We start from the raw sequence: 72,089 nt of genomic DNA on the forward strand, positions 1-72,089 counted from the left end.
AAGGAGCCTCCCGGTTCACATTTTGGTCACTCTTTCTTTGGAAGAAACCCTTAGGGCCGAAAATTGCATACTCCCTCTCTCTCCTTCTACTTTCCTTCTTGCTAGTTTGGGTGTGATTCCATTAGAGGCATTACACTTGTGGTGCTAAGCTTCCAAGAAGATCAAGATCAAGATCAAGGGAATTATCAATTGTTTACTATAACAATTGAAAGGTATGTAATTACTAAACCCTAGGTTGTAAATTTCGATTATAGCCTCTCTCCTCTAGGGTTCTTGTTTTGCAATTCAAAGTTGTATGTTCAATAGATAAAACATAGATCCAAAGTAGGTTGCATGTGAACTTAGGAATTGTTTTTCTAGTTTATTTGTTTTACCTAAAACCCATTAGGCGCCAGCTCCAACGACTTTGCGGATCACAGATGGCCTGGAGGGCAAGTCGGAGGCTCCAGTGGTGAGGAGCCGGGCCTTTCAGCTGACTACAAAGGAGGCACACGCCACACCCAATTTGGTGATGTGTATGATTCCTTATTTATGCTTTTATGTGATGCTGGTGTAATTTTGATATGTTATATGTATGTGCTCTGCTTAGAATCGTTCCACGTGAACGGTATCCCAGTTCAGGTGTTGTTCAATTCGGGGGCTACCCGATCATTTGTTTCTTTTGCGCTTAGCAAGAAGTTTCCTGAGTCTTCGGACAGGCTGGATTTCCCTTTAGAGGTGGAGATTGCGGACGACCGGTCGGTTCGAGCATCATAGGTTTTCCGAGATTGTGTATTGAGATTGTTTGAGGAGCGGTATCTGGTTAACCTGGTTCCCATTCCGTTGCGGGGAAACAAGGTCATTATTGGTATGGATTAGCTGAGCCCCAATGGAACAGTGATAGACTGCGCGCAACAGCTAGTGCGAGTCAGAGCCCCAAATGGGGGAGAGTTGGTGATTCAGGGTGAGAGACCACAGCGAGGGCCAACCTTATGTTCAGCAGCGAGGGCAAGGCGCTACCTTCAGCAGGGTTGCGCAGGATATGTCGCTTATATCATAGACTACCGGGAGGCGGGTAAGGAGACAGTGGGCGACGTGCCCGTGGTACGAGAGTTTGCAGATGTATTCCCCGAGGAGTTGCCTGGGATACTGTCACACCCCAAAACCAGAAACGGCGGAAACGTTATGGGGCGGAGGATGTCATGTACAGTATCACAACAATGAAAAGTAGCAAACAAGCAACAACATCATCCATTGCATTAATAATAGAATTATTATACAAGTGTGTTCTGTCAAATTTTGATAAACACTAAAGCATAAATCAGAATGAAAGATGAATCTTCAACGAGCTCCATCTTCCCTAGTCCTTGCATTGGTACCTGTCTATGATGACCTGAGGATACAAGTAATTTTGAAAGCGAGTATCATCTTTAAAGCTGGTGAGATCATAAGTATTTAGTGTCTTAATTTGTACGTAAGTATTTGTATGTAAGAATTTGTATATGAACTGTAAGTATGAAGAGGTTTGTAAAACAACTGTAAACGTTTGAAAAACCCTAGAAATCCCTATGATTCCTATTAGTAATAAAAGGAGTCTTCTACCAAGACTTAACTGTTCTCAATGTAGTCTTCTATCAAGACCTAACTATTCTGAATGTAGTCTTCTACCAAGACCTAACTGTTCTGAATGTAGTCTTCTACCAAGACCTAACTGTTTTGAATGTAGTCTTCTACCAAGACCTAACTGTTCTGAATGTAGTCTTCTACCAAGACCTAACTGTTCTGAATGTAGTCTTCTACCAAGACCTAACTGTTCTAAATGTAGTCTTCTACCATCACCAAGCTGCATTAGTATTACCCTTTGGAACAAGGGCACCTAACAATGTTAACTGAAGACATCCGTAGATGTACATTTACCTCTGTTGCTAACAGCTGGGTATAGGAATCCCCAAAAGTATACCTGTAATGGTATCAACCGTTGACATCCATGGATGTGCTTTTACCTCTGTAGCTAACTGAGATTTTAGGAATGGTCAGTCCCGCAACGTATCCTTGGGTACTAGGATATTAAATCCAATCTATCTCATCGATTATGTAATTGAATCACAAGGTAAAGATAAGAATGAGGATTATATAACAGAATCTATACATATAAAATGTACTAGTAATTCCTATAAGTGTACTCATGTACATGTGATCATGTGACCATATCTATGTAATAGTATGGTAAGGTACTGTAATGTTCTAGCTGTAGTGTACATGCTCTCTATCTAGCAAGTATAGTAATATACTGTAATGTTCTAGCTGTAGTGTACGTTCTCTCTATCTAGTTAGTATAGTAATGTATTGTAATGTTATAGCTGTAGTGTACGTGCTCTCTATCTAGCAAGTATAGTAATGTACTGTAATGTTATAGCTGTAGTGTACGTGCTCTCTATCTAGCAAGTATAGTAATGTACTATAATGTTCTAGAAAGTATGACTCATGAATGAACTGATTCATTGTATAGTATTGTGTTCTAGTAATAGTTCTAGTATCTTCCTAAACTACCCATATGGTAGCTTACTAGTAATATAACTGGTACGTATGAACATGGATGTATACCCTTGCTACCCAAGGGCATTGGATGAAATGGAAGGGCCTTTATGACTATATATGTACATATGATATATAACTAATATTTAAACGACCTTCGGACAGATACCCGATATCCCACCAGACCACATCTCAAGCGCGAAAAGGAAATAGGGTGGATAGCCTTCCTAAGTCTTTTAAACATTTCTCATATAACTGTACATATATAGGCATGCAATTTATAATATAAAAGCATAAAGTAAGTTTTGTAAAACCTTTGAACATAATTATTATCTTAAGAAAAGATCGACTTGATGTCAATCTTTAAAACAATTTGAAGTAAAAACAGTTTGAAGTAAGACAGTTTGAAGTAAAAGCAGTTTGAAGTAAAACATTTTGAGAACAGCTTGGAGTAAAACAGATCGGAGTAAAATGGTTTGAAATAGGATCATACAGTGTGTAATGAACCGTTTAATAAGGATTTTTAAACATATAAAACATTTAAGAAAATCATTTGAGGAACCTGTTTGGTAAGAATGGTTAAAGTGAAGTGAATCATTTGAATGCTGCATATTAATCACATGTGATTGATATAATAACTAGCATAATTCTACTTATTAATCACATGTGATTGATACAATAATTAGCATGATTCTACTTGTATCCCCCCATAAAACATTTAAAAACATTTAAAACATTAGTTAAGGGGTATGAACTCACCTTTGGTAAGTGGATCGGAAAGAAGTGTCGGATAAATGCTTGGTGTCAAGTGAAGACTTAGACACGCACAAAGATCCTAATAACATATAAGGATATATGTATATACATAATTAGTCTTTAAACAACTAATAAACAAAGTTAAAACACTCTAGGACATGTTAAACACTTTATACAAGTGTTAAAAGTCTCAAGGGTTGCATCTAAGTGTTGTAGGGAAAGGCTAGTGTGTTTGGGGTTCAAGGGTAACTCTTAAAATGAGTTTACTCCCTAAGGATCAACACCCCTTGAGTTTACGGCCGTAAACTCCAAATCTTTTGACCATTTGGTGATTTGAAGTCTTCTAGGCTATTCCAAGCATTCCTACTTCACGAATTAGCCTTAGGTAGTGTTGTGTGGCATCAAAACACTCCTCAATGGAGTTTACGGTCTAAGGACCATTTCTCATGAGTTTACTACCTTAAACTCATGAGTTTACTACCTTAAACTCCTAAGTTTATGGTATTTTGGGTTTTCAAGTCCTTAGTTCAATCATGGTACTAGTCTGGGTTAGATTTAGCCATAAGAACCAACTATGGGACTTTAAATGGACATTTACCCACTTTTTGGGGTGTTTACGGTTTTGGAACATCCCTAAACCGTAAACACATAAAATTGGGGGTTTTGGTGCTTTTTCAAGGCTTAAACACAAGAAGGAAGGGTTTAAACATGTCAAGGATGTTCTAAACATCAACTAGGGCTTAGATTTGGGACTTAGGCACACTTTGGTGCCTCTTTATGGTGTTTACGGCCCAACAACATTCTTGGATTGTGAACACCTCCAACCTTGTGTTCTTGACATTATTTCTTGATATTCAAATGTAATACTAGCATAAAATCACTCAAGGATGGAAGTACTTACATAAGGAAGCTTGAATTGAGCTAAAAGGCCAAGAACACTTAGTGTGTGTTCTTGGTGTTTTGGAAAATCTAAACAAAAACCGGAAATGAATGGATGAATAGATGCACAAACACTAGATTAAGTGTTTCACTAACTTGAAAGGGTTAAAACACTTACAAGATTGATGATTTGGAATTAAATTTTGGATGATACTTGAGAGGATATTTTGGAGTTTACTCTTTTGACTTTTGGGGAGTAAACACAAATGACTAACTTTTTAGGGAGTAAACTCATACACCCGTTCGCTTAAAAATAATATTAAAAAAATCAAGCGAACTTTATTTTTCTTAAAAATAAGAAATAATGACATTGACTTATGACACGAAGTGGTTGACTTTTAGGGTTTGACCGAATGGAAATTTCGGGTTGTCACATCATCCCCCTGTTAAGGGAATTTCATCCCGAAATTAGAATTTAGGTAAGGAAGTAGGTACGAATGATCGAGTCGAGATGAGGGAATATCCTAATCGATTGGTTCTAGCTGCAACATCCCAAAATATGACCCAAAAATTTTTATTCAATAATTACTAAAAGCACCATGATAATATCATAAGGTAAAACTCGTATGTAAAAATCTCAAAAACAATAGCAAAGTGTTATGACTAAACTGTATCAAATCACTTCTATGAAACTAAAAACAACTCTCAGGACATCTGAAGCTGTGGTGTGTGCGATGCCATCAACCCGAGCTCTTCCCTTTGCTTGCGGAAGTACCTAAAACCAAAACTGAAACTGTAAGCACGAAGCTTAGTGAGCTCCCCCAAACTACCACATACCAAACAATACATATAAACACATACTGGGCCTTGCCCACTGCATCGGACCGAAGTCCGATAACTGCATCGGACCAAAGTCCGGAACTAACCAGGGCCTTGCCCTCTGCATCGGATCGAAATCCGGAACTACTGAGGCCTTGCCTCCTGCATCAGACCAAAGTCCGGAACTAACTGCATCGGACCAAAGTCCGAAACTGACTGCATCGGACAGAAGTTCAGAAGTACTGAACATAGCATCACATAAGCATATCAACTAACATGGGCTCATGGATAGCATACTACATCGGGCAGTAACCCGAAACACATAACACAAATCCTGTCTGAGCCACGAAGGCATCAAACATACTAGAATCTGCATCGGACCGAAGTCCGGAAACTACTACTAGCTAAACGGGCCGACATTGTGGCCTTAGACCCGTTCCTACTGAAAGGAAACTCACCTCGTGATCTGGCTGCTGAGTGTGTGGCTCCGGGAACTATCTGCTACTGCTCCGATATCTCCCCGGCTACAATTCCACAAATACACTCAATCAAATACTAATAACTGTATTGGGGTAAAATGACTCTTTTACCCCTGCTAAATTCAACTCTCCTGGTCAAAGTCAACTTTACAGTTGACCTGACTCGCCGAGTTGGGCCGCTAACTCGCCGATTCCCTACTCTCATTTCTCAACCCTGCTCGCTGCTACTCGTCGAGTATTGCATACACTCGACGAGTTCCCATTCTATATCAACACTCAGGTCATCTGCATCCGACTCGTCGAGTCGTATGAACAACTCGACGAGTTGTTCTTGAATCATAAGAAGATTGCCTTGGACTCGCCGAGTTGTATGAACAACTCGTCGAGTCCCTCCATTGCTGAGTCTAACCTATAACTCACTGAGTCAATACACTACTCACTGGTCCCCACTTGGAATCACTCAAAGGGGAAGAATCGGGGACTCACGACTCGACTTGCCGAGTCCGAAGAACGACTCGTCGAGTCTCATGCATGCGATTTCTAAAAACTCAATTCTGCTCAAAACCATTGCATACAATATATAGATCTGAGCTCCTAAGGCTGGTTAACCACGTAAAGTTCCCAACTTTATGTGTACAAAAGCATACAAAAGGGTATAAAGGCTAGAAAGGCACTTGGAAGAGTAGATCTAGGGCTATCATGCAAAATGGCTCCATAAAGTTGATAGATCTACGTTTTTGGAACTGAAACATGGCTAAATTCGAAAGCTAATCCATCCAATATGATTTCTCTACTATGAACAAGCTAAAGAATGGGCTAAATATGCTTATAAAGGGGAATCCATCAACAAAACAGGAAGAAACAGATCATTACCTCAAAGTACTCTGAGATGGAAGCAAGGACTTGGATTTTCTTCTTCTTCTTTGGATTTAGCCTTCTTCTTCTCTTCAAAACTTCAAGAATTTCACCAAGAATGCTCAAAAACTCAATGGGATGATTAGGGTTTGCTTAGATAACGTTTTGAGGATGAAAGAGGCGAGTTTGGGGCTGATAAGGTGGTTTAAATAGGGTGCAAACCCGGGGATTTAGGGTTTCTACTTGGCACGCCGACTCGCCGAGTCGCCGATCTATAAGCTGATCAACATCGCGACCCTACTCGATGAGTCGGGACATAGACTCACCGAGTTCCTCTACAAACTTCAAAAATAAATACTATAAAAGCCACATACTAGAGACGGATCGTTACAACTCTCCCCCACTTGACTCAGACTTCGTCCTCGAAGTCTGCTGCTGCTGAATCTGCAAATAATTTGGGATAATGTTCTCTTATCTCATCTTCAGCCTCCCACGTCCACTTAGACCCTTTCCGGTGCTCCCATTGCACCTTCACTAGCTGAATTACCTTGTTCCTCAAGGTCTTCGCCTTCCGATCCAGAATCGCGACCGGCCTCTCAATATAATACAAGTTGCTATCAACCTGAATATCCTCTAAAGGAACAACTACTGACTCATCCACCAAACACTTCCTCAACTGAGACACATGGAAAGTGTTGTGGATCTGGCTAGGTTCTGCCGGAAGATCCAACCAATAAGCCACCCGACCCACCCGGGCCAAAACCCTGAAAGGACCAATGAACCTGGGGCCCAGCTTCCCCCTCTTCTGAAACCTGATGACACCTTTCCAAGGTGAGACCTTTAGAAGGACCATGTCGCCTACCCGAAACTCTAAATCTGAACGCCTCCTATCGGCGTAGCTCTTCTGCTGACTCTGCGCAGTGTGCAGTCTACTACGAACCTGCTGAATCAAATCAGTCGTCTTGAGCACCACCTCCGTGCTCCCAATAACCCGCTGACCGACCTCGCCCCAACAAATCGGGGTCCTGCACTTCCTCCCATAAAGCATCTCAAAGGGAGGTCGATCAATGCTCGCATGATAACTGTTGTTATACGAAAATTCTGCTAACGGAAGATACGTATCCCAACTACCCCCGAAATCTAGAACACATGCCCGGAGCATGTCCTCAAGAGTCTGAATCGTCCTCTCACTTTGCCCTTCCGTCTGAGGGTGGAAAGTGGTGCTGAAATGAAGACGAGTACCCATCTCGTCATGGAATCGCTTCCAGAATCTGGATGTAAAACGGACGTCTCGGTCTGACACCACTGATACCGGCACTCCATGACGTGCAACTATCCCCCGCACATAGATACTGGCTAACTTTTCCGCTGATATGCTCTCCTGGATCGGTATGAAATGAGTACTCTTCGTCAACCGATCCAATACCACCCAAATCGAATCTAACCCACGTGCGGTCCTGGGAAGCTTAGTGATAAAATCCATGGTGATGTCTTCCCATTTCCACATGGGAATGTCTAACGGCTGCATCTTGCCGTGAGGCCTCTGATGTTCTGCCTTGACCTTCGTGCAGGTCAGGCATCTCTCTACATACCAAGCAACATCCCGCTTCATGCAGGGCCACCAATAATCGAGTCAAAGATCTCTATACATCTTCGTCGTCCCTGGGTGGATAGAAAATCGAGACTGATGAGCCTCGTCCATCAACACCTGCCGTACTCCGCCCCCGTACGGTACCCACACTCTCCCATGGAGGGTCAACAACCCCCGACTATCATAATCGAATGCAGCTACTCGACCCACAATCGTCTCACATTTCTGCTTCTCTTCTTTGAGGCCCTCCACCTGAGCCTCCCTGATCCGTTCCAACAACGGAGTGATCACTGTCATCCTCAGACACAAGTCTCTGATAGGAGCTGCTGTCACCCTTCGGCTCAAGGCGTCGGCCACTACCTTGGCCTTCCTTGGATGGTAAAGGATTTCACAATCATAATCCTTCAGCACATCCAACCATCTCCACTGCCTCATGTTTAGACTCGACTGATCCATAAGGTATCTCAAACTCTTATGATCCATGTAGATAGTACAACGGACCCCATAAAGATAATTTCTCCAAATCTTGAGGGCAAACACTACAGCCCCCAGATCTAAATCGTGCGTAGGATAGTTAGCCTCGTGAGGCTTCAACTGTCTCGAGGCGTAAGCTATCACATGCCCCCACTGCATCAACACTGCTCCCATACCTGTGATTGAGGCATCATAGTAGACTACAAAATCCTCTATTCCCTCTGGCAGGGAAAGAATCGAAGCCTCGCATAACCTCTGCCTCAGGGTCTCGAATGCCGCCTGCTGCTCAGGCCCCCAACGAAACACCACCGACTTCCTAGTCAGTCAGGTGAGCGGTACTGCTATCTTGGAGAAATCCTGAATGAATCTCCTGTAGTACCCTGCCAAACCTAGGAAGCTCCGAATCTCGGATGGAGACTTCGGGACTTCCCACTGCATCACCGCCTCTATCTTGGCCGGATCTACCAATATACCCTTCTGGTTGATGAGGTGACCAAGGAACTGTACCTCACGCAACCAGAACTCGCACTTGGAGAACTTTTCGAAAAGCCTTTCCCCTCTCAAAACTTCTACCACCTCCCTCAGGTGCTCATCATGCTGCTCCTGAGTCTTGGAATACACCAAGATATCATCTATGAATACTATCACAGACCGATCCAACATCGGTCTGCATATGTGATTCATGAGGTCCATGAATGCGGCTGGAGCACTAGTGAGCCCAAAAGGCATCACTACAAACTCATAATGACCATATCGGGTTCTGAAAGTAGTCTTCTGCACATCTTCGCCTCTAACTCGCATCTGGTGATATCCGGAGCGTAAATCGATCTTGGAGAACCAAGACGCCCCCTAAAGCTGATCAAACAAATCATCTATCCTCGGGAGGGGGTAATGGTTCTTCACCGTTACCTTATTCAGCTCTCGGTAGTCAATGCACATACGGTGCGACCCATCCTTCTTCTTCACAAACAGGATCGGCGCTCCCCAGGGTGAACTACTCGGCCGTATAAAACCCTTGTCTAGCAACTCCTGCAGCAACGTAGACAACTGCTGCATCTCAGGGGGAGCTAGCCGATACGGTGCCTTGGCTATCAGAGCCGCACCAGGAATTAGGTCGATCCCAAACTCGACCTGTCTCTCGGGAGGTATTCCCGGTAAATCCTCCGGGAATACATCCGGAAGGTCTCTTACTACCAAAACGTCGCCAACTGTCGTCTTGCCCTTCTCCCGGGCATCCATAACATAAGCTACGTAACCAGCGCAACCCTGCTGAAAATAGCACCTCGCCCTCGCGGCTGAACAAAGAACTGGTCCACGCTGTGGGCTCTCGCCTTGAATCACTAACTCTCCCCCACTGGGAGTGCGAACCCTCACTAGCTATAACTCGCAATCAATCACAGCCCCGTTGGGACTCAACCAATCCATGCTCACTATAACTTTATTCCCTCGCAGGGGAATAGGGACCAAATCCACCAAAAACTGCTCGTCGAACAACTGAAGAGAACATCCTCGATGTACCCTGGCGACCCTCACAGTCCTGTCATCTGCTATCTCGACCTCTAGTGGACAATCCAGCTCCCCTGGAGCTCTACTAAATCTCTTGCTAAGCGCTAGCGATAAAAACGATCGGGTAGCCCCCAGATCAAATAATACTGTAGCAGAGATGCCATTCACAGAGAACGACCCTATACAAAACATATAACCATAAGCAATTCTCAATAATAATAATATAGAGATGAAGGGAAAATACATACCCGTCACCACATCAGGAGTCGCTCGCGCCTCTTTTGCTGTCATCTGAAAAGCTCGACTCCTTGCCACTGGTGCCTCTGCTCGGCCCTGCCAGCCATCTGTAATCCTCAAAGTAGCAGGGGCAGGTGCAACCACCTTCCGTGCTGCAGCTAAACTCGGACACTAGGACTTTTTATGTCCCCTCTGATTGCACTGAAAGCAAATCAAATCGGATGCTGCAATAGCGGTAGCAGGAGCCGTACAATCCCTACTCAAATGCCCCGATCGACCGTACTTGTAGCAGCCAGAACTCCCTGCCTTGCACACCCCATCGTGCAATCTCCCACACTTGCCATATCGACCGTGGCTCTGATGACTCCTGGATCTGTGATCTAAAACCTTGGGCTTTTTGCCCGAACTGCCTGTACTCGGAACCGCCTCCGGTTTCCTCTTCTTCTCCATCTCAAGGTCAATCTCCCTCTCCCGAGCCCTAGCAATCATGTCATCCAGCATTTTACAGCTGGACTGGCGGATATCGCTCCACAACATCTCTTGATAACGGGCCTTCTTCATTTCCTCATCAGCTGCATACTGAGGAACGAGAAGAGCCCTTTCCCTGAACTTGGCGGTGATCTCCGCCACTGTCTCTGTAGTCTGGGTGAGGTCGTGAAACTCCCTGGCTAACTGCTGCACCTCGATAACTGGTGCAAACTATGCCCTGAACCTGGTGGAGAAATCAGTCCAAGTCATGGCATCTAACGCTGCATCATCTCCAATAGTACGTCCAACCTCCTCCCACCAATCCCGTGCTCTGTCCTTCAGGAGACAGGACGCCAATCTAACCTTGTCCCCCTCGGGACATCTGCTCGTGCGGAAAGCGTTGGCCACATCCGCCAACCATCTAGTACTCGCTATGGGGTCCCGCGCCCCATGGTAATCTGGAGCTCCACATGCCCTGAACTCCTGAACGTAGGTGTGCGCGACCCCATCATGGCCACCATCTCGGCACGGAAGGTGCCCAATCTCTCATCCATCAGCTCTAGAATACCCTCCTTGATCGAACCGAAGATCACAGGAGTCTGCTCCAGTATGATGCGGGTAACCTCAGAAGAAAGAAACTCTCTGGTCTGCTCATCTAACTGCCCGGCGTCCGGGCCTGATCCTGATCCTGATCCCCCTCCGGCATCTGAACTGCCGACTGCTGGCCTCGAACGCAAAACTACCATTCTGAAACAAATCATAACAACATCAGAAAACTGAAATATCTCAAGGGATCACTGATACCAATACTAGTTTCCTGGTCTTGTCTCGGCCTTCCTTGATTCGAGTACGGATCCTCTGCTTTCAGTAGTACGGGCCCATACTACCTTCCACATCTATCCGTACTTTCCTCAAGAACTGCCTTGACTCCACCAAGTCACTTCTACTACTACTGATCTCTGCTACTCTCATCCTATGCTTGCCCTAGGGAAATCTCTGACTTTATTCAAAACAGTCCTCAGCTGCTGAAGGCCTCCTTGTGTCAATAATTAGTCATCACCTGAATACCATCACATGTGATGAGGCTCAGATAATCCTTCGAGTAAAAGACTTGTCCCTACCACGGTTAGACTTAAACAAGAGCTGCACAATAGAGCCAAATCCAACACTCTGAGATTATTCAACCCTTGTCACATGTGATGTGCCATATTCACCTAATGACTAACTCCCGCCACTCAGAGTCCCACAAAGCATGAAGGAAGCAGCATTCAGATACAGGAAATTACTCAAGCAAATCTATTCTCATAACGAAATACGGTTCTAGCATACAATGCTAAGCTCATACTATCAGGCATAACCTAATAGGCTATCCTACTACTGTTTACTTCAATACTAGCATGCAGATCTCGTGAAGCTGAAACACATAAAGCAGGCACATAAGGCATCCTCCTAGATCTTTAGTCCTATTCTAGCATGCTGTTCTACTAAAACTAAAACTAATAAACATAAAGTAACATGTATGGGTAATTTGGGAGTACTTACTTGAGCTCGGTTGATCGCATACGCCACACCAATTTCCTTTTTATCAAATCTCTTATTTTCCTAAGTTCTTTTTCAAAATCATTTTCAAAAACATTTTTCCTTTGAAAATCTTTATCGTTTCCTCAGTTTGAGTTCAGACACACCGGAAAGTATATCCGAATCCCTCAAACCAAGGCTCTGATACCAACTTGTAACATCCCAAAATATAACCCAAAAATTTTTGTTTAATAATTACTAAAAACACCATGATAATATCATAAGTAAAACTCGTACGTCAAAATCTCAAAAACAATAGCAAAGTGTTATGAGTAAACTGTATCAAGACTGTATCAAATCACATCTATGAAACTAAAAACAACTCCCAAGACAACTGAAGTTGTGGTGTGTGCGATGCCATCAACCCAAGCTCTTCCCTTTGCTTGCGGAACTACCTGAAACCAAAACTGACACTGTAAGGACGAAGCTTAGTGAGCTCCCCCAAACTACCACATACCAAATAATACATATAAACACATATTGGGCCTTGCCCACTGCATCAGACCGAAGTTCGGAAACTGCATCGGACCAAAGTCCGTAACTAACCAGGGCCTTGCCCTCTGCATCGGATCAAAATCCGGAACTACTGAGGCCTTGCCTCCTACATCGGACCAAAGTCCGGAACTAACTGCATCAGACCGAAGTCCGGAACTGACTGCATCAGACAGAAGTCCGGAACTACTGAACATAGCATCACATAAGCATATCAACTAACATGGGTACATAGATAGCATACTACATCGGGCTGTAACCTGGAACACATAACACAAATCCTGTATGAGCCACGAAGGCATCAAACATACTAGAATCTGCATCGGACCGAAGTCCAGAAACTACTACTAGCTAAACGGGCCGGCATTGTGGCCTTAGACCCGTTCCTACTGAAAGGAAACTCACCTCGTGGTCTGACTGCTAAGTGTGTGGCTCCGGGAACTATCTGCTGCTGCTCCGGTATCTCCCCGGCTACAATTCCACAAGTACACTCAATCAAATACTAATAACTGTATTGGGGCAAAATGACTCTTTTACCCCTGCTAAATTTAACTCTCCTGGTCAAAGTCAACTTTACAGTTGACCTGACTCGCCGAGTTGGGCCGCTAACTCGCTGATTCCCTACTCTCATTTCTCAACCCTGCTTGCTGCTACTCGTCGAGTATGGCATACACTCGACGAGTTCCCATTCTATATCAACACTCAGGTCATCTGCATCCGACTCGCCGAGTCGTTTGAACAACTCGACGAGTTGTTCTTGAATCATAAGAAGATTGCCTTGGACTCGCCGAGTTGTATGAACAACTCGTCGAGTCCCTCCATTGCTGAGTCTAACCTCTAACTCACTGAGTCAATACACTACTCACTGGTCCCCACTCGGAATCACTCAAAGGGGAAGAATCGGGGACTCGCGACTCGACTCGCCGAGTCCGAAGAACGACTCGCCGAGTCTCATGCATGCAACTTCTAAAAACTCGATTATGCTCAAAACCATTGCATACAATATATAGATCTGAGCTCCTAAGGCTGGTTAACCACGTAAAGTTCCCAACTTTACGTGTACAAAAGCATACAAAAGGGTATAAAGGCTAGAAAGGCACTTAGAAGAGTAGATCTAGGGCTATCATGCAAAATGGCTCCATAAAGTTGATAGATCTACGTTTTTGGAACTGAAACATGGCTAAATTCGAAAGCTAATCCATCCAATATGATTTCTCTACTATGAACAAGCTAAAGAATGGGCTAAATATTCTTATAAAGAGGAATCCATCAACAAATCAGGAAGAAACAGATCATTACCTCAAAGTACTTTGAGATGGAAGCAAGGACTTGGATTTTCTTCTTCTTCTTTGGATTTAGCCTTCTTCTTCTCTTCAAAACTTCAAGAATTTCACCAAGAATGCTCAAAAACTCAATGGGATGATTAGGGTTTGCTTAGATAACGTTTTGAGGATGAAAGAGGCGAGTTTGGGGCTGATAAGGTGGTTTAAATAGGGTGCAAACCCGGGGATTTAGGGTTTCTACTTGGCAGGCCGAGTCGCCGAGTCCCGAATATGGACTCGCTGAGTCGCCGATCTATAAGCTGATCAACAACGCGACCCTACTCGACGAGTCGGGACATAGACTCGCCGAGTTCCTCTACAAACTTCAAAAATAAATACTATAAAAGTAACGTACCAGAGACAGGTTGTTACACTAGTGCTCCTAAGTGAAATCGGGTCCTAGGTTAGTATCCCAACGAATCTTCACTAATGGGAGACTGCGTTGCTTCGTCCGCTTGACCTCTCGGTCGAGGGTTACTGCGTTTCAAATATGAAGGCGAGGATCTCTACGAGTGGACTTACAAGAGTCCTAATGGAAAGGTATGGTTTCATGATCGAGACACGAAGAGTAAAATGTACGTTGTTGAGTTCGCGGAGTAGGTCTAGTTTGTGCGAGGTACAGGACCGATTCTGATAAGAATCTCGGAGGTCCTAACTATATTGGATTTAGCTTTCCACGTGATACGAAGTGTATTAAGCCATTCCCAGAGTGATTTAACCTAAAGAGCTTGGTCACTCACTTGGAATTTCAACGGCTCCTCTTCTTGCTTAACTTCTCAGCCAAAGGCCACCCGTTGCTGGGTCAAAGTCGTACGGGTTTCTGTAATTTTTCGAGGAGTTCTGAATGAACTATGACAGTAGTTCTGTAAGACCTAGAATTTGGCTAAAGACTGTCGGCGTCTCTGGTGTCGACAAATGCTCATTGGCTTTGACAAATTGAAAGAGTACTCAAAATTTCCCACATTACTAACAGTGTGTAATAGAAATTTGACTTTTCAATTTCCAAAACTCGTGCCTAGAGAACTTCGCTAAAAGTTCCTCTGTAGGAAATGTTTCCATGGGTTTTCTTCTTACTACGAGGGTAGATAAGTAAGTCCTTACTGGAGAAATGACGAATTGATCCAAGTAAGAAAGACGTAACCCTATTCATTCAGCTCATGAAAACTATTGGCGTATTGGTCCTATCCAAAAGGTATCACTACGGACTCGAAATGTCCGCATCGAGTTCAGGAGATAGTCTTCCGGATGTCTTTCCGTAACACTCGAACTGGTGATATTCGGATCTCAGATCCATTCCTAGAAGTAATTCTTTCCTTGCGTTTGTTCAACCATTTCATCTATGCGAGGCAGAGATAACGATTTCTATGAAAATCTTGACGGAGTCCTCGATATCCGAGGCACATATGATGTAATCCGTTGATCTCTGGGAGAATAAGACTGGGGTTCTCCAGGGTGAGAAACCTAGTCTTCTAATTCTCTTTCTGTGTAGTTCGTTAAGTTATCCGGGCTGTTCTTGTGTCTCCGTAGGTGTTTAGACTATAGGGTGATATGTTTACAAGGGTCCTACGGGGTGCTAAGTTTGTTCACATGACGATGTGATTACTCGTAGACTTAAGCAGTTCTCCACCCTGAAGTTCATATTAGAATTCATACTTGGTTCCAATCACCATTTCATGTATATGAGTCATATATAATTAAGATTGAAAAGGTAGTCGAATAACTGATTTTTCCTTAAGCTCACATCCCATCGGGGAAAACAAGTTAAAGTGGAATCATCAATTCTAAACCTGCAGAAGCTTGATTATATATCCCTCCTATGTATACCTTCCTCAGTGATAGATTCAATCGCATGAATCCTTAGATTAAACTTGACGTACTGTACGAGTGGTACTTCGGGGATTTCTTCGGAAAGAAAATAACTAAGAGGTACTCCTGGCATGAGTACTTCGGTGTTCTGATATGAAGGCTTTTCTGGAAAAGTGATCTAGAAGAAAGAGATGTACGTATGAAGCTGTTTTCGTGAGGATCAAATTGAATTGATTCATATGATAATGTCGAAATCACATTGGAACTTAAAGACATTAGATTTGAACATAAGACGTTTACAGACAAAACACAACCGTGCAACCATGAACAGAGTTACAGTACTTTAGATTTACTACTAGACTATTGCTGCGAATAAGATATACTACAAAAGACAAGTATACGCAGCACGAGCATCCCTATACCGACAAGATCTCGCAAAAGATAAGACTCTAGTTGCACTAGTTTTGGATGGTTTATAAGTCTGTTACAACAAAACGCCTTAAATACTTTTACTTGGGTCCGGAGTAGGTTCTCCTGCAGCTGTGATCCTGAGAATCTTCCCATCTGCGCCGGAGTTCTTTGCTATAGGGCAATCCTCCTTGAAGTGCCCTATCTCCCCGCATTGGTGGCATGACTGGCTAGTACTAGCTTTGGTGATGGGATTGCGTTGATTAGCTAGTGTTATGTGGACACGAGTGCCTTCCTCGTTACTCCACTTTGAGAATTGCTCCCTAAATCGTTCGGCGTTATAACTACTCTTGTGTGTAGGGTTAGTCCCGATGATAGGGACTTGAGTGATGGGTCGTGCCGGTGTTCCACAGCTACGAGCATGGTGCCCTATTTTTAGGCAATTGCAACATTGCATCTCATGGCAGGCCCCATGATGATGGAAAATACACTTGTCACACTTCAGAAGTTTTCCCTTGTATGGACTGCTCGGTACAGGGATGGCAGGGGTTTCCACTTGTTGTTGTTGCATTACCAGATTTTGGGATTTCTTGCGTTCTTTCTGGGCTTGACGCTTTCGTTTCTTGTTCTTTATTTTTTGGATTTGCGAGCCTGTGATTGTTACTGTTTGATGACTTCCTGGATTGATACTACGATCGGAATCTTTAATCCCTTCATCAGTATTGCTTGCGCTGATAGTGCTATAGCGTGTAAGGACAACTGTTACGACAGCCATCACAACAGTTGTAATTGTGGTTTGTAAAGTAGCAGCGTCCATAGGAATAGCGGAGGTTTCGTTGCTCGGCTGATTGTTCCCGGATGACGACATGATTCTGTAACACGAAAGATAAGGATTTTGTGAGCGATTCTGGTTGACCCTTGATGTACTTAGATTGTTCGTGTAAAGAGTACGACTATGTTCTCGAAAGTTTGACCTACATCCCTATGATGCAGTCCTAGTACGGAATGGAAGTATGTTCGTGAAGGTTTGACCTACATCTCTATGATGCAGTCTTAGTACTGAGTGGAGGTGTGTTTATGAAGGGTTGACCTACATCCCTATGATGCAGTCCTAGTGATGAGTGAAAGTAAGTTTGAACACTGGTCTTAAGACGTTTGACGTTCGAACCGAGGTATCGTGGGTTGGTGAATAACAAGATCCAACTACTGAAAGAGACTTGGAACTGTCTCCGGAGATAAATCACTATAGTCCAATGACTTGACTAAAGCATGTTTCAAATAGACTCCAATGAAAGTATGATGAGACTTGAATAAAGGAATGACACAGAAGTTAGCCGACTGTCAATATCTTTGATATTCACGATGTAAAGATTTGGGAAAATGACCTTGTAAAGGTCTTACATCATATCTAGAGAAGATAGTTCTAGACAGCATAAAGACCTAACTAAGGTACTTACGGTACACGATAATTTCATAGAAAATACCACATCGGGCATAGATAGAAAAAAACATTCCTTTATAACAAGGAAAATAAAGGAAAACATTTATTACTGATGACAGTAATCCCTCTGGTGAACTCTTAGTTCAGCCAGTTGACGTTCTACACCGAGTAGGTGTCTTTCGTACACCCTCTGTCGTACTCGGAATTCTATGACTTCGGCTTGGGATTTAGCTAGTGCATGTAGCAGGGTTTCATGGTTTCTCTCAGATCTCTCACGAGCATCTTCTAGACGAATGGTGCGGAGGGTATGCATTCTCGCACTGGCGGCAACTTCAGTGATCTGATGCAGGGCTGTCCTACCTTGAATCTCATTTCGGGCCACTCTGCGGACCAGGATTGGCAAGCTTCTATCTGCCGAGCCCCCATTGCTCAGGTCATAAAAGTTTCAATCACCATCAAATGGCATGGGCTGATCTTGTCCTTGGCTCCATGTTTCCAAACATTTCACCCATGGAGGCGTCGGGCCATGAAAAGCCGGACGAGGGTTAGGAATTTGAACGGGAGCTGCCTGGGGTAGATCTTCAACCTCGGGTTCGGAATTAACATCATCCGAAAGGTCTTCATCATGGTGATCATTTACAGGGATAGGATGATCATTTTCTGGCTCTTCTTCAAACCATCCAGCAATAACTTCGTTTGGAAGGAACAGGTTGTCGTGGGGATGGAGTCCAACCATGTTATCTATGCGAGATTTGGGGTAAGAAAATAATTATTAGACGGACTATCCAGATAATTAGTTAGAAAATCTTCATCAGTTACATCGCTATTTGTGAAGTGCATACCAGTTATATGAAATCTAAACAGGATAGACCTTCGAATAAGTGACCTTAACTCCATATTCACACAGAATAGGGGTAAAGTAAAATTTCACAGATTCTAAGTCTATAACATCCTAATTACATATATCCTTAGTGTATCCACTTAGCAACTATCAACTTAGTAATGAAGATCCCGTTTTAGTTCTCAAGTATAACGTACTTATAGTAACACCAAATACTCCAATAGTATTTTAAGTTTAATGTTATGTTCTACTGTTCTCATTGTGGTAGGGTTAGTAAGATTTTAGCATTGTTGCAACCACACAATTAAACTTAGGCACATGTTAGTCAACCCTCGGATAATATAGGTGATCAGGCTACATCTTCCCAGTTTTGACCATATGTCTCTAAGCCCACTTGTGTTGCCCAACAATCGTAATTCTTTTGTATTGTCCTAGTGACACTGATTTTAGTATGAATGCAGCACATATACTTACTTAAATATTTTTAATATTTAAAGTATAAACTCTGGGTCAGAGTATTTTTAATCCCTTATGTATATATAGTTAGTATATCTTTTATGGGTTGATATACTTAATTCACTATAAACAATGCTCTGATACCAATCTATCACACCCCAAAACCAGAAACGGCGGAAACGTTCTGGGGCGGAGGATTTCATGTACAGTATCACAACAATGAAAAGTAGCAAACAAGCAACAACATCATCCATTGCATTAATAATAGAATTATTATACAAGTGTGTTTTGTCAAATTTTGATAAACACTAAAGCATAAATCAAAATGAAATATGAATCTTCAATGAGCTCCATCTTCCCTAGTCCTTGCATCGGTACCTGTCTATGATGACCTGAGGATACAAGTAATTTTGAAAGCGAGTATCAGCTTTAAAGCTGGTGAGATCATAAGTATTTAGTGTCTTAATTTGTACGTAAGTATTTGTATGTAAGAATTTGTATATGAACTGTAAGTATGAAGAGGTTTGTAAAACAAGTGTAAACGTTTAAAAAACCCTAGAAATCCCTATGATTCCTATTAGTAATAAAAGGAGTCTTCTACCAAGACTTAACTGTTCTCAATGTAGTCTTCTATCAACACCTAACTATTCTGAATGTAGTCTTCTACCAAGACCTAACTGTTCTGAATGTAGTCGTCTACCAAGACCTAACTGTTCTGAATGTAGTCTTCTACCAAGACCTAACTGTTCTGAATGTAGTCTTCTACCAAGACCTAACTGTTCTAAATGTAGTCTTCTACAAAGACCAAGCTGCATTAGTATTACCCTTTGGAACAAGGGCAACTAACAATGTTAACTGAAGACATCCGTAGATGTACATTTACCTCTGTTGCTAACAGCTGGGTATAGGAATAGTCAGTCCCCAAAAGTATACCTGTAATGGTATCAACCGTTGACATCCGTGGATGTGCTTTTACCTCTGTAGCTAACAGAGATTTTAGAAATGGTTAGTCCCGCAACGTATCCTTGGGTACTAGGATATTAAATCCAATCGATCTCGTCGATTATGTGATTGAATCACAAGGTAAAGATAAGAATGAGGATTATATAATAGAATCTATACATATAAAATGTACTAGTAATTCATGTAAGTGTACTCATGTACATGTGATCATGTGACCATATCTATGTAATAGTATGGTAAGGTACTGTAATGTTCTAGCTGTAGTGTACGTGCTCTCTATCTAGCAAGTATAGTAATATACTGTAATGTTCTAGCTGTAGTGTATGTGCTCTCTATCTAGTAAGTATAGTAATGTACTGTAATGTTATAGCTGTAGTGTATGTGCTCTCTATCTAGCAAGTATAGTAATGTACTGTAATGTTATAGCTGTAGTGTACGTGCTCTCTCTCTAGCAAGTATAGTAATGTACTATAATGTTCTAGAAAGTATGACTCATGAATGAACTGAATCATTGTATAGTATTGTGTTCTAGTAATAGTTCTAGTATCTTCCTAAACTACCCATATGGTAGCTTACTAGTAATATAACTGGTACGTATGAACATTGATGTATACCCTTGCTACCCAAGGACATTGGATGAACTGGAAGGGCCTTTATGACTATATATGTACATATGATATATAACTAATATTTAAATGACCTTCGGACGGATACCCGATATCCCACCAGACCACATCTCAAGCGCGAAAAGGAAATAGGGTGGATAGCCTTCCTAAGTCTTTTAAACATTTCTCATATAACTATACATATATAGGCATGCAATTTATAATATAAAAGCATAAAGTAAGTTTTGTAAAACCTTTGAACATAATTATTATCTTAAGAAAAGATCGACTTAATGTCAATCTATAAAACAATTTGAATTAAAAACAGTTTGAAGTAAAAGCAGTTTGAAGTAAAACGTTTTGATAACAGCTTGGAGTAAAATAGATCGGAGTAAAATGGTTTGAAATAGGATCATACAGTGTGTAATGAACCGTTTAATAAGGATTTTTAAACATATAAAACATTTAAGAAAATCATTTGAGGAACCTGTTTGGTAAGAATGGTTAAAGTGAAGTGAATCATTTGAATCCTGCATATTAATCACATGTGATTGATATAATAACTAGCATAATTCTACTTATTAATCACATGTGATTGATACAATAATTAGCATGAGTCTACTTATATCCCCCCCATAAAACATTTAAAAACATTTAAAACATTAGTTAAGGGGTATGGACTCACCTGTGGTAAGTGGATCGGAAAGAAGTGTCGGATAAGTGCTTGGTGTCAAGTGAAGACTTAGACACGCACAAAGTTCCTAATAACATATAAGGATATATGTATATACATAATTAGTCTTTAAACAACTAATAAACAAATTTAAAACACTCTAGGACATGTTAAACACTTTATACAAGTGTTAAAAGTCTCAAGGGTTGCATCTAAGTGTTGTAGGGAAAGGCTAGTGTGTTTGGGGTTCAAGGGTAACTCTTAAAACGAGTTTACTCCCTAAGGATCAACACCCCTTGAGTTAAAGTCGTAAACTCTTGAGTTTACGGCTGTAAACTCCAAATCTTTTGACCATTTGGTGATTTGAAGTCTTCTAGGCTATTCCAAGCATTCCTACTTCACGAATTAGCCTTAGGAAGTGTTGTGTGGCATTAAAACACTCCTCAATGGAGTTTACGGTCTAAGGACCATTTCTCATGAGTTTACTACCTTAAACTCATGAGTTTACTACCTTAAACTCCTAAGTTTATGGTATTTTGGGTTTTCAAGTCCTTAGTTCAATCATGGTACTAGTCTGGGTTAGAATTAGCCATAAGAACCAACTATGGGACTTTAAATGGACATTTACCCACTTTTTGGGGTGTTTACGATTCTGGAACATCCTTAAACCGTATACACATAAAATTGGGGGTTTTGGTGCTTTTTCAAGGCTTAAACACAAGAAGGAAGGGTTTAAACATGTCAAGGATGTTCTAAACATCAACTAGGGCTTAGATTTGGGACTTAGGCACACTTTGGTGCCTCTTTATGGTGTTTACGGCCCAAGAACATTCTTGGACCGTGAACACCTCCAACCTTGTGTTCTTGACATTATTTCTTGATATTCAAATGTAATACTAGCTTAAAATCACTCAAGGATGGAAGCACTTACATAAGGAAGCTTGAATTGAGATAAAAGGCCAAGAACAGTTAGTGTGTGTTCTTGGTGTTCTGGAAAATCTAAACAAAAAACGGAAATGAATGGATGAATAGATGCACAAACACTAGATTAAGTATTTCATTAACTTGAAAGGGTTAAAACACTTACAAGATTGAAGATTTGGAATTAAATCTTGGATGATACTTGAACGGATATTTTGGAGTTTACTCTTTTGACTTTTGGGGAGTAAACACAAATGACTAACTTTTTGGGGAGTAAACTCATACATAGGCATGAGTTTACGGTTTTGGTGATTTCTAAACCCAAAACATAAAAGTTTGGTCGGGTGTTTCTAATACGCGAAGTGTTTGCGGTTTTCAAAAATCAAAACCCGAGACGACACTTTCTTACACCCGTTCGCTTAAAAATAATATTAAAAAAAATCAAACGAACTTTATTTTTCTTAAAAATAAGAAATAATAACATTGACCTATGACACGAAGTGGTTGACTTTTAGGGTTTGACCGAATGGAAATTTCGGGTTTTCACAGATACCTCCGGTGCGCCAAGTGGAGTTCAGGATCGACCTATTCCCTGGTGCGGCTCCAATAGCCAAGGCACTTTATCCGTTGGCTGCTCCCGAGATGCAGGAGTTGTCTACGCAGCTGCAGGAGTTGCTAGACAAGGGATTTATCAGACCGAGTAGTTCAGCCTGGAGAGCCCCGATTCTGTTTGTGAAGAAGAAGGACGGGTCGCATCGGATGTGTATAGACTATCGGGAGCTGAACAAGGTAACAGTGAAGAACCGTTACCCACTCCCAAGGATTGATGATCTCTTTGACCAGTTGTAGGGAGCATCTTGGTTCAGGTTATCATCGGATGAGGGTCAAAGAGGAGGATGTGCGGAAGACCGCGTTTCGGACACGCTATGGGCATTATAAGTTCGTTGTGATGCCGTTTGGGCTCACCAATGCTCCTGCCGTGTTCATGGACCTCATGAACCGTGTGTGCAGACCGATGCTGGACCGGTCTATGATAGTTTTCATTGATGACATCTTGGTTTATTCCAAGACGCAGGAGGAGCACGAGGGGCATCTCCGAGAGGTGTTCGAGGCCCTGAGGAGAGAGAGCTTATATGCTAAGTTCTCCAAGTGTGAGTTCTGGTTGTGCGAGGTGCAGTTTCTTGGGCACCTTGTCAACCAGGACGGGATTTCAGTAGACCCGACCAAGGTAGAGGCCGCGATGAGATGGGAGGTTTCGAAGTCTCCATCTGAGATTCGGAGTTTCCTGGGTTTAGCGGGTTATTATCGGAGATTCATCCAGGATTTCTCCAAGATAGCCGTACCATTGACCAGGATAACAAGGAAGGCCGTGGTATTTTGTTGGGGGCCTGAGCAGCAGGCAACGTTCGAAACACTAAGACAGAGATTGTGCGAGGCGCCAATCTTAGCCCTGCCAGAGGGCATATAGGATTTTGTTGTGTACTGCGATGCATCCATCTCAGGTTTGGGCGCGATATTGATGCAGAGAGGGCATGTCATCGCCTACGCGTCGAGGCAGCTGAAGCCTCACCAGGCAAATTACCCGACGCATGACTTGGAGCTGGGGGCTATTGTGTTCGCCCTCAAGATTTGGCATCATTACCTCTATGGGTTTCGCTGTACCTTTTACACGGACCATAAGAGTTTGAGGTACCTCATGGATTAGCCGAATCTAAACACGAGGCAGCATCGGTGGTTGGATTTGGTAAAGGACTATGATTGCGAGATCCTTTATCACCCTGCATGAAGCGGGATGTGGCTTGGTACATTGAGCGGTGTTTGACCTGCAGGTTGGTCAAGGCCGAGCATCAGAGACCGCACGACAAGATGCAGCCGTTGGACATCCCATTGTGGAAATGAGAAGATATTACGGTGGATTTTATCACAAGGCTTCCTAGGACCGCGCGAGGAGTGGATTCGATATGGGTCATCGTGGATCGATTGACCAAGAGCGCCCATTTTATTCCAATTCAGGAGAGCATATCGGCCGAAAAGTTGGCCGACATCTATATTAGGGAGATAGTGGCGTGCCACGGGGTGGCAGTATCCGTGATTTCAGATAGGGATGTGTTTTTTACTTCCAGTTTTTGGAAGAAATTTCATGATGAGTTGGGCACTCGTCTGCATTTTAGCACCGCCTTTCACCCGCAGACAGATGGTCAGAGTGAGTGGACCATCCAGACTCTTGAGGATTTGTTGCGGGCATACGTGTTAGACTTTGGTGGTAGCTGGGATACCTATCTTCTTGTAGCTGAGTTCTCGTACAACAATAGCTACCACGCGAGTATTGATCGAACTTCTTTCGAAATGTTGTACGGGAGGAGGTGTCGGACCCCGATATGTTGGGGTGAGGTTGGCCAGAGGGTCATGGGGAGCACCGAAGTGGTGCTTAAGACGACCGAGAAGATTCAGCAAGTTCAGAGCAGGCTTCAGACTGCACAGAGTCAACATAAAAGTTATGCCGACAAGCACCGTTCAGACTTGGAATTCCAAGTTTGGGATATGGTGCTTCTGAAGGTGTCGCCATGGAAATGCGTCATCCGATTCAGAAAACGAGGCAAGTTGGGACCAAGGTACATCAGACCATTTTAGGGTTGTAGCCCGGGTGGGCAAGGTGGCATATAGGTTGGATCTGCCATCCGAACTTAGCCAGATCCACAACACTTTCCATGTCTCTCAGTTGTGGATGTGTTTGGTGGACGACTCGGCAGTGGTGCCTTTCGAGGATAATCTGGTCGATGACAGCATGAATTACATCGAGCGGCCTGTGGCAATCCTCTACAGGAAGTTGAAGGATCCGAGGAACAAGAGGGTGGAACTCATAAAGGTGTAATGGCAGCACCGGAAGGGATTGGAGTGGACTTGTGAGCCGGTGGAAGATATGATGGAGCACTACCCCGAGCTGTTTCAGGATCGAGCAGCAGACTTTGAGGACGAAGTCTAAAATAAGTTGGGGAGATTTGTAGCACCTGGTTCCCGGTACGTATTCCTTGTAATTAATAATTTTTAATTCATGCAATTTGCCTTGGACTCGACGAGTTGAAGGACCAACTCGCCGAGTAGGAGCGGGATGAGACGCGGGGTCTGAGCCTCGGACTCGGCGAGTCGGTTCCCGGACTTGGCGAGTAGGCTCTATTTTGGAAAAAAAACCCTAACCCGGGTGTTTACACCCTATTTAAGCACTCGAACTTGGCCTCCATTGTCCCTAACACTTCCAGAAGAGCTGTAAAGCGAAACCCTAGCCCCTTTGTGTCCTTGTGAGTGATTTTGGCCTTGTGAAGGAAATTTGAAGCTTAAGAGAAGAAGAAGGAGGTGGAAGAGTGCAAGGAGGAGAAGTAGATCCGAGATCTACCCTGCAAGAGGCTTCCATTCAGGTAAAAAAGTGCCTACCTTGATCACTAGTTCATTATATTCCCTTGTTATCCCTAATTGGGGGTTTTCAAGCCCTAAAACACCCAACTCCATGTGTTTGTGCTTAATGATCCGAAAGGACTTCAGATCTAGACCTTATGGATGTATTAGAAGTATAAAGTTACTATGGTTGAAGTGATTGAGGTCCCCATTGAGTGTATGACCTCATAAAGAGCTTGGATTTGCCTTTTGGAGCTTGTAGGGTCATGCATGCAAGTAAAGTTTGCAACTTTACATGATAAGCATGACCTAGGAACATAGATCTATGGTTTTGAAGCGTTGCATGTCTCAGATTTGGTCTATATGGGAAATGGGTCAAGGGACTCGGCGAGTTCTATGAAGATGGCCTTAGACTTGGCGAGTTGGATGAACAACTCGGCGAGTCCTATGAAGATTTCCTGGTACTCGACGAGTTGTTCTTCAAACTCGGAGAGTCATATGAATTGTTACTGAGTAAGAGGGTTTTAGGTGTTAAAGGTCCAAACCTTCGTATCTGCACGCGGAATTAGCAATTTAACGTGTAGCAATAGTCCCAGAAATCCAAATCCTCATAAAGGATGCTCTGGTGAGGATTTGGAAGCGAGTAGAAGATCTGCTCGTATGGACTCGACGAGTTGTTCTTGGACTCGGCGAGTCGGATCGCGAGTCGGTTCTATCGTCCCAAGTAGTGAGTTAAGGGTGAATCCGTGAGTGGGATGAGGGACTTGTAGAGTAGGATCGGGTTAGTGGGAGAAGGACCCGGCAAGTTGGTGCCATGACTCGGCGAGTCCATTCAACTGGAAGTTGACTTTGACCAAGGAGTTTACCTTGGACTAGGGGTGGGTCAGTCATCTGACCTAAAGGTGTGTATGAGTGGCTAATCGATGTTTATGATTTATTGCCGGAGGATTACCGATTCAGTAGTCAGGTGCTTAGCAAAGCAGACTTTCAGCATCTACTTTTCGAGGTGAGTTACCTTCCAGTAGCGGTGGGTCTAAGGCCAAAATGTCGGCCCACCAGTAGGAGACGTATGATAGATGATTGTCTTTGTGATATCATCTAGGTTTGCTACTACCTGATATGTTATATGCTAGCATGATATGTTGTATGTGATAGTAGTAGAGTTCGGTTGTTAGGACCGAACGGTAGTCAGACACCCCAGGTACATCTGACATTACGTGACGATATGTTTGCATGCTGGCTTGTTATGTTATATGCGATAGAGGTAGTAGGAGGGGACCAGTCCCCGAGTTCGGTTGTTAGGACCGAAGGGTAGTCAGCACCCCAGAATGGCTTGACATGGGAAGGACGACACCCCAGAATGGCCGCATGGGTAGGTCGGGCACCCCAAAAATGACTGGCAGTATGTATGTGATTTGATTGTATGGTATGCGGTATGATGGCGGGACTCACTAAGCTTCGTGCTTACAGTTTTCACTTTTGGTTTCAGGTATCTCTTCAGCGAAGGGGAAGGAGCTGGCGCGGTAGCGGCACATCATACACACGCACATTGGATTTCCACATTAAGAGATGTTCTGGGATTGTACTCTGACATTATTATTATTTTCATGTTTTGGGTTTTCAGACACGAGATATGTTTTATGAAATGATATGATCGGATGATGTTTTACTACAAATATTTTACAAATCACTTATTTTAAATGAAATTTTTGGACGTGAAAATTGGGTCGTTACAATATGTTTGATATGTGAATAACATGTGATTTACATGTGAATAACATGTGATGTACATGTGAATCACATGTAATTGATATGTGATTCACTTGTGACATGTGATTCACTTATGATATGTGATTTACATATAATTTATATATAATTCACTTGTGAGTTACAGATAATTATATGTGATTCATATGTGAATTACATATGATTTTCATCTGAATCACATGTAATTCATATGTCATTCACTTGTGACATGTAATGTTTTTTTTTCTTTTTTTTTTAAATAGAAAACCATTTTTATAAAGTACACCATAATGCATTAATAAAAGCAAAGCAAAGGAAACCAAACCTTTGTTTATGAGCGAGGGGAGACCATTTGTTTCTTCTTTATCATGTTTTACCATGATGAAAATAAATATACATATATATCAAGTAATTAAATAAAATGTTACAACACTATTTTTTTCTTTACTACAGAACTTGTCATAAAATGTTATAAACTTCTCTTTTGTAAGTAAATAACGAAAAAGAAACAAACTTGAACTTAGTGGTTTACCTTATATCATGAGGTGTAATAAATGTCAACTGTGATCCTTGTGCCAAAGCAAAATCCACAATCGTGTCCAAGCTTATTTTTCTACTCACAACATCCTGCAATATAAAGATCATTAAAAGTTAAAACCAAACCACTGATTGCGTTTTATTAAAAGAAATTTAATGTGGTACAACTAGTTATTCATGTAAAGTAATTTTACCATAAACACATCAAATTCATCCATAGCTGAAATGGAGCTTTTGTCATCTCATGAAGTGCAAGTGCAAAACATAGTGATGAGAATGATTTCTCTCCTCCTGTTATGCACCATAAAGATTATTATACAAAAAGGTTAAAAAAATGATAGCTAAACTCTATAGATTATCCCAATGTATAAAAAAGTGGTGATAGGAGTCATGTGGTTAATAAGTATGAATTGGAAGGAAACAAAGTTTTATAGGACTTATAGCACCCAATTCAGTTCAAGTATGTAAATAATCATATGCAACTCACTGAACTCCCGTATACATAAAAAACATGATGATAGCAACAAAATAAACTCACTGGGACATAAACAAAAACACATGGTATGCATGAGGAACTTAACTAGAAGAGAAACTGTAAGATAATAGGGATAAAATAGCCTTGGAAATTCTGAGAATTGTGATTTCACTATCAAATCAAAGTATTGGGTGGTACTCCCTAATCTTTGATTGGATAAGACTCAGAAGAGAAAAGAACAGAGAATGAATGTATGAATTTTCGTAAGTACTAGAAAAAACTGACCAAAATCAGTTAAATACCTTCTTTGTCTGAAAACTGTCAAAACTGTCATAAAACAGTTTGGCAACAGTTGCCGCCCCTTGGACCGCGCTCCCAGGGGCGCTGCCCCCGGACCCCCATTCGTTTAGGGGCTTCACCCCTAAATGACAGTCTACTTTTAATCTTGAATAAACTTAAACAAGTGTGCACTCCACACCTTCCTTACTTGTTTAATATTTATCAAGATCATTTTTGGTCAACAAAAGTAATCCCATTACACTTAAAACACATTAGTGAAACAAATCACCAACAGAAACTTGTGTGTCCCTTGATTGAAGAATATTGATGAATAGAGAATAATTATCATACATTAACAACAAAAACTAACAATGAACTTAAAAAAATTAATCAAATGTTACATAACATTTCACAATCGGTTAAACCTTGAGTCGAGATGAAGATGGGCCAATAAATTATACCTTTTCGATCTTACAAATTGCAACTGATCTGATCACCATAAACTTCTGTTGTATAATATGAATCGACTTGTTTGTATAATCAGTAGACATGAATCAGAGCTACAGTCATAGAAAATTGTGACTCTAACGACGATATGCAACCGATGGATTGAGATATACCTGAGAAGAATCAATTTCAGTCTATAGAGATGTCGATTGACAGAAGATCGACGATGAAGAAGGTAATCGATTGATGGCGTGACCATTACTAGACGTGGCCATAGATTTCAGGTGGTGGCGTTGGATTTCATCAAATAATCAACGATGAAGTTGTGAAAGAAAGAGGCAATCAAGGGATTAGAGAGAGAAAGTTTGAATTTAGGGGAATAGCAAGGTGAGAGAGAAGGGGGTTGGTGAGGACGACGATGGTTTCGGGGGAGTAATAAGTGGGTTACCTGATTTTAAGGATAGAACATTTTTCTACCAAGTTTATCCTGATGACTATTTTTAATAAACCTATATGCCACTAAACTTATTAATATTTACAAAGTTTGCCACTAATCATGTAAGCCATACAAATAGTTGATCTAACGCTCCACTTTTAGTTCTCGGGTTTTCGGGAAACTTTGAGTTCTCAAATGATCCTTCCTATATATATATATATATATATATATATATATATATATATATATATATATATATATATATATATATATATATATATATATATATATATATATATGTATGAAATTTACAAAATTGTTATACTTGTTAAAAAGTTAAATAAAAACCAAATGGTTTCACCCTTCCACTCTTGTTCGTTAAAAAACCCATGAATAATACAATACACGTGTAAATATACAAATACAACTAGTTAGATGGTTCTTTCTTTATTTTGGTTTTAAATTTAAATTATTAATTGCTTGGATGTTAATGCACCATCCATACACATTACCACATCCATACACAATTAAAGATAACAAAGAAGTCACACATCAAGAAAATACACGAATTTAGGGGATGTTTTGAATTGAAAGGCTATTTGGTTGCATCTAAAATTTTAAGATATATGAGTTTTTAAGAGGATTTAAATTTTTACATTTAAAATTTTAAAAGGTCCCGGATGGTAATGGGAGGGAAGAAGGGAGATGGTCATGTGAAATAAAAAGAGAACAAGAAAAAATGTTTGTTAAAAAGTAAGGTATTTAGAGAATACGTTCATATATTTTTTAGATAAAACTGTAAAAATAACCCCTGTGGTATGTATTTTTTTAGGGGTTTTAGTCAAAACCATAATTTTTTTGGATTGGTGGTCATTTTGAGTTAGTTTCATTGCGTTTTTGGTCCCTCCAAATAGTGAAATGACTGTAATACCCTTGGGTTATTTATTTTCTATCTTTCTTTTATTTTTTTTAAATCTAATACTAATTTATTTATTTTAATAATAAAAAAATAAGAAGATGCCCACCTCTCTCTCTCTCTCTCTCTCTCTCTCTCTCTCTCTCTCTCTCCACCCAAGAAGCGACCTTAAGTTCATCTTCTCCATCCAATTCACCCAATTCTAGCCCTTAAACATTAAATATGTTCGTAAACCAAAAATGATAAATGCCCATCCCAGATTAAATCAAGTACACGCGTGAGAAGAAACATCTTGACATCTGAAATTAAGGAAAAAAGTGTAAACCCCATTGTTAGGGTTTCAATTGATGAATAGACCAAACACTAATCGATCGAAGGAGAAAAGAGGATCAGAGTATAGCTTGGGATTCGAGTCTCTGATGGAAGCAACCCTAACAAAACCCTATACAAATCGATTTGTCATTCCTAACAAAACCACGTAGAATCCATCGATTGAAATTAAGGAAAAAAGTGTAAACCCCATTGACGTAGGTTGGACTTCACTGCTTCAAGATGATGGATTGAAAGGAAAAAGGAACGACTGAAAGGGAAAGAAAGAAGGAGCTGGTGGGTGGGGCTAATGGTTGGTGATTCTAGTGTTGACCGATGTAAGAAGGTAGATGTAATGGTTTGACAATTCTGATGATTGGTAATGGCAAGATGATAGTTGTTGTATGGTAATGTAATTTAGTGGTGTATGGTGGTTGACGTCTGTTTTGATCATGGTTCCCTTTTTTCTCTTTTTCAATTCAGCATTTGTAGTAAAAAGCTCAAGAACAGAGGAATTTCCCTCCCAAATGCAGTAATGATGCTTCATGGTTGTTCTTGTTCTTGAAATTGTTGTTCTTTATGGTGGCTAAATAGTTGCAATTGAAACATGACTTGAATTACAACAGTTGATATTATCTTGAAATGTAGTGTTTTTATTTAGAAATAGCATCGTACCAATGGCGGAGAACGATGGTGGCAACCGGTGGTGCTCGCTTTGGCGGCTCCCGCTGCTTCTATTCATTTCTTCCAGCGAGGTTGACGCGTGAGACACGATAGGAGGAAGAAGTAAGGGTCGGGGATGTTTGGGTTGCTGTACTCGAAAAAATAAACACGGTGGTGGTGGGTTTTTACCATGGCAGCGTGGAGTGGCGGAGGGAGCTGCTCCGGTGACCGACAACAGTGATTCTTGGTTGTAAGTGAAGAAGAAGGAAGGGAAATGTTGGTCCGGTGAGGTATGTGTGTGTGTGAGAGAGAGAGAGAGAGAGAGAGAGAGAGAGAGAGAATGGGCCCTTTTTATTATTAAAATAAATAAATAGATATTATATTTAAGAAAAATCAAAGAAAAATAAAAAACAAATACCCTAAGGGTATTACAGTAATTTCAGTTTACTGAGGAACCAAAACTGCATGTAACTAGTTCAAAATGACCATTAATCCAAAAAAATCGAGGTTTGGATTAAAACCTTAAAAAATGCATACCACAAGAACTATTTTTGCAATTTATTTTATTTTATTTTTATTTTTATTTTTTCTTATTTTTTTTTCCAGATAAAATCCATTCTTTTAAAAATTATGTGGTTGTTGAACAATTAAGCCACAAAAATTAAGACACTATCAAACACTTTAAATCTAAAAAATTAAAATAATGTCTTTTAATTGAAAATTTAAAAAGCTACCAAAGCCCCTTACCTAAGCTTAAAAATGGAAGTAGGTTGATAGACTTGTTCAGAATCTATTCGCACGTCTATGAAACATGAATATCCAAAAATACAAAAGGTTATAGATGTTGCTCGTTTTTGGCACTTTATTCAAATCGAGATTGTTGAAGCCTTTACGCTTGTGTATAATTTGGTGTAGTTGGTTTGGAGTGTAAAATATCGACCAAATCAGTAAGACTCGATTTGACAATGTTACAAATCAAATTGGCTACACTATTCGAAAGTTGTTACTGCACGTATATTTTATCGTTTCTACCAAATCTCATAAAGAAACACATTAATATTCCTTTTGACTCTAAAAGGAAATATGACTAGACACCAAACACTAATCCGTAAATATGCTTCACTAGATGAAATGGACCCACTACCTTCTCACAATTAAATTGGCAACCAAATAGTTTAAAGATGTACGATATCATACAATTGAAGTATACTATGCCAAAAATAAGTATACTATGCCAAAAATGACGACAAAAGTGATTGTTAAATTATAACTTGTGTTAAAAGGGGGTATTGGGTTTTTATTCGTGTCAAATATGTCAAAATTTATCAAAGAGTGAATTACCAAAAATATATTATGGTTTGGTCAAAATTACCTATTTCATTTTTAATTATTCTTTTACAGCCGGACAATCAAATATGAAAAGAACATATTATAGGCGTTTGATTCTTATGGTTTAGTTAAAATTACACATTTGGTCCATTTAAAATTATACATTTGATCTCTATTAAATGCGTTTGATCCTTAGCGTTTGTTTATTAATAATCAATTTAAAAAATTATTAGCTTTTATATGTGGTGTCACTATCATCCACCCCACTCAATCCTTTACATGCTCTCTCTCTCTCTCTCTCTCTCTCTCTCACACACACACACACACACATTTTGCAAAGCTGCTAATCCATTCCGGACCACCACCGTCAAAATGCTATCCGCCGACATAAAAACGTTGGATCCTCATTGGAAACCACTTGACCACACCTATCTACATTTTAAAGAACAACAAGAAAAAAGAGGAAGAACAACATCCAACAAGACCCCCGTTGTTCATCTGAATGTCACTTTAAACCATATTCTACTACTGCACCTGGAATCGTTACCTCTCCCTTTATCATTCATTCTCATTTATTCCCTTTATATTTCTCTTTCCCTCCCTTTAATTTTCCCTCCTTGTAACACAAACCATCTGAATATTAGGTTTAAAAGAAATCAAAGATTCAAAGGGCAATACCACCACCGTACCTCCAGTAACCAATCAGTTCCTAATGGGAATTTACACACTTTATACATACTAGTTTGTGCAGCTTAATACTAATTAAAACTCTATGTGTACATGCATCCTATTGATCTAGGTTTTACTATTATAACAATCTACTTTAAAACTTGAAAAGTACTAAGCTCTTGATCTTCTTGGTCTTGATTGAGATCTCGTGATAGCCACTGTTGTAGGGATGATAAGGACCCAAACCAGGAATCTCTCTTGGTAAAATCACACCCAAGACACCAGCTAGCAAAAGGAACTTTAGGAGAGTGGAGGAATTTTCAAAAATCACAATAACCCTAAAAGGGTTACTATTTTCGCATATATAGAGAGAGGGAAGAGTTAGACAAAATGTTGAAGAGCCAAGGAGTGTAGGGTTTGACACTTAGCATCCTATTTATAATTTCCATTTAAATTTAAATTCCAAAGGATAATCTTTATTCTTATTTGAATCGGTCCATATCTTTTATACATAAGGATAAATGGATCTCTAGAATATTCTGGAATATTCAAATTAATTACTAATGAATTAATTAATACTCAACATATTTAATTACTTAAAATTATTTAATTAATTCCAAAATAGTTTTGAATTAATTTATTAATTCATAATAAATTAACAACATTTTTTCTCCTAATTCCTTATTTCTTCATTGGGTTGTGAAGGCAACCCAAATGACCCTGTTATTATCAGAATATTACCATTTAGTTAATAACATTAGATACTCAATCCAACATTCTCCCACTTGGACATGTTATCAACTATATGAGGTCTCATACTTCTATACTAATCAGTAGAGAGTATGTCATCCAATACAACCACCAAACTTTGATCTAATCAAGATTCAACCCATAGATAAGTGACCATTTTTTTCCAGATATATGTATGAACCTGATACATGGATACTGGTCAATCTCATTGTTGAAGATTTTATTTCCCAAAAAATATTTATGAAGACCACATCCAACTACTAAATTAAATACATCAATTTCAGTCAGGCCCCGACGGTGAGGGGCCTATAGATATCACTTCTTTTGTTAAGGCAAAAAGAACAAATAAACTTTAACTATATAGTTTGTGTCTACTCTCCAAATGATATATGGACATAACCTTTATTACTACTAGTTACAGGTAATGTTGGAGTAGACTAGTGTACAACAGACTTGTAGAGTAAAACCCCAAATGTATATTAGTTTGAAGAATAAAATATATTATCATCTTAGAATTACTCGTTACTTGATCCGTGAAGTAATCTCTAAGTGCAGGTTGTTTTAATACATAAATATCTATTAAGTACTCATGAGTATTAGCAGAATCTTCATGTTATGTCTAATGTGTATGTACAACCCACTAACGCTCATGATAGTCTTAAATTACTACTTACTTTTAAGACTATGACTAATTGTGGATAGCTGAATCAATTAATACTCGAGAAATGGGCTCTAAACATGCAAAAATGAAAGATAGAAATAGTTGAACACAAAATGGTACAAAACTAGCTTTTTATTAAGTCACCATAAAATAAACACCAAATTGGTTACAATTAATATTCTTATATGTTTTCAAATAATAAAACTAAAAAATAAACAATTAATCCATATCACTAGCTAGTCTCATGCCTATAGACCTAGTTTGACTATCATGCTTAGGCCTCAATAATGACTTCGTGAAACGATCAAATGGATTCTACTCTGATGATACTATATTCATGATGATGTCTCCATCCTTAACACCCAGAATGTAGTGGTATTTATTGAGTATGTGTCTTGACTTCCCTTCGTGTTTAGGTTCTTTAGTCAATGTGACTACAACCTCGCTATCACAGAAGATTTCCATGGGATCGTTGATATTAGGAGCAATACTAATATCACCGATGAAGTTATTCAACCATGTACCCTATTTTTTAGCTTCACTAGCTGCTATATACTTGGACTCGTACATAGAGTCTACCACTGTCTTCTTCTTGGAACTTTTCCAAGTGATGACTCCTCCATTGATCTAGAACACCCAACCTGACTGTTAACATGAGTCATATCTATCAATGTTTGAAACTTGCGTTAGTGTAACATGTTACTCTCAATTCTTCTGCAGCTTTATAAACTAAGAACATATCCTTTGTTCTTGTTATATACTTAAGGATGTTCTTTACTGCTGTCCAAAGACTATCGTTAGGGTTGTCCCAATATCGACTCACCATACTTAAAGCATATGAGACATCATGTTTAGTACACATCATGTCATACATGATCGATCCTATAATAGAAATGTATCAGACTCGACTCATTCTATCCAGTTCATCACTAATACTCAAACATTAATCTTTACTTAGTTTTATACCATGTTTCATGGGTAGAAACCCTTGGAATCTTGCATCTTGAACCTCCTAAAGATATTATCCTAGTATATACTTTGGCTAAGTCCTATTAGACATTTTAATATATCATTATAGATCCTTATACCTGATATATAGGTTGCGTCACCTAGTTCCTTTATTGTGAAACATTTTCTAAGATAAGTCTTCACACTTTGTGACATTGGGATATTGTTTATTATAAGTAGTATATCATCGACATACAACGCTAGAAAGACTACAATACTCCCACTAACTTTGACATACACGAATAACTCATCTTCACTTCTAGAAAATCTAAACTCTTTGACCTTTTCATGAAAGCAAAGATTCCAGCTGCTAGATGATTGTTTGAGTCCATAGATGGACCTATCAAACTTACACACTCTATTCAGATACTTAGGATTTATGAAACCCTCAAGATGTACCATATACACATCCTCTACGAGTTTTCCCTTAAGGAAAGTGGTTTTCACATCCATTTGCATACTTCATAGTCATAGAAGACAACTATGGAAAGTAATATCCTAATAGACTTGATCTTGGCTACGAGTGAGAAAGTTTCCTCATAATCAATTTGTTAAGTTTGATAATAACCCTTCACAACCAACCTAACCTTGAATGTGTGCACATTCCCATCCATGTCGGTCTTCTTCTTGAAGATCCACTTGCACCCAACGGTTTTAAGACCGGGTGTAGAACAACTAAATTCCAAAGTTGGTTATCGTACACAAATTGAATCTCGCTTTCCACTCCCTCCTTCCACTGGTCAGCCTTTGGGCATGCCATCACCTCCTTATAGTTTGATGGTTCATCTATATATTTTTAAAATATGATATGATTGTTACTTGATCTAATTGTATAATTTATAATATAATTGAGTAGTAAAGGGTTGTGTGTATTAATAAATGAGAGGATGTACTACCATACCTATGCAAGTATTATTGTACTACTGTGCCTAGCCAAGTACTTTTGTACTATCATGCTTATCAAAGTACTATTGTACTACCGTGCCTATCCAAGTACTTTTGTGCTACCGTGGTTACCCAAAATGTTATCATACCACCAACAAAAATCCTTTAGGAAAGATCTCTCGAGAACACCATACTAGGATTAGAAAGTAAGGATAACGGGAATGGGGTAATGGGGTTATTTGAATGCTAAAGAATGTATACTTAAAGATTATCATATTGTGGGTTGAAAACCCTATGTGTCTCACCAGGTTTCTCTACCTGACCCACTCAGTTTAATCGAATCACAGGTTATTAAATAAAGATACTCGAATAATAATGTATGAGAGATTCAAGGAGATGTAGACCATTAGTATTCGATATATTGTAAGTCTCCGTTTATGTTTATGTTTATGTTTTTGTATTGACAATGACATCCCGAGTTTTAAAAAGAAACCATATTTATTCAAAAATGCTTTGATAAAAATTTTATCATGTTATTGGGGACAAATTCCACATAAATAATCTTTTTAAAGAATACTCTTATTTATTAAGCACAAACAAATCTGTCTTTTCTGGCCTTAAAATTAGGGATGTCAAATTTGCTAGATTACTTCGTTGGTGATGTAATATCCAAAAAATTGTCCTTCTTCTACCATGAAGGTACATTTCCTGAGGTTAAACTTCATCTGGATCATTTCTAAGGTCTTGAAGGTTTACTCGATGTCATTGAGTAGTGTATTATCACCAAGGCTCTTGATGACCATGTCATTTATGTAGACTTCTATGCTTCGCCCTATTTGCTTTGCAAAAAGTGAAGCTACCAATCGCTGATAGGTTACCCCCTACATTCCTTAGTCCGAACGACATCTTCTGGTAGTAGAAAATTTCATGGTCCATGTAGAAAGCATTCCTCTCTTCTTCTTCCTTACTCATTACGATATGATGGTATCCTTTGTAGGCATCGAGTGTAACGTCCGGTTTTTGGTATGTATTTAAATCAGATTTATTCATTTTTGTACAGGAACTCGACGATTTGGAGGCCCCAAACTCGTCGAGTAGGAATGGAATTTGGACATAAAACTTAAAGTCTACTCGACGAGTTGAGGGACTCAACTCGACGAGTAGGGCTGGGAGAATGAAACCCTAATTTCAGGGTTTAGCACCCTATTTAAACACCTTAACCTCCAAAGGTTGGCTTCATTTACAACCTCCATCATCCCAAACCCTAGCCATTAAACCCTAGTTCACTTTTGACTGTTTTGAGCCATTTTCGTGCATTCCTTGTGAATATGAAGAAGAGGATTCTTGAAGAAGGAGCAAGGACATGAATGAGAAGAGTAGATCCAGAAGTTGAGCTCCATTTCTAGTTCATTTGAGGTATAAAGCTCCTATCTTGTCTATTCAATGTTTAGATGTAGTTTTAGAGTGATTTCTCCATGTTTTGGTCCAAGAATATTAGTCTTTGGGACTTGGACGACCAATGTGGGAAAACTCTTCAGATCTAGGGTCTTTAGGGGACTTCATGGCATAAAGGTGCCAACTTTATAGCCACGAAGGTCCCATGCAACTTATGAACCATCCTTTTTGGCCTTTTGATCCAAGTAGTGCATGCAAGTAAGAAAAGATAGGAACTTTATGTGATATATTACCCCTAGGGGACCAAATCTATGGTTTGGAAGCATTAAACTCGATTTGGACTGAATGGATTTAGACTAAGAGAACTTAATGAGTTGTTTATCCAACTCGGCGAGTTGGATCGTGGTCCCCTGACCTTTTCTGCTTACTGAGAAAACTCGACGAGTCTAGGAGATGACTCAGCAAGTTGGCCATGGTTTTTGGGTTTTGAAGACTGAAGAACTCGATGAGTTCAAGGAGCAACTCAATGAGTTATGTTGAAAAGTCCTGACTCTATTATATGGAGGAACTCGACGAGTTCATGAAAGAACTCGATGAGTTGGATCGCGATTTCAAGGTTTTATGACTCATGGAACTCGACGAGTTGATGGACCAACTCAACGAATTAAGTCAACCAGGATGTTAACTTTGAACAGAATGTTAACTATGACTAGGATGTTGACTTTGACTTTGATTTTGACTAGAGTTGACCATTGAGGGGTCATGAGTACGGAAGGATAATTAAAGGAAATGTTTATGTGTAGGAGTCTGAGAGGGGTTGATTTTAGAGCAAGAGTTTTTACAGCTATTCCCAGTTATCGAGGTGAGTTACCTTCCAGTAGAAGTGGGTCGAAGGTACCAATTCTGACCCACTAGTAGTTGATTATAGTTGAGATGATTGTCTTTATGATAATTGTCTGGTATGCCACTATCTGTTATGCTTTATGTGCTAGTATGCTATGATATTATGTGATAGTGGTAGGAATGGTAGGTTAGACCCTATAGCCAGTTGAGATAAACCGGAGGGTAGGTCGGGCACCCAGATATGCCTGACAGTATGTTATGTTATGTTATTATGTGGTAGTGGTGGGGGTGAAATAGTCCCCGTAGCCAGTTGAGATAAACCGAAGGGTAGATCGGGCACCTAGATATGCCTGGCAGGGTAGGTCGAGCACTCATATATGCTTAACAAGGGGTAGGTAGGGCACCCCGGTATGCCTGAATAGGGTAGGCTAAGCACCCATATATGCTCAAAAGGGTAGGCCAAGCTTCCGGATATTGTTAGATTAGTGTCTAAGCTCGTAACTATATTTGGTATGTACTTGACCCGGTTGTGCATGGTCCTTTTGGGTTGCCTTCACCAAAGCAACTTGACAAGGTTATTTAGGAGAGAGAGAAGATATTATGATTTATTAATATATTATAAGAATACTATATTAAAGGAGAAATCATATTATTTAAATAATATTGGTCATAAATTAATTTGGAATTAATTTGGTGACTAAAAGAGATTAATTGAATAAAGGGGCTTAAACTATCAAATGTGTGATAGTTGAGTTTTGGGCTGGGAAACCTAATGGACTAAGGGGGGAAAAATTATGATGGGGATCCATCATATTTTCGTCTATAGGCCCTATTCCAGAAGGTTCCATGGGTTGCTTGGTGACTAAGCTGTCCATTAGGGTTTAGACTGAAACCCTAGCAGCCTATAGTATAAATAAAGACCCTTGCTTGCAATTTTTGGCACTTTGACTCCAAGAGAAACCCTAGGGCGTATTTTAGCATCCTCCCTCCTCTCTCATAATTTCCTTCTTACTTGTGTGGTGTTTGTAAGCCATTAGAGGAGTTACACTTGTGACTCTAAGCTCAAGGCCAAGAAGAATCAATGGATTTCAAGCCAATTGAAAGAGGTAATCACTTAGATCTGTTCTTATAGTGTTAATTTCGAATTATGCATGCTAGATCTAGGGTTACAAGTCTTGGATGAATTACATGTACAATAGAGAAGCCTAGATCCAAGCTTTAGGGTTTTGCATGAGCACATAGGATGTTCTTCTACATTAAAACCATCAGTGGTATCAGAGCCTTGATTGGTTTCTATTGTATGTGATGTAATTGTCGAGTTTTTGCTGAAAATCGTTCTTCTGGCCTCTGCCCGACCCGACTCGGCAAGTCAGTATCTGGACTCGGCAAGTCTGGCCAACTCAACGAGTCCAGGTAGTGACTCGGCGAGTCCGGGAGTCAGACAGAGGATATCTCGGGATTTCTTGCTGTTTTGCTATAGGATAAATGCCAAAATCATTTTTTAATAATAAAATCCGAACTTTATTTTATTTAAATGATTATCCTTACCAAAACAAAAGATAATTTCAAATCATTTGAATAATAGTTTCTTTATATGATAAATACGGATTGTTTAAATTATTTGGTAAGTATCTTGTGATTAAAACTGGATTACGTCAAATATAGATAATCATTAAATTAATTGTTTAATTTATATTATTTGTTATTTGATCCTATGTGTTTTGAAAAGTTCAAAGTTTGTCCTCAAGTTTTGAAATTTAAATTTTATGATTAAAAGTTTTAATTTTGAATGATTTAAATTTCGAACCCTTATAATTTTACAAGTTTAAAATTCAATCTTATATTGTTATATTATTACAAGATTAATATATATATATATATATATATATATATATATATATATATATATATATATATATATAACTTAAAGTGCTAGTCTTACCATTAGTAGGCCTCATTCACGAAGCCAATCTATAGGGGGGGGGGGTATAAGGTTATGGCCTATAAAATGACCGTTTAATGGGTATCCACTCTTACCCACCGCTTCCTTGATTGGTGGAGGGTCGTTAGCCGAACGGGTAGAATAGGGTAATCCTGTCCTCGTTAAAAGTATAATGAATGATACAAAGTAACTACAATGTTTTTACAAATTCCCAATCTTAGTTACTTTAGGGTAAAATGTGAAAATGATGCTACTCCATGGAATTACACTTTGTACCATTGTCAAACGTTAGTGGAGCGTGTGTGGTTAACCGGCACACTAATTTGGGATTTACATTGGTAGCGAAGGGTGGCTTGATGTTTGTAATAGATCAATGGAGCGTGTGTGGTTTACCGACACATTGATTAGGTGATAGAGACATTGAGTGCACCATGTTGATTCGCATGGTTATTCACACCATGTTTGTGATCCTCGGTATCCTAGTCACAAACTTGAAGGGCATATCGAGATTTAAACATGCCATTGAAAGGTTCAATGAATCTCAAAAGAATCTATGAGTTTTCAAATACATTTAAAACTTAATTTCCTTTCGTTTTTCATGGTGGAAATTAGTGAATAGTCATTCACTTACCTTCAAATGATTTACATTTAGATTACGACATTCCTTTTCTAAGTTGTGAATGATGTTGTTGGATCCTAGCCCTAATTTTTCATTTGGGTGTTTAATTGGGGATTCATTTCTAATCAAAATTTGTTCCTTTCTTTTTTAGATGTCTGCTAACAACAACAACAATGCTTCTGGGTCATTCTCACTAATGAACCTATGTCAAAAGGTGACATTTGATGGGTCGAATTTCAACGAGTGGATGAGATACATTTGTATGATCACTCGCTACGAGGACAAAGAATATGTCCTCGATGAGAAACTTGAAAAGATCAACCCAGATTTTGCTACTCCTGAAGAGTTGACCGCCTTTGAGGCCCATGAGCGTGATGCTACGAAAGTTCATTACATCATGCTGGCCACCATGAACCTCGAACTCCAAAAGTCCTATGAGGACATGTATCCATATGAAATGCATCAAGATTTGCTGGACAAGTACCACCAAAGCGCGAGGCAAGAGCGCTATGAGATCATTACTAACATGATCACTGCTAAGATGGGGAGTGGAGAGTCCCTAACCTCTCCTTTGCAGAAAATGCAGAGGTATGTTGATCGTCTTCTCAAACTTATGTTAAGTTTGATGAGGATTTGTCACACCCCCAAACCAAGGATGGCAGAAACGTCCGGGGGTGGAGGACTTCATGTATAGTATCATAACTACAATTGCAATAGTAATTCAAGCAAACACAACCAACATGTATATAATTGAAAGAGTTACATCTTTGTATGAATTACATGTTTCCAAATCAATTACAATATGTTGACAAAATGTGAAAAGTTTGACGCCTTAACATCCCATCCTCAAAATGCACTTGGTTACATGTTTAGTGATTTCCTGAGAATACAAGTTGTTTGAAAAAGTGTCAACACAAAGGTTGGTGAGTTCATAAGCTTTTGTTTTTAATTGATAAAAGCCTTTCTCTTGTAAATGTAGTGTTTGTTCCAGAAAAATCCGATATTTTCCTTAAAGTGTGTAATGTAGCCTTATATCTAGAGACCGAAATGTATACATGACTTTTCTTACTTATAGTAAATAATGCAAGTTTAAATCAACATAAAATCTTTTAATTTCAATGAAATTCCCGTAAATTCCTATGTTTGTTAATACTTTCTACGAGTTATTATAACCATGCTATGACCTAGTTGGCCTGAAACGACGTTCTTCAGGCGTCGGAAATGTTATGACATTTGTCACCCCAAACCTGCTGGTGTAACTGTTGCATGTAGTTAAGGTGTGGGTTTGTCAAACCAAATATATATCTATATACAACTATCACGCTCTCCTTCTAGGAGACTCTGGTTACAATACATGACTTATTGGAAAATGTGAAGCTAATGTCTCACAAAGTCATTAGCGAATTTACGTGTAATATAATGAAAATCCCTTTTTGTATAAATGTACCCTTTTTGTATGAGTGTGTTATGTAATGCATCATAAACTATACCTATTATAGTTTATCAAAACAAGGGTAGTAGCGGTAATGTACGTAAACTATACTTAAAATAGTTTATTCAAATTTTTGTATGTAATGGATGTACTTTGATTATAACAATTTGTTATATTCTATATATATATATATATATATATATATATATCAAAATCCATTTATTAACTGATGCATGTCTATATACTAAGACAAAATGCCATTTATTTGCAATAACATAAATTCATACAAAGATATACACCTTACTCGACATGTTACAAGGTGAAATGAAATTATTTGCATTTTTCTGTTATTAACATTTTCTATTACTATTCTTAGAAAATTCATAACAGGTCCAAATTAGAATCCGTAAATTCTGGGAGTTTGGAAAATGAGTCTAGTTTGTTCATAAATTTTCCCATGATTTTTAGTGACATGTGACTTAGGTGAAAACGTCCATAAACCCAAACTGGTCCGGATTGGTTCTTGAAATGATAGACAGTTTTGTAAAAATCACCATAAATTGTAGAAAAATCGTATGAAGATGTGGAAGTAACCATTTTAAAGCTAAGAACTGGAAATACTTGCACCTAAAACAGTTTTGAAAACTAAAATGTTTAAGGTGATCAAAACAGTCTGTAAATGGAGCCCAACGTTTCTGATGAAAATGTAGGGGTATGAACTCACCTTGTGTGATTTCAGTGGATGAGTGTTGGAGAAGGGAAGTGTTCAACTCAAGAACACTTGAAGAAGCCTTGAAGATTTAGAGAATATAACACCAAAAGGATGAAATTTGTGTGAGCAACCCATGATTTGAGTATAATGAAGTGTAATAATCACAAGGAGGATGAATTATACTTACCAAGAGCGGAAGAACACTTGATGATCAGCCTTGAAATCCCGAAATTGAGAGAGAAAGTTTGAGAGAAAAGTTGTGTTTGATCGTTGGTGGAAATGAGAGAAGTGTTTGAGAATGAGGAAAGATAGAGGGTTGTTCCAGCTCAAAAACGTGGGGAGGGTGGGAAAAATGATGAGAAAGTACCTTGACATGACCAAGGTATGGTGGGAGGAGTGGGTGAGGGGGTGGTTGCTTGTGTCATAAAGTAAAGCAAGGTCAAAACTCCACCTTAATTACTCCAATCACTAAATTTTGAATAAGATTTGCATTAAAAACGTGATTAATTAAGACATATGGGTCTTAATATGTTAAAATAAAGTTTTGGGTGAAAATCCCCTGTTAAAATAATTAAAAACGGGCTTAAAACTGAGTCGTGGTTGAAAACCGGGTAAAGAGGTGGAAAATCTGAAGTCTGGGCAAAGTCTCGGTCTCAGCAACCTAGAACTGGAGTGATTTTGGCTGCTGGTGCGGATCCGAGGAGAAGGAGGGGTTGCGGTCCGAGCTGCTACCGCAGGCGGCTTCGTCTGAAGGAAAACCGAAGGCGAGGTGGATGCGGGCTTGACGCCTGCGGCTCCGGGCTTCGGATCAGTGGATGCGGCTGTATGGCTGCGGCTCTGGGCTTCGGCTCAGACTGTTTCCGGTCCAAGAGGGTTTGACCTCTAAGAGGCTTCGGCCCTAGGAAGGGGTTTCGGGTATTTTGTGGTATTTTACCCGTTCTAACCTTGTTTTAAGCGATTTTGGACCCGGTTAAGGCTCGGGATGACCCGAATGATTATGAGAAGTTATGGGAACTTTTGAGAGAGATTTGGGAGAGATTTCAAATAGAAAGAGATAGAGTGAAAACGATTGAGGGAGGTTTCGTTTGTGACCTTTTTGAGTGTCCGGCATCACAATGCAAGGTTCGTAAACCCCGTTAAGCCATGTTTTAATGTCCTACACACTCCCAATGAGTGTGCAATAGTGTTTTATCTCTTTGGTTCATTGTTTAGCATTATCAAGGCTAAGGAAAATTAAACACGCGGATTTTCCAATTGATGTTTTCTCATTAAAATAGCGAGTTGTTTAGTAATTACATAACGTAAACCCTAATATACAAGGGTTAATTGAGTCGTCTGGTTTGACTCGTTGACTTTGTTTGACTTGACTTGACCAGAAATTACCTATTGGCACAGGATTTGGCTATCGACATTATCCTCCACTCCTTGCCTTCCTGACACAACCAGTTCAGAATGACTTACCACATGTATAAGTAAGAGGTCTTCTTGAGTAAGCTTCAAGGACTGCTGAGAGCAACCTTAAGTACAAATCTGTTGCATCAGCCCTGCTGTGGCTGCTTCTATGTTGGCAACCGGTCAAGGGAAGGGAAAGAAGAGGAAGGCTCCTTTAAAGAGCCACCAAAAGGGAAAGTCCCATGATGGTTCATCCTCTAGTGGGACCAAAGCAGCATCTGCTAAACCCTCCTCTGACCCTAAGGAAGCAGAGTGTTTCTATTGCCACGAGAAAGGCCACTGGAAACGAAGCAGCCCTAAATATCTACAGGACATTAAAGATGGAAAGATAAAGCTCACATTCGCAGGTATGTATTCTATTAAATCTAGCAACTCATCGCTTGCTACTTCATGGGTTCTTGATACAGGATGTGGTTTCCACATTTGTTCTTATTTGCAGGGCATAAGAAGAAGTAGGGAGGTGGAGCATGGGCAGATAAACTTGATTATGGGAAACAGAAGATCGACGCCTATGACCAGAGTTGGAGTTTATTCTTTAGTATTGAGTAATGGGTTAGGATTAGATTTAAATAAATGTTGCTATTCACCGAGATATGTCAAAGAACATCATTTCTTTTCATGGATTATATAGACAAGGTTTCAGATATTCATTTGATAATAGTAATGGTTCTATTAATGTTTATCTGAATGTTTTTTTTTGTTTTTTTTTTATTTCAATGAATTTCCTTGTAATGGAATATATGAATCTATGTTGGTTGTAGACAACTTAGGAAATGATGCGTTGAATATTGATCCGTCTCATAGTCTAGACAAAGCATGCTTGTGGCATTGTCACCTTGGCCATGTCAACAAGAAACGCATAGCCCAACTCCAAAAGGATGGAGTGTTGGAGTCATTCGACCTTAGGGACGATGACGTGTGTGAATCTTGTTTGCTTGGAAAGATGACCAAGTCACTCTTTACTGACACTTGTGATAGGGGTGAGGGTCTATTGGATCTCATACACACCGATGTGTGTGGGCCTTTTAGATTCACCACAAGGGATGCTTGCCGCTTCTACATGACTTTTACGGATGATTATAGAAGATATGGATATATCTACTTAATCAAGCATAAATCAGAAACCTTTGAAAATTTCAAAGAGTTTAAGAATGAAGTGGAGAATCAGCTGGGCAGGAAATTCAAGATGCTTCGGTCAGACCAACGAGGAGAGTACCTAAGTCTTGAATTTCACGACTATCTAAAGGAATGCGGAATTGTTTCGCAACCTGTCACCTCCGAGAACGCCACAATTGAATGGTGTGGCTGAGAGACGTAATCGGACCTTATTGGACATGGTTCGTTCTATGATGAGTCAGGCTTCATTACCAATAGCTTTTTGGGGGTATGCCTTGGAGACTGCCGCCCATATCCTTAACCTAGTTCCCACCAAGAAGGTTGCTAAAACAGCTCACGAGATGTGGACAGGGAAAGCTCTATCTTTGGCACATAACAAGACTTCCATTTTATATAATACGTCACTTACTACCCTCTATTTTATAAATGTTACATTCATTCCTCAACTTTTTCTAATTTGTAAATACATTTTATACCCCTTTATTTTAAAATGTTACTTTCATTCTTTTAACTTTGAACTCTATAAAATATCAATATTGTCACTTGCATTTTCTAAACTTTCGTGTTTATCCCATATAGTATATATTGTTTGATTTTCTTTAATAACTTTTGTTCATTAACTTTTAAAAAACGAATTGCTTTTGTTATGTATGTTTTAGTATAAATTAAAGGTGGTCAACGTTTGAATGTATTCCAATTCGAGATCGTCTACGTTTTGATTAATTTTTTTTGTATGTTTTGGTCCTTATTTTTATATGCGCTTCTTACATATGAGTCGGGTCATATATAATACATTTTCTATTATTTGAATTTTTTTCGTTAATTAAAAAAATGTACATTGTTGCAACAAAAACATATAAAAACCCACAGCAAAGCGCGAGCTTAAATACTAGTGTGTGTATATATATATATATATATATATATATATATATATATATATATATATATATATATATATATAGGATCAAGTAGGAACTCAAAAATGGTAGGATCCGCGATGATAAATTTTGGCCTTAAGATTGAAAAAATAAATGGAGAGTATTTGATTTTATTAATCGTCAAAATCTCGCAAGATGATATGACATTTTCATAATTAACTTCGAGATTTTGGTAATTTATGGGGAAAGTTAATTGTGTGGAGGGTAAAAGTGATAAAAGCAAAAATATTAAAAGAAAAAAGAAAAGGAAAATTTGGCCATGTGGTCTCTCCAGGACTGACATGTGCCCCACCCCCCTCCCCCAACATGATAAGTGTTCAACACTTATCAACTGTTGAGTTTTTTTTTCACCTTAGTTGTTTGGCCACAGTTTTTTTTCTTTAAAAAAAATCTTAAAAAACTAAATTTCTTAAAATTTAATTCTGTACAAAATGAACACAATAATGATTAGTCGAGAATAGTATTTGCGGTTCTTACCAATTTTCGGGTTCTTACAGGATCCGGACCGTGTGTGTGTGGTAAAGTTCATGTGAGATGACCTAAATTTGTGAGAACGCAATGCCATTTTTTTCGAGAAATATTCTAATATTCTAGTATTTATAAAAATTAAATATGTGTAATATTCTGATATTCTAAAACAATATTTTTTTTACATATTTTTCATTAAAATATTTTGAAACATATAATGTTAGAATAGATTGCTTATTCTATTTTGACGAAAAATTAAATATGTGTAATATTCTAATATTCTAAAACAAAGTGAGTTTTTTTTTTCGGTAAAAAAAATTTGTTTTTTATATATAAACATAGATTTCTACGGAAAGAGGATGAAAAATCGAGAACAACGGTTTATTCAATTTTTTTTTCGATAAAAAATGTCGCCTAAAAAATTTTAAACAAAAAAAGAGGTGAGTTTTTTTGGTATAATCCAGTGTGTGTGCATCCAATGTACAAGTGTACATTTATTTCCTTGGCCGTTGATCATTATGATTTCCGATTCTTAAGATTGGTTCATTGGTTCCTTATTAATTATGGTTCTCTATTGAACCTCACTATATATATATATATATATATATATATATATATATATATATATATATATATATATATATATATATATATATATATATATATATATATATATATATATATATATATATATATAGTGGCGGTCATTAGTGGGGTTTTTGGGGTCCCGGGCCACTGCTCAATTTTCGGTATGCAGAGTAATTTATTTATTTATTTATTATTTTTTTTCTATTAGGTACACCCGTTTGAAGTACGAGGGACACCCCTACTAAAACAGTCTGACGTCCGCCACTATATATATATATATATATATATATATATATATATATATATATATATATATATATATATATATATATATATATATATATATATATATATATATATACACACACAACAAATGTTATACTTGTTAAGAAGTTAAATAAACACCAAATGGCTTCGCACTTGAATGTACATCTAATCTAAGACATTGATGCACCCTTCCACAATTGTTTGGTTAAAAAAACAAAACAAGTATAATACAATAGAAGTGTAAATATACAAATACAACTAGTTACATGTTTTGGTTCGAAACTTAAATTATTAATTGAATGATGCTAATTCACCATCCATTCAGGGTGCCACATCCATATACAATTACATAACTACAGATAACCACCAGAGAAGTCAAGCATCAAGAAATATACACATAATTAGCATCAAGAAATATACACATAATTAGGGTCTTTTTATAGGCCGTTTGGTAGCATTTGAACTTTTAAGTTCTAAAAGCCTTTTAGGAGCTTTGAATTGTAGATTTAAAATTTTAAGAGGGTAGCGGAAGGGAAAAATGGAAGTGGTCATGTGAAATAAAAAAAGAAGAACGATAAATGTTTGTTGAAAATTAGAGTATCTCCAAAAACAAGTTTATATATTTTTTTTATTCAGATACAACTCATTATTTTAATATTTAGGAGCCAGTCGAGCAATTAAGAAACAAAAGTTAAGAAACTATCAAAAAATAGAAGTAGGTGGATAGACTTGTTCAAAATATCGTGCGTTTACGAAACATGAATACCCAAAAATACAAAAGGTTATAAGTGTTGTTCGTTTTTGAAACACAATTCAAATCGAGAATGTTGAAGCCTGTACGTTTGTATATGATTCAGTATAGTTGGTTACGAGTGTAGAATATTGGCTAAATCAGTAACCCTCGATTGACAATGTTACGAATCTAATTGGCTACACTATTGGAAAATTGTTACTTCAGGTATACTTTATTGTTTCTACCAAATTCCATAAAGACACACATTAATATTCCTTTTGATTTTCAAGATCAATATGACTGGACGCCAAAATTTCAAGATAAATATGACTAGACACCAAACATCAATCCATAAATATACTTCACTAGCTAGATGAAATGGACCAAAAACCTTCTCACAATTAAATTGGCAACAAAATAATTTAACGATATAGAATATCATTCAGTTGAAATATATAATGCCAAAAATCATGACAAATGTGATTGTTGAATTATAACTTGTCTTAAAAGGGGGTATTGGAAGACCTTACAAACGTGATATATCGTGCTGAGTTCGTGTCGTGTCAAGACATTAAACAGATTGAGAGTGTTTGACCATAACCTGACTCGTTTAATTATCGTTTCGCGTTGTGTTAATCCGTTTATTTTCGTATCGATTTTGTGTCGAGTTTCGGGTTAAGGTTTAAACATTATAAATATGTTGTGTCATGTGTGGTGCAACATTTTAAAGGTTGAAAAGTAAGAGTCATGAAGAAAAAAAATGAAAAAGTTGTTGGTGATTTTATATCACCAATATTATTTAAGTGTAATGAGATTAATTTGTTGATCAATGTCACTTTGACAATTATCAAACAAATTAGTATGGTGCGGAGTTCATATTTGTTTGATTTTGTCGTTGTTGAAAGTATACTGCTATTTAGGGGCGAAACCTCAAAACAGACAGGGGTCTGGGGGCAACACCCCTGTGATCCATTTATTGACCCGGTTTAAAGTTAGTTTGTGACAAATAATATGACTGTTTTTGGATAGGAAGTTGTTTTCCTGTAATTACTATATGACAATTACAAGAAAGGAAGTTAGTTTCTGTTATATAATCAATTTTGGATTCATTTTGGGTACAAATTTCATAACATCTTCATTCTCCATTCAAGAAAAATAGTGAGTTTCATCCGATTAGAGATTTTAAGTGTACCCTCGAAATGTTTTAACCTGAAAGTGTTTCACAAAACTCTCACTGATTCAAGTATATCTATATCCCAATTTTCTAACAAAAGTGAAATACTGGAACGAGGAGGTGGAATGGAAAAAAATTATAGTAAGTTTAGAAAACAAAACGGTTAGAGTTAGAGTTGGGAAACAAATGAGATAGATAGTGAAGATAAGGAAAATTAAGTCACTTTGAAAGTTTGAATTTTACTTTTAATTCTTGAGTTTGTGCTACTCCAAATGTGTAATATTTAGTAAACTACTAAAATCGTCCCTATGGTTTTGTCAAAATTATACGTTCGGTCCCTAGCCTTTTTTTTTTTTTTTTTTTTTTTTTTTTTTTTTTTTTTTGCATTCGGATCGTTCTTGTGTTTTGATTTTGTTGCGTTATTCGTTCCTATGGTTTGATCAGAATTGTACGTTTGGTCTCTAACTTTATGTATGTAAGAGACGAAAAACACAACAAAATTAAACCACCGGGACTATTCGAGTGCAAAAATAAAGTTAGGGACCAAACGTGAAAATTTGACCCAACCATAGGTACGATTTCAATAATTTACTCGCCATTTTATAGGCCATTTCCTTATACCCTCTTTATAGCATGAGTTCTTAAATGAGGCGTACTAGCGATTTTACTGACTTTTTTGATATATATAATGTGTTAAACTTTTAATTATATACATAGTATAAGGTGTATTTTAAAAATTTTAAAATTCCAAGGGTTTAATCTTTTAATAAATTAAACTTTTAATTTAATTAAATTTAAACGTTTTTATGAATTTCTTAAACATCTTTTAATTAATTACTTAATTAAATTAATAATAAGATATATAAGGATGTATTTTAAACTTTTCAAAATAATAGGTTTATAATGATTTATAAAATAAACAAAATAATATTTTACATTAATTATTAAGATTAATCAATATCTCTAATTTTTATTTATACACTTAAAAGATCAATTATATTAATCAACAAAACAATTAATCAAGTCAAATACTAATCTCCTAACTTCTAGGTTTTTATTTTATCATCATAGATACACCAAAATCGGATTTGGAGGATGAGTATAGTAAGTAATTATCACATAAAATCATGTCAATTTAAAACTTTTTAAATGATTCAAAACCAATAATTATTACAAATTTGTTTTCAAAATGGTTTCATATCAGAGTATCCCATAATCAAATCATAAAAATATAAGGAGGTGCACGATCACGCCTTTGCCTTCCCGCTATCATTAGAAGTACCTAAAACAAAATCAACAACTGTAAGCCCGAAGCTTTGTGAGTTTCCCCCAAAATACCAACACCATGCAAACCATAACTATATCATATAAACAACATACATAATGAGCCATCAGTCTGACTGGACTGCCTCACAGAGCCATTAGTCTATCTGGACCGCTCTCTGAGCTATCGGCACGTATGGACCGCCTCTCAGGGATTTTAGCCTATCTGGACCGCTCGATGGGCCTTCGGCCTGACTAGTACGACCTAACATAGCATCATCTTATACCTAGATACTGACCTAATAGGTCGCTAAGCATGTCATCATGCAATAATCAGGATAATAATCCAAAAGAAGGGCCGTCATTGGTGCCTTTGACCCTGTTAGTATAGTGAGGACGAATAACCTCACAAGTAGCTCAGGATGATACTGTCAAACTCCCCAAATACAACTCCAAACTCAATCACCTACATCCACCAATGATCCACTTCCATAAATTTCCAAATTACTATAATGCCCTCAAAAGTCAAAATGGTCAACCCTTGGTCAAAGTCAAAGTCAACGGTCAAGGACAACAGTCCATATTGATCCAACTCGTCAAGTGTAGCTCACTGACTCGTCGAGTTCCTTCAGAACTCAAGAAATCGTGAAAACCCTAGTCGACTCGCCCAATTTCCAAACAACTCGTTGAGTCTATGTAGTCTTCAGAATGTCGGTAAAACCCTAACCAACTCATCGAGTTACCTCTCTAACTCACCGAGTTCATGCAGAATCTAGAAGGCAAGAAACCATCATTCAACACGTCGAGTTGACTATGCAACTCGTCTAGTTCCTTCAGTCAATTTCTCATTCAGATGCTTTTAAGTGAAACCAAAGCTCCAAATTGTAGATCTAGGCTCCTAGGGTGTTGTTATCACATAAAGTTGCTAACTTTACATGCATGTAAGGCTCCATGAAGCTAAAACACTCATAACTAGCCTTAGAAGAAGGTTTTGCACATGAAGGAGGGCCAAAGCTTCATAAAGAGTGAGCCATAATGTCCATAAGGGTCTAGAGAAGTCCATATCTAAAACCATGCCCTTGTGACAAGATCAAATCCGAAAGTGGCTCCATTTTGCACCAAAATGCCCATATTTTAACATAAGAGATATCTAAGAAATGGAAAGCCATGGTGACGGCTTTTCACCTTCAAATGAAAGCCAAGACGATGTATATACTGGATCGACAAGCTTCTTCTCATTCCAAGCTTCTTAATCTACAAGCTACTTCAAAAAATGCACCAAAAACACACTTTTAGCCTCACACATACACACATACACACACACACACACACTCAAGAATAGGGTTTAGGTCGATTAAGGTTGCCTCTGGCCATCAAAAGGTGGTAAGGAGGTTGGAGGAAAGGACTTAAGGTCCTTTAAATTGGGTACAAACCCTAAAAACTAGGGTTTTCATGCACAACCTCTACTCGTCGAGTTGGGGTCCTTCAACTCGTCGAATAGGAGTCATAAACCACGTGGGCTGACTAGGTTCGACACGACGAGTTGGGGACTCCAACTTGTCCAGTTCCCTCAGTAAAATGAATACAAAGCTTTTAAAATTGTACCTGGGAGTCAGGGTGTTACATAAAAGCTGATTAAGCAGATTATTTCCCGATTTTTGGATCTGGACTGAGCTCACGTCGTGAGTTGTGACAAAACAAAAACAAGTTTCTTTTTTTTTTATTCACCAATGTGCAAATACATGAAAGAAATCCATAGGCTTTGATACCACTGACGAGTCATTAGGGTTGCAACTACAATGTCCTAAGTGGAAAAACATTTAAACAATTAAATGATTAGGGCACATGTAATCTAATAAGGATCTATGTCTTTCACATATAGGCAACATACTATGAATTATCATCCTACAAAACTTTCCTATGAAAAACTAATTCATAAGAACAAGAAAATTACTTTGAAGATTGTTATCGCAAACAATATTGAATTCCTTCTTCAAAAAATTTTGGTAGCAAGCACCATACGTATCGTGACACTGATGGTTCACACCCAAACCTTAGCAACAAAGGAACTAGAAGAGAGAGAGAGAGAGAGAGAGAGAGAGAGAGAGAGTAGAGATGTATGATTTTTGGCCTGATCTTATTAAGGGAAGGAGTCATGAAATTATGAGGGATTATAGCCCTTTATATAGCTGAGTTAGCTTGGTGCCAAAGCTAGGGTTTAAGGAGGAAACCATAATCCCTTTGTTTAGTGACCAAGTAGCTCATTCCCTCCTCATCCAAGGGCTTGGACGAAAACTCCTTGCGCTTACCCAAGTGTCTTTCGTCCACCTCATCCAATAAGGTCCATAGGCTTATTTCTCAAATTTCAATAAATAACCAAACACACCCTGCACTTTTAATTAATTCAATTAATCGCAAAATTAATTCCAATTAATTTCTGATTAATCATTAATTAAATAACACTATTTCTAATTAATATGTTATTCTGACAATAGATTAAAAAATTATATATTTTGATTTCTAATTAATTTATTAACCATATAATAAATTAATAAATCAATCTCTCTCTAAAGTTATCCTATTCAATTTCTAGGTTTGAGGGCAACCCAAAAAGAATGTGATACTATCAATTCAAGTGTATACCAATTATAGTTATGGTCATAGACACCTAATTGTTGAGTACTTTGTTGTTGCATCATTGGGCTTTGTATTTAGTCTGTTTTGTAAACGGGTTGGGCCCGCTCTCCCGTATTTATTTCTAGGATTAGAGTATAGATGGTGCATAAATGGATCTTATTTTAGTTAACTGTTTTATTCATCTTGTAACCCTAACACGCCTCTACAATGAAAATTCTTCATTAAGTTTAGCTGAGGCGTGACTTTTAATCATTCAATACCTGTTTGATTATTTCTGTGTTATTGCTTACCTGTTTGAATCTTGTTGATCTTTAAGATTCTATTCTCTACAATTGGTATTAGAGCAGGAGACTGTGTAATGCAGACGTATCTCTTCTATTAAAAGAATCTATTAGGGTTTCCGCTGATATTAGATCTTTTTCGGTCGTCATCTCTGTGTTCTTGATGCTGTTATTGGGATCTCAATATTACCCTAAGTTTTTACACTTCTGATTTTAAAATAGGTTTTGAAGATATTGTTAAAATGTCGCACGGAGACTCACAAATTAATTCCATCAGCAGTATTGGATCCACAACAAGGGTTCCCATTCTCTTTCCCTGCGATTATGAGGTCTGGTCTCTTCACTTTGAAGATTATGTCCTAGGTTTAGAAGATAATGGTTACTTGATCTAGCAAGCAATTACTATTGAAGCTTTCGTTCACTCTAGAACAAAATGTGAGATTAAAACTCAGATGGATATTAATCAACTTCTTCTTGATGTCAATGAAGTTCCTCAAGATGAGCGAGACAAGTTGTAGAGCACCATCAAAGCATTGAGAATCATCAGATTCGCATTGCAAGAAAATACCTTATTCCTTGTTAGTTCCTGTGATACTGACAAAGCTATATGGGACAAACTTAAAAAGCTTTATTCAACAGATGCAGATCTGGAACATTCTACTCAAACGCCCTTGCTGTTTGAATTTGGTGCTTTTGCACAAAGGGCTGATGAAAATATAAGTCAAATGTTTAATCGCTACAGTCATATTTTGAGTAAGATGATGAAACACGGGATTGGAAGAGAAGTCATCGAGCAGAAGGTGACATTCAAGAATGGATTGAGGCTGTAATGGATGGCGGTGGTTTCTATGGTGAAAGCTCACGAGTAATTCAGAAATTATATATTGGCAAAGCTGGTAGGTATCTTGAAGTCACACATAAGTGAAGTAACCAAAGAAGCCAAAGTTATGTCTGGCATTGGTTCATTGGCTCTAGTTGCAAAGGGGAAACAAGTGGCTGAGGATGAAGCTGAGTCAAATCTTTCTGAATGTGAAGTCACAAATGAAGAGTTCTCTCTAATGGTGTCGAGTCCTAGGAGATTCGCAAAGAAAAAGTTTCCCTCTAGAAAAAAATCGAAATTGGTAGGGAAGTTATAACTTATAAGAAGTGAAAGAGGATAAAGCAAATGGTTTCTAGAAGGAAGAAGATAAGAAAGAGAAAAAGCTTGCAGGTGATTCAATTTATGATTGTAACTACTGTCACGGTAAAAATCATTTGGCAAAGGAGTGCATGCTGAGGAGAATGAATGAGAAGAAGGATGGAGATGATGATGAAGCGTACCATCTTCACAAGCTTGAGGAAATCATGCAGAAAAAGAAAGATGTCAATGCTATGCCTGCTTTGGTTGTGCGGGGAAATAATGATGAATATGAGTTTGGTGAAGTGGAAGTGTGGTCCACTGACTATGAGGATGAATAAGTTAGAATGCCCACTCATGGAAAAAGCTTTGTGGCCAATGAAGAGGGTTCGCATGTGGGTGGATAATGCTTCGTGTTGACCAATGGGGTGTCACAAATACAAGGGTATGCTACAGATGAATGGGAGGGAGAAGCGAATGAAAAATAGATGACAACTACTTCGCCGCGAAGCCAATTCTTGCTCAAATCAGCGAATGTGATTAGCTGATTAATAAGGTACATTTCATTCTTGAATCTCTTAATGTTCCTGTATCTAATTATGAAACTGAATTAAATGACTTAAAATTCACCTTTTCAAGTATAAACGATAGTTTAAAACAAACATGCCTATCAAATGCTAACCTGAACGATCAAATCAGCAGGGTGTCATCGAAAAGTAAAGAACGGAGGATGTGGATTGAGAAGATAGAGTCCAAGCTTTCTAGGTCTAGGGATGAGTCTATTTATTTACAAAGAGAAAATTTAAAGCTTCTGAAACAACGCAACATTTTTTGTTTAATTGCTAAGAGGCTTTATTTCAGTATCACTCAATTACATTTGGATTGTGAAATTGGTAAGAAAATTCATAAAATGATCTTACCATTTTTGGAATTAAAAGAAGATGAAATTGATGCTGATTGTTTTCAATGTGAATCTATCGTGTCATCTGATCTAACCTCAGAGGATTATAAAATTGGTCTTGACAATATTGAATCGTATATTCAGTACAAAGACCACAAGGACATGCTGAGACAGTTACTAGATGAAAATGATTGTTTAAACAAAAAACCCGTAACTGTATAGAAATTTGATTCATTGAGTTCAAAATTCAGTTCAGACAATAAATTAAATGTTGAAAATATCTCTAAATTCGATGAGGACAGTGAGATGAGTGAAATATCAATAGAAGATGAGGTTGACTGTTTGTATTTTCTTAAAATCAAACATGAAAAAGCGAAGGCTCTCATTTTGGAAAATTCAGTTGAATTTGCACATCTTTCTCAAAGTAATCCAAAAGTTTTAAAAGAAAATGCAATCGTTTTTTCAAAGCTCCAAACGACACCTAACCAAGTCTTCGTAGTCAATGGTGTAATTAAATGTCAAACAGTTGAACTAAGACACTTAGTTGAAACTGATAATGCGGATGGGCGTGATGAGTATTTTTGGTCCGCCCTAATTGACAATGCAGACGAAACGGTAGGTTTTGCTGAAAGGACTTCCTAGAGAGTTAAAGGAAGGTATGTAGCTGAACCTCTAAATAAGTTTAATGCCACCTATGGAAAGAGAAGTGCCAGTGGAACCAAGGAAAATCCTACTGTTGATTCCTCAGAAGATACTCCTGTGCGAATGACTTGGGCAAAAACGAATGTTCACAAATTAGCTGAATAGTGCGTAGCGCAAAAACTTCAACGAAATGCCAGGTACAAGAAAAATCTGAAGGAATGAAAGATCTTCTAGAGTTCAAGGAATCCTAACTGCATTCATCACAAAGAGTGTTCCAATCCTCAGACAAATGGTGTATCAAATGACAATTCCAAAAGCCAAAAGGATTCTTCACAAGCGAATCCGAAGGATGTCTCACCTAATAAGTCTCACAACACTCAGGATCTGAAGCATAAAGTTTATCATAGATCTACCATCCTAGAATCCACTTCTCATTCAAACCACAATTCATCTCCCTAAACCCCTTTCGTTTCTAAACTAGGAGCTTCGTACTCTTCCAAGTTCTCACGAAAAGAAAAAGGGAAGGAGAAAGTCATTTTTGAGTCTCACGTTCCTTTCAAATCATAGGAGGAAGAATGAAAGTTTGTCTTGAATCAAATAAGAATCAAACAAAAACAGAAACAAACTAATATGAAAGATGCTCACATTAAGGTTTTTACAATAAAGAAGAAAGATTAAACAACCTTAATACAACGAACTTAGTTAATTGATCTCTCTATTGCTTATCCAGTTTCTGTAAAAGGCTCACGAGGACCCAAACTTCTTTGGATTCCTAAATTTGCTTAATTTTTGCAGGTTATTTATGATGAACAGTTTGATACGGAATGGTATATCCGACAGTGGCTGTTCGCATCACTGACAGGAAGGAAGGACGGACCGAGAGAATACACAGAACTGAAGAATGGTGGTCTGGTGAAGTTTGGTAATAATGCACTTGGTGAAATCAAAGGCTATGGCATGATTACAAATGGTGAGTTATCTATTCTCAAAGTGGTATATCTTGAAGGACTGCAACACAATTTGATAAGTGTTTCACAGTTGGTTGTTGGTATCAGATTAAAGGTATCGTTTGACGATGAAGGATCTGAAATTGTTGAAAAGAAGACGAAAACAGTGCTACTGAAGTCCAAACGCAAAGGCGAGATGTATCCTTTGAACATCAATCCGATACGTGGGAAGCCTTCTATTTGTCTACTCACTAAATCTGCTATAAACGATAGTTGGTTATGGCATAGTAGACTTTCGCACCTTAATTTCAAAGACATCAACAAGCGTGTTCTTGGTGATCATGTACGAGGTCTTCCCCTCTTAAAATATGACAAGGATCATCTATGTGCCGCCTATGAATTGGGAAAACAAAGTAGGAGGAGTCATCCTACTATAGTGAACATGAAGGTTATTGAGCCACTCGAACTTCTTCAAATTGATCTTTGTGGTCCATCTACAATCGAAAGTATTGGTGGTAATAAGTATATTTTCGTAATTGTGGATGATTTTTCTCGTTTCACTTGGGTGTTATTTCTTAAGCAGAAGTCTGAAGCAACTCCTAAGCTCAAAGATTTTATCAAGCAAATTGAGTTACAACTGCAAAAGTTGGTTCGTAATGTTCGAAGTGACAATGGTCTGGAGTTCAAGAGCCAGGAATTCAATAAATTTCTTACTAATAAGGGAGTCTCTCACAATTCTTTTTATCCCTATATTCCACAGCAAAATGGGGTCGTTGAAAGGTGAAACCGTTCACTATGCGAAGCTGCTAGGACCATGCTTTCGTCCGCAAACCTGCCTCTTTACTTCTGGGCTGATGCTGTTGCTACCGCTTGTTTCACTCAAGATAGATCTCTTTTTAACAAAAGATTCTATATTACTCCCTATGAAATCATCAACAAATGAAAACCTAACGTCAAATTCTTTCATGTTTTCAGTTCCATGTGTTTTATTTTCAATTCCAAGGAACAACGAAACAAGTTTAATTAGAAGGCTGACAAAGGCATTTTTCTGGGATATTCGCTGACATTAAAAGCATACAGGGTTCTAAATAAACGATCCAAAAAACTAAGGAAAGCTACTATGTCTCTTTTGATGATAATTACTTCAAAATAACTCAAGCGAATGACTGTCAAGCAAAAGGAATCTTTCCTTAAATGAATCAAGCGACAATTCCATTGGCTAATCTTTATGAATAATTCATACTTCTATTTGATGAACTTGTGAAGGCCATCACATCTGAAGCAAAGGCAACTGATAACAAAGAAAATGAATTGAAGAAGATAATCGATGAAGCAACATATAACATGGATAATCAGCCACCAACCACAATCATGCCTCAAGACACGAGTACTCCTTTCCAGGGGGACGATTCACCTTCAAATGTTGCACACAAACAACAGTAGAGGAGGAGGAAGAGGATCCAATATTTAAAATTCACTCATCATTTGAGGGGGAGAATATAGAAGTGAATGATGATACTGATGTTCAATCAAAATTCGAAGAAATAAACGCTAAATTAGATCCTTCTTTTGATCCAAACTACCCTCCACTACTGAAATGGACCAGAGATCATCCGAAAGCACAAGTGATAGGTGAATCGTCTTCAGGAGTTCTTACAAGATCTCAACTAAAAGTGAAACTGACTAATTTTTTTCTCTCAAGTGGAATATTGCTTGTTTAATTCGTTTGTCTCCAAGATAGAACCTAAAACTATAAATACTACTCTTGATCACTCCGATTGGGTGTAGGAAATGCAAGACGAACTCAATGAGTTCAAAAGAAATAAGGTTTGGAGATTGATTCCCACTCCACCGGATGCTTCTGTGGTAGGTCTGAAATGGGTGTTTTGGCAAGAAATTGGACAAGGAAGGCAATGTTATACGAAACAAAGCTAGACTCGTAGTTAAGAGATTTCCAGGAAGAGGGTATCGACTACGAAGAGATCTTCGCACTTGTTGCATGGTTGGAATTAGTTCACATATTCCTGACATATGCTGCACATAAGAACTTCGAGGTGTTCCAAATAGATGTTAAATGTGCTTTCCTAAATGGAGAATTAGAAGAGACGGTATACGTGGAACAACTACATGGATTTGTGAATGAGAAGTATCCCGATCATTGCTAGATTTTGGACAAGGCGGTCTATGGTCTGAAGCAAGCTCCGAGAGCCTGGTATGAAACTCTTACTCGTATCCTCAAAATGTATAAATTTAAACAAGGTTCAGTTGACCCAACCTTTGTTCATAAAAAATAGGGTGACCACTTAATGATCGTCTAAATTTATGTTGATCAAATCATCTTCGGATCTACTAATCCCAGCCTCACAGCTGAATTCCGAAAGTTGATGGAAACTAAGTTTGAGTTGAGCTCAATGGGTCCTATTAATTTTTTCCTTGGATTGAATATAAGGCAGGGACCAGAGGGAGTTTTCATTAATCAGGAGGCATATACGAAAACTTTGCTCTCTAAGTTTAGCATGATAGATTTCGTAAGATCCGCTGATCAAGGATCATGTGGAAGATGGCAACGTTGAGATACATTTCGTAAGATCCGCTGATCAGTTGGCTAACATATTTACACAGGCCTTTCCTGCGACAACCTTTAATAGAATTCTTCAAGGGATAGGAATGATGGAAGCTGAATCTGTACCAAAACCAATTTCGCACTAATAATGGAGTAACTGCGAATTGGTGCGAACGTTCACAACATTTTGCAGACAACTGTTCATTTACTATTGACTTTATTGATACGAATCTGTGTGAACGCTCGTAGTAGTTTGCAGTTCTATGATCACTCGTGGTTTGGTTTCTTATATCCTTTTGTACTATATGTATACTTTATTTTGGCTTTGTTTGTTCTTACATCTCTTTTTCTGTTTTTAATTCTTTTTCAGAAAAACTCAAAATCCAAAATTCTATTTTCTCCTGTTTTTTTTAATTTTTTTTTTCAGATAAACAAAATTGCAAAAATAGTTTTTTTTTATCATAAAATATATAAAATATCAGGCTCATATAAAGCCTATGGAGTATGTTCGTGATTTCTCTTAATTCATGTGCGAGGGTAGGTATATAATTCTCTATCTTTGTATTAGCTAAGTGTTCCTAGAAGCATGCTGCTGCATGTTGACCGAAGCCTCAATCGACTCTATGTGAAGCCTTAGTGAATCGAATCTATTATTTGTTTCTTACCAATTAGGCTACTAAATTCGAATTAGTCATGAGCTACCTTACTCTTCTCCCATTGAGTTACGAGTTATCAGCTAGGTCACATTTGTTTCGAGAGATACTTTCGCTTCTTTACCTACCTTCACTCTTCTCCATTAGCCTTCGCATTCACAAATGTAACCCCTGAGACTCTCAGCAATATTAGTGAGGTTTATCGTTACGAAACATTTGAGTTCATGATCTTAGCTTCGTTCACCACGAACTGAGTGAAACCCGAAATCCAACACACTTACATGAATTGACAGTGACCAATTAAAAGTTCTAGATTTTCACCACGGCATTAACGAAACTCCACCTTTGTGGATTATACCATGAAATCTCCTTCTATTTTTCGAGATCTTTGTGAAGTGTTCTATAACCAAGTCACCTCTTCCCAAAAGATCCGATTTTATTTTTTTGAGATTTCAATGTTTTATCTTGTCACTATAATAATTTCAAACCTACTCGTTTAACTGACTACACTAGTCACACAAGTACTTCATCCGACATTCGTTCTTATATCAAGTTCGTTGTCCAGTTGAAGAGTTAGCCACCCAGTGAGTTTCTTATCAGACATTTGATCGTATTTCAACGGGAAACCACACAGACATTTCTTAGTCTCTCTTGACTTCGAAGGAAGAAATCTATGCCCCTGATTAAATGACTTATGTCTTCATATAGACATCACAAAATATCCTAGATATTCTTGCTTTACTTCTTTATCTTTGACACTCTTGCATAAAGGTCCTCGTGATCTTCCAAAAGTCTTGTTCGTGGTTCATAATACTTACTTTCAGGTTCACAGTGTATTCTAATTTTTCTAAGACGAAGTTTCGCCATAGTTGGAACAAAGAAGGTTTAACTGTGAAAGATGGATGATAACTTGGCAATTTATGGCGATAAGAATTCAAAAGGGCGTGTGCAAAATTTGAACGACCAGCTGTTTTTCCGCCACATGACGCACGGGTCTGACATCTACAGTTGTCAAGTTGCGCTCTTTCAGGCGACGTTTTGATACCCAATGCACTATCTCTTCAGATTTCCCTGACAAATCGAATGCTATATAAAGGTTTTGACGGTTCCTCTCTCTCTTTACCGCTTTCAAAATCTTCTCAAATATATATGGAAAACAAATTGCTCTATACTATTCATCATCTTATTTAAAGCTTCTCCAATGGTGGCCTCTTCTGAAAATGATTCTGTTCAAGATCATATAGTTCACTCATCTCTCCTAGCAATCAAACAACTCCAAAATCTGGATCTGGATCCATGTAGGTATGATGCTTTTATGCTTCTGATCATCGAGTGTCTCAAATACTCCCCTATGACGATTGCTCTCACTCAAATGGAGAATGTTCCTTTTTCGATTCTCTCCAAGGCGTATACATCTGCTAACTATGTTAAGGATGAACAAAGAATCTACTTTGACATTCACAATAATACCACTTCGATCACCAAGACATGCTTTTCCTCTATTCTAGGGCTTCCACAGTCAGACAAATTGATCAACCCAGAAACCATCTCTAATGTTGCTCTTCTGGAGATGTTCTACTAGATAGGATACAAAGAAACTCTTATTGTGTGTCCAAATTCAAGAAACCCAACCTTCCTCCTATGTGGAATGCTCTCTTCACCATCCTGTTCAAGGCCTTTTCTGAACGATTTACAGGGTATGAGTGTGCAAGTAAGATGTTCATGGGATTGATGTATGGTCTCTACACTGGTCAAAATGTTGATTTCGTATACATTCTTTGGGATCAAGTCATCCAGAGTACACATTCCACCACACGTCACAGTGACATATCCTATGCATGTTTTTGGACGATCATTGTTCTCAGATCAATTGACAAGATCCAAATTCTGTTGATGGCGGATACAATGATGGCAAACATCTCCACTTTTCACACCACCGACATCATCGTTTCTGACATCTTAAAGTTTTATTTTCTAGGATAGATTTCGGAATTTATGTTCTGTGATGTGCTGCCTTCAAGCAATATACTGGGGGGATATTGCAAACTTACTCCTTCTGGTTTTCACCCTTTAACTACAGAATTTTATGAAATCCTAGCTAAGGCAGACAAGGCCGATAAAGGGAGCAAGGGTTCGAAGAAAGGAGGAAAGAAATCTACTGATAAAGAGGGTTCATCTCATGCTGTGAAATCTCCTGCTAAAAAGCGAAAGGCCACTGCAGCCTCTTCCACTGCTGCCCCTAAATGCCGAAAACTAGTAGCTCGTAAGCACGAGTCTCTCACTCCAAGTGACAGTGGAAATTCAGATTCTAAGACAGAGTCAGATGTCAGGGTTGAGGGAAATCAACACATTCACAACGAGGAGGAAGAGGTTGTTCATAACAAAGAAGAAGCACTCGTTCGTAATGAGGGGGAAGAACGGGTTCACAATGAAGGCAAACAATTTTGCAATGAATCACCAGATCGCAATAAAGAACAGAATCCAAACCTAGAGGTAAACCAAACATTTAATGATTCTGTTCCTTTTCCTCATCCTTCACCAAAAACTACTTCTACACCAATAACCATTGCACCTTGTCCTCCGCCTGTTTCAACTCAACCTTAGACCACTGTTTCCATATCAACCCCTCTTTTCATAGATTTAATCACTCCTCCTACCACTTTAGCCAACCCTGATGTTACAGTCAACATATCTGATACGGGGGCTAAAGCATCAGATTTCTTAATACATGTCCAACCTCCCGTATCCCCCATTCGCACTGATGATCTGGATATGATATTCAAGAATAATAATGAAGATAACCCTAGTGAATTCACTTATAGTCCATTTCAAATAAGGAAAGACACTGAAGATGAAGCCACCATCACGAAAGGGTAGCTTAAGTCCCTACATGAGAAAATTGACAAGCTCCTGCTTGCTTCTGAGGCTTCCTCATCTGTAGCATACTCCAAAGTCACTATTGAATCTATGTTTGAGAGAATAACGAAGGAACATGCAGAAAACGCTGCGAAAATGAATAAGGCAATGTCTAATTTCGCAGAGGTTTGTAAAACAACGACCAAAAAAGTTGATAAACTAATCTCTGAAGCAACTGCATTTATGGAGACTTACCGAACCACCTACAACAACAATACTGCATCTGTGAATGAAGCTCTTCAGCAACTGGGCTCTATGTTCAAAACTGAGAAGTACGAACCTGTTATGACCCGTCTGCAACTGATGATCAAGTTGTATAGTCATGAAGTTGGTTTGTTGGATGTAGATATTGTCACTGTTTTGAGAAAGAAGCCGAGCGTTGTTCCCAAGGAAGCTCCAAAGGACTACGAAAAGTTAAAACCAAGGAAGATATAAAAGGAAGGATGGTTCGTTGTGTACCAGTCTAAAGATCACTCTGGAGCAGACCTTCGCCAGTCTTACTTCCATCTCGAAGACAAACATCTGTACACTACTTCGTGTCTGGAATTTGTATTGGATCTGGTCACTAATTTCAAAGGAAACCACAAGGATGATGTAAAGTGCTTCTTGGATATGATTTTGTGGTATATCGAAGTTTGCAAGATACTGCTTTGCTTTATTCCGAAAATCTATGAAGTGCAGAAGCGAATCACTTGCTGATGTACTATATCTCCCATTGACGCAAAGGGGAGATTGTTGAGTACTTTGTTGTTGCGTCATTGGGCTTTGTATTTAGTCTGTTTTGTAAACGGGTTGGGCCAGTCCTCCTTTTTTTTATTTCTAGGGTTAGAGTATATATGGTGCATGCATGCATCTTATCTTAGTTAACTGTTTTATTCATATTGTAACCCTAGCACGCCTCTACAGTAAAAATTCTTCATCGAGTTTAGCTGAGGCGTGACTTTTAATCATTCAATATCTATTTGATTTACTGTGTTATTGCTTACCTGTTTGAATCTTGTCGATCTTTAAGATTTTATTCTCTACACTAATCCAATAGGATCCTAGTAATTTGGTGAATAGTAACACTTTTATTATTAAGTTTACGGATTTTGATGCAGGAATGAGCGTGATCATGACCAAAGAACTTCGACATCTAAGATAGATGATCTTAAACATACCTAGAGTAGTCCAGCCTATACCGAAAGTCTCCCTAACAAGCCACATGATCTTAAAATTTACTCCTACGATTGTTAACACTGAAGTCCCAAAGTGCATCCAAACTCCCAACATGAAGCCTTATGATAGGACTACGGATCCAAAAGAACACGTGGCACAATAAATGGAAAGAATGGAGATCATCCCCATTCCCACACATTTGAAGGAATCTTTTGGAGGATCCTTTATTGGATTGACCAAGTGAATCAGTCAAAAGACCTTTACATAGGTCTTTCTGAACTGGCTTGTATGTATGATCTTACGACCTTCGAGAATTCTCGCTTTCTTCTTAAATTTAGAACCCACAAATCTTCTTTTGTCCTGAAAACCAAACACAACGACAGAGCTTGGAAAGAAAAATACTTTTTGTGAGACGTGACTCTATTCTTGGTGGGGATCTCCTGTCAGATGCTTGCTTGGGTTAAGAAGTGTGGGATTCTATTATACTAATATAAGGATCCCGAAATTCACTTGTTTTATTTTTTTTTCTTTTTTGTAGCTTTTAAACTCGAAGAGCTTGTCCTCGCCGCTCAGGATTTGGAAGAGAAGGTTGAGAAGTTCTTGACCTTGTCTGAAGCTGAGAGATCCTTTCGATTTGAATAGGCCACTTTGCAAGAAAGCTCTTCTATTATTGATGTCATGTCGGCAGGTAAGGATCCCTGATTGTTTTTGCTTGCGATGAAGGATCTTGTTATTTTTATGTTACATATGTAGGATCCAAGATCACTTGCTCCAATGCTCATTTCACTCTTTCTTTTCTCGACATAGCTATGTCTAAGGACAAGCTAATGGTCAAAATGGAGAAGATTTTGTATTCTCTTCCTCCTAAAAGATCAGCCACTGACTTGACAGTGAAGACTCCGAGATCTCTAAAAAAGGGAAAAATGTTGAGTCTGCAGGTCTATCCTTAAAGAACCTTGGAGTTGGGGATGCGCTCCAGAAGTTGGACTCTTTCACCCAAGTTGTAAGTGTTGGTTTTATTCTTGACCCACATTCTAGTTTTTTTTGAACCACTATGTCTTTGTTTTAGGTCTCTAATCACATTTCTGATGATCTAAGGATCTGATCGGAGAGCATTGAACAAGACCTTCAGGGACAGGAGAGGATGTGGAAGGCGACCAACGAGGATCCATTGAGGAGAGTTGTGTTGCTTAGTAAGGAGAAAGTTGAAAAACAAGAGGGGAACTTGCTCGACATGGAGGATATGATCTCTGATGTAAAGGTCAGAACTGTAGTGGTTGTTTAGGAGGCCAAGATTTGTCTTACGGAGGATCTAGAGAATGTAGGTTCCTGGGCTATGGATGATTGGCGCGAGGTACTGGCCAAGTTGACTAGCAAGCCTGCTACCGCTAATCAGGATCCTGTATTGCAGCTGACTGAAGGAGGGGAGAAGAAAGACACATCCGATGATGAGCAGGCTAAGCTCTAGGCCTGCGTAGGTTAGCTCAAAAAGCTTTTTGTGTATTTGGGATGTAGAATAATTAATCTTTTGGTGTGTTAGAGGAAAACCCATTTTTTTGAATATAATGGTTGCATTTTTTTCATATCCTTCTCTTGATCATCCTGTATAATTGTTTGTTCTACTAGGATCCTGAAGAACTTAATTCCCGCAAATAACCCTAACAAAATCACTTAGTAAATTATAAGTAACTGTTTTACTTTAAAAAAAATTAAGTTAGTAATCTTCGTTTAGGTTCCTAAAAGTTTTGGATCCTCAAACTTTACTAAGAGTTTTTCAAAAATAAGGATAGATGAAACCTAGTGATCTTAGAAAAAGTTAGAAGTTATGAACTCCTTTTTTTGTATGACCTTTATGCTTGAAGGGATCTTTATTTTAGAAGCTCATTAGGATGGATCCTCATTCCTCAAATTTCAGGAAGGATCCTTAGTTTCTCAAGGAAAGTCTTTGTATTATAATGTTATGAATCTCGTTCATCTTCTGGGGAAGATCCCATCTCGAACTCATGTCATGACATTACGACAATCTTTTGGGGAAAATCCCAAATTATAATACTTAACGAATTATTGGGGAAAAACCCTTAATCATATGATATAAATGTTATAATCTTTATGTATTTTCTAGGGAAATTCCTAACATGTAAACATTATAAATCTTAGGAGTTTTCTGGGGATGATCCTAACTTAATATAACATGTAAATGTTATAGACCTTAAGAATATTCTGGGGAAGATCCCATATTGAGATAACATGTAAATGTTATTAACCTTAGGTATATTTTGTCGAAGATCCCAAATTGAGATAACATGTAAATTGTATTAACCTTAGTTTCAAACTTCAGGATCTTAACTTATGTTCAGAAGCAAGAGGGTTGCCAAGTCACTAAAGCATGAAATGATCCCCTTATTCACATCCCATAGTTAGATATTGTGCGTCCAAACGAGGTATAAACCTTAACTCATGTGAAAGAGTTAATTAACTCTTTAAATCAGACAGGGGATTAAGTACCCTTATTTATAGGAGAGATGATCAGTCTCTATTCTTAGGAGATTTATATTGTGAATTATCGGATGTTTTTAGTTAAGGGTCTCTCAATGGTCCCTTGGACATCAGGATCCTAGAAAGTTCACCCGTTCAAGATTCTTGGAAGTCAGGATCATTAAATGTTAGGATCCTTGTAAGTTAGGATCCTTAAATGCCAGGATCCTGAAATGTTGGGATCCTTTAGTGTCTGCATGAAACAAACGTTAGCTAAGGTTGGAAGTTAACCTAGCTAATGCCCCTCCGATGCTTAATTTAGTAATGACATTAAAGAAAATAAATTATGAAAAATAGAGGATAAAGAATAAAAGGCATATGTACCTTGCGTGTATCACAAAACGACTGGCCTTACTTATATAAAATAAGATTTGAGATATATCGCATTCCAGGATCTTGGCAAGATATCTCCATCTAAGGTGGCTAACCAATATGTTTCCTTACCCGCTTCAACATCTATGAGGTATGGCCCTTCCTATTTAGGTGCTAGTTTACATGTACTAGGATCCTTGGTATTTTGGAAAATTTTTCTTAGTACCAAGTTTCCTACATGGAATCTCCTAATCCTTATGTTTTTACCATATGCTCTGGTAATAGTTGGTTGATGAGCAGCAATATGGATCTTGGTAAGATCCCTAAGGCCATATATGGTGTCGAGATCCTAGTCTAGGATCCTACTATTGTCCTCTTGGTTTTTGTGACAACTGCCAATTCAGGTCATTCTTGGACTCATGCATCTTTATAATAACCATTCATGCACAACATGCCATGACCTAGTAGTATAAATTAGGTCAAAAATCTTGCATAAACTAGGATCCAACTAAGGTCTAGGACTAATATACTTGATACTTACAATTCTAGTAAGTTGCTTAGCTATAATAGGAAATGCCAATACTATAATTAGAATAAAGCTTCAAGCTTTGTTATAATTGAAATAGGGTATAAAACTCTAAAAATAAATTAAAACATTCTAATTATACTTCAACATGTTGTTGAATATCAAACAATATTCCAAAAACCCTAAAGAGCCAAAAATCCAAAGTTATAAATTATAAAGCTTAAAAACTTTATAAAATTTGGCTATAAACTTCCTAATATCAAATTTTATTAATCAAATTATGGATTATACCAATGAACTAGAAATATAAATTACAAGTATTAATCATAAATTATTTGTTGAAAACAAGATTTTTAAATAAATCAAATTGCTTAATAAACATTTTATAAAAATGAATGTTTTTATATAAAATATAGGAGGGAAGTTTATAAAGTTTAAAATTTAGGAGAGAGGAGGCCAAAATGCATGCAAAAACCGGCCATCACCTCTCCCCATGCCCTCTCTCTTCCCCAAAACACAATCATTAAGCTTAAACCCTTACTCCACCTCTTCCCTCTTCACTCTCTCACTTCACTCTCTTCACACACTTCACTCTCTTCTTCCCTCTCTCTAAACTCACGAGAATCCTCTCATTTCTCTGCAAAATTTCGAGATTGTGAAGCCCTTGAAGTGTTCTTACTTCTCTCAAGGTCAAAACCAAGGTAAACAACAACATCTTCTTCCATAGTTTCATGGTTAAACCTCTTTTTCTTCTTAGTCTTCTCTACTTTTCGGATTCTATGCCTTTCCATGGCTAGAAATCTTTATTCTCCCCTTGTGGTTTGTAGATTCTCACCATAACACAATGCATGTGTTAGAGATGGTGAAAATCCGGGATCAAACCCATGCAAGGAGTGGAAAAGATGCACATATGATCATGTGACATCAAAACCTAATATTTCATGTTCTTCTCCATTTCTTTTGTGTTCATGCATGAACAAAAGCATTTAAACCATTTCTAGTACATCTTGGATGCTCATTCATTCCATGCATGTGTTAGAAATCGGGCCTTACCAAAGACATGCATGATGTTCTTGTTGAAATACCCTAATAATGCACACAAGCAAACATGCAATCTGCCAGATTACTTTGTTCGACTTTGAACAGTCATAACTCAGTCATTTCTTAACCAAATCAAGATATTCTTTTTGTATTGGTTAGTTCCACGAGTTAACTTTCAAACCCAACTGGTCTCACTGTAAAATATTAAATATCCGATTTTTAGCAGATTTTACAAAAGGATTGCGCATACAGCTCTTTTTCTGTGATCACTATTTTTATCTTGCTTAAACAATGACCTTAAACCCAACCATAAATCTGAGGAAAAATACCTTAGAAACTTAACATATCTAGTGAATTATGGTTGAAATTTCATGGCTTAAAACCTCACTGAATGGGCTACACAAATTCATGAACTTCAGCCACATTTACACTTCATGCATTATTGCATGCAACTTTTCTTAAATTGTTTGGAATCATTACCCTCATTTCTCTTCTGAATACATTTTTTTTTTATATTTTTCCTTTTGAAAGCCCTTGCATGCATGAGATAATCTGGAAAATTTCAAGAGCTTTTGTTATTTCTTTGATTTATTAGAATTATTGCTAAAACCAAGGGCATAAATCATATAAAATACTTCCAGAGGTCAATAAATCATAAATAAATTCATGGATGATCCTTATGGGGAATAATGACCCCTCACCAAATTTCAGAAATTTTTGTTACTGTTTCATATGATTTCTAATTTTCTTTTATTTAGGACATGATAAATTACAAAACCACTTTATAGGATGTGAAAATTGTATCTAACAATTTTCGCATACCTTACCTGTGATGGGTGACTCCAGAAAATAATTTCAAGATTTTCCATCATGTTTTACTATTTTTCTCAATTTTTGGTAATTATAATGGTCTAAAAATGGGAGAAATAGTTCTCATTATCCAAAATTCATGAAAATTTACCAGGATATAATATTATAGAGTAGGAGGTTACATAAAAATTTTGAATATTTTTCTCTACTGTAAACTATTTTTCTCTTATTTTCTAAAGTTAATTGCACTAAAATACACTTAAATATACATAAATACCCAAAACCAGTTTATACATTATGAAAACCACTTTTGATATTTTTCCCAGGATATTTATACTGTAAATGATGTTACAAAAATTTATGGTGATTTATTTTAACTGTTTAATATTATTTCTTTAATTAATGACTATTTAAAGGAATAAAGCAAGGAAAAATAGAAATACCCACTGAAAAATATCTTTTATATTTTTCCCAGCCTATTTATGTATAATAACAATTAAATAAAAAGTTTGGGTAATTTTGGAAACTGTTTTCTATTTATTTCAATTTTTATTGAAATAAATGCTCAAAAATCATAAAATATAATTAAACAGCTTGGAAATCCATTTTTATAATTTTCCTAGCTTAGTATTGTGTAATAACAGTTAAATAAAAAGTTTGAGAATTTTTATCCCTCGAATGCTATTTTCGTGAATTTATGTTGTAATAAGGACTTAAAAATTTGGAAAGTTTATATTCCAAGGTTGTAATTAATCGCCCGATATATAGAATTTCATTACTTCAGAAAAAGTGTAACTAATTGATATAAAATCCAATACTAAAACATAAATTGGCATTTCCCTATATGTAGAGTTTAGTATATTAGCATTAGATATCGACATGGAAACTCACTAGTGCGTGTGTTTGATGTCGTAGGATCCCGGTAGTAAGACGTTGGTGCATGCCGAAGTACTGCTTGTGTCTACACAAAACATCGTGAGTATTCACGCACTCCCCTATTTTCAGTTTTTATGTTTTGGGGTGGAAAAGCATGTCCAGAAAAACTACTGTTTGCATGTTGTATTTAAATTGAATTGTATCAAACATGATTGCTATTGTATTGTTATGTTTCTTCATGTATGTCTATGCAACACGGAACATGAGAACTTATCGTACTAAGGCCCTTCCCTTATCTCTAACCATTAACTCTTTGAGCCAATGGTCGTTATGGATAGCGTTATTAGGAATTGACAACTCCTCACTCGCCCGAATCGCTGGAGTGCATGATACCATATTCATCTATGGAACGATAAGCATAGATCTCGATAGGGCTTCAGTCATAGGTTTGGTTGAGACTCATTGTTTGCTCATACACATACAAACTCGTTTCTCGTTATAGCAATAAACTTGTATTCATTAATAGCAATCAACTTGTTTATCATTGAAGCAATGTACTTATATTTACGAAAAGCCTTATTGTACGCTCGATTTTTATAAACTTGTGATACTCACAAACTATTTTTATAGTTGACGCTCGTTTTACAT

The sequence above is a fragment of the Lactuca saligna genome, chromosome 7, assembly GCF_052625555.1.
Source record: "Lactuca saligna cultivar CGN05327 chromosome 7, ASM5262555v1, whole genome shotgun sequence".
Classification (NCBI taxonomy): Eukaryota; Viridiplantae; Streptophyta; class Magnoliopsida; order Asterales; family Asteraceae; genus Lactuca; species Lactuca saligna.